This window comes from Typha latifolia, chromosome 11 (assembly GCF_019914945.1).
Source record: "Typha latifolia isolate L0001 chromosome 11, TyphaL0001v2, whole genome shotgun sequence".
NCBI classification, from domain to species: domain Eukaryota; kingdom Viridiplantae; phylum Streptophyta; class Magnoliopsida; order Poales; family Typhaceae; genus Typha; species Typha latifolia.
Window position 1 is genome coordinate 1707957 of NC_133096.1, and position 72089 is coordinate 1780045.

Sequence of the window (72089 nt, forward strand, 5' to 3'; positions counted from 1 at the left end):
TATAGTTTTGGAGTGGTGGCACTTGAAGTGCTTATGGGAGCTCATCCAGGAGATTTGATTATATCCTTATCATCTACTGCCGTCGAACTCACACTATTGGAGGATATCTTAGATCCACGTGTAACCCTCCCAACAATTGAAGTTGCAAGTAAAATTTTAACCGTAGTCAAGATAACCCTTCAATGTTTAGAAGCTAATCCACTACTTCGACCAACAATGCAACATGTATCTCAACAGCTATCTGCTTTCCAGAGGCCTCCTATCTCTAATTGATATTAACTAATATGATCATATCGTATTGTATCCTAATGCACTGCATGTAAAATATACTTGTACATCAATTTAGGAGAACAAATTATTTCTCCCTATTGCTATGCTTATATATCTTAAGTTTATTCTTTTAAGCAGTATAAAAACAAAAGAAAGATCTTGTCGATTAAGCAAGGTGTAGAAACTTGATTTGGGAATCATAATCAGCTATCAATTCTATATTCTTTTGTATCTAATTGACTACCTAATCTTTTTCATTTTTTACTTTTCTGAGCTGTGGCTGGACTGAAACAATCTTTTTTTTTTTTTATTTTAGCAATTTCCACCAAGGACCAAAATATGTGAGGATGACCTGATTGACTCCTTTTAAAGGCCAAAATTCACTTTCTTTATTTTTGGGTGGGGGAAAGAAAGACTTGTTTTGCATTCATTTTTGGAACTAGCTGAAGTAAATTAGGAGCAAACTCTGGACAAGTCCACCAAATAGGAGTTACCTCTTTCCGTGCTTTAAGTTTAATATAAGAAACAAAAGCAAAACAATAATAGAAGTGATGATAAAATACATGTCATTATCTTAGAATTGAAGTACATGTTCCTCTGATATGAATTCATGGTCTTTGAGATAACATTGCCATCCTGTATGGACTAAAATAGACCTAAAATTGAGGGAATGAATTAAAGTTCAGATGATGGACCCAAAGCCCAGAATATACATCTTTCTCTTGAAGCTTGTATCCATTTTTCTCCCCTCCTCTCCCTTTCCCCCTTCCTCTAGGGTTGCTTTGTGTTGTTCCCCTTTTCTCTTCCAGCTCTCTCTCTCCATCTCAAGTCCTTGTTGCTGGAGCTACCACTAGAGCTGTTCCATTTCTCGATCTTGTAGATGGGGTGGTAGTAGCCAGTCGAGGCAGCATCCCACTTCCTGAGGAGAAATTTTGTATAGTAGAGTTGGTAGCAAGTTTTAAGAAATTCCATGATGACAGAAGAAATCTAGCATTATAATTATCTGGGAGCAAAGCTTTATCTAGGCCATGGCTTTCCATGCTTGCATCAATTTCCTTGAGAGAGGGTGGGTCACTCAAGCCCAGCCGAGCTTATTGTGGGGCATTAATTTATTGTCGCAAACATCAAAATCAGAGGGCAAGTTTGAAGAGGTGAACAAGTCTTTGAAGCGGTTTACAAATATGTTTCGAATAATGTTTGGATTATGAGTCTAGATACTAGAGTCTTGCTTCAGAACAAAAATATGATTCCTCCTCTCGTGAGTAGTAGCTTTTGCATGAAAAAACTTACTATTTCAGTCACCTGCTTCCAGTAGATCTCCTTAATTTTTAAGGTAAAGGTCCTCCATGATACTTCTAATCACCTTCTCCATGATCTAGGTGAGGATTTGTACGAATCTTGAGTAGCTCAATCTCGACATTCTTGATTTGCACATTTAAGTTGGCCATGTTGCATTTCACTCAGGAGGAGATGCACCAGGCAAGAGAGGAGATGTTTTTAGATAATGAGTTTTGAGGGATGTAAAACTTAGTCCAACTGACCCTACAAATGGAGGAGAAAGAGTTAGTTCGAAACCACCAATTTTCAAGGCGAAACCTTGAGGTCTAAAGTTGGTTGCTAGGTTGGTATCCTTAAGTAGAGGGTTGTGGTATGAGTAGATTGTCCGGAGGTGGAGAAGTACGGTAAAGTGAAGATCCACTACTAATCGTACCTTTTGTGATGCTTTATTTTACGACTGAGTTCAAATCCATAGCAATACATATTTTTTATTTTGACACAATTATATATATATATATATATATATATATTTGTCACGGTTAACAAAAGTGATATAAAAGATAAATTTCTTTGCATTACTTTTTGTTAAGTTGACACATAAAACCTCTTAATTAAGACGATTATATAATGTGTCACAACTACTTTAATTTTCAGGACAGGATATAAAAACTGACATAAATAATAATTTTTAGTGACAATATAAAATAAGTGTCACAATAATTATAACTTAGAGTGTCTATTTTACAAGATTGTCACTAATAATTATGTAGAAATATAAGTTTTTGTGTAAACATTCTTAAAGTAGACACAAATATAAAACTAAATAAAAATAATTCAATTAAGATGGACATATATATAATTAACTCTACGAAAAGACTTAGTGATGACTAATAAGAGATACAAAACTTGAATTATTAGTCCAACGTGAATTCCAATACCTATTTGATTACAAATAATATCTTCACGCATCACTATTATATACATAAACTAGGGGAAATAACAATAGATAATAAAATAAAGAAAAGGTATAATTTTTTTAATTTGAATTATAGATTTGCTACTTATCTTTATCTATTATCCATTCACGATGATGTAGATTTGTTCAGCATACATCATAAAAAGATCACGATGTTGATGGCGTTGAGATCTCAAAGGGATTAAACAAGTTGAATACTAGAGGGCCATGCAACTTATATAAATCAACAGGTCTTTTAATAATTTTATATAAATCAATACGGACCACATAGCTTAAAAATTTTAGAATGAATAAATGTGGGAAATTTCTAGCTCGCATGATCAAATCTCACCCAGTCTTGATTTTCCTAAATCTCTAATTATTTTTCTTATCTATATCGCAAGTAGTTAATTACGTTATCTTTACTTACACCTAGTGTCTTCTTTGTTGGTACTTTTCGCAAATTTTATTTTATATTTTCTCATCTTTTTTACGTATCTCTGTTCACATACATAAAAGAAGCTAGATTTAATTATTTTAAATTAGTGTATGTCGTCATTTTTTTTACTATCGAACCGTTTTAGCCTATTTTAAGATTGAATGATTATGTAAACCGTGCAATTACTGCAACGCTCTGATTTTTAACTAAGAATTATAAATAAACAACTAAATCCCCTCTAGCTAGCATATTCTACACCACCTCAAAGAGGTGCCAAAAGATCTTCTTTCCTAACCCGAACTTGCTTAATCTTTAATCGATAATAAAACACATATTTAGGTTTTTGCAAAAGAAAACATATAATATACCTAATATGTCCTTTTAACTCCACAATAATGACAACTAGGAATATAAATTCTATTATTAAATCCATTCTTATGTGTCTTAGCATTCACATTACACTTTTCATTATATTTCTTAACAATTGCCTTATAATCAATATGAGAAGTATTAATGTAATGACAATATGATTGAACAATATGACCACATGATGCTACTTATTTTCTTCTTTGAGACGCTATTTATTTTTCAACATGTCCATATGATGCTCCATCATCTTGGCTTTTTATTTTTTTCGTCACTTTGAGTTGTTATGCAAGTTTCAGATTAATCTTTTTACTTTTGTAGAATTCTTTGTACATTCATTATAAGCTTTTTGTAATTCTGAATCATCTTCAGAATCTGTCACATCTAGATCTTATTCATCTGCACTCAAAGATTTATTAGAAAGTTTAGTAGATAACAAAGAAGTAGTGAAAGCAACATAATTATTTTCTTTTTTGGGTTAGAGTCGTCATCAATAGAATCATTAGTATTATCCCAAATGGCCTACAAAGCCTTGCACTTTTTCTTTAGGCGATTTGGACATTCATGACCAAAGTGGTCATGCTCTTGCCATTCATAACATCTAACCACTCCTCTTTAACTTTTGCTCCTAGGTTTTGAGGCTTTAGAACTAGGGCTAACTAAAGGTTCACAAGACTTTTTGATCTTCTCTATGACTTTGCTCTCAAGCTTGTTGTCCATGGCACTTTTTCGATTTCCTAAAAAATTCCTCAAATTTTTCACAAGAAGGTCCATGATATCAGGGTGTAACTCACAATTCCCATAAGACTCCTTAAAAACATACATCCTATCTTTTAAATATGAATATTTAGATCTATCTAACGCACAAGGTTTATCAATACCTTCTCACAAATAATCTATCTCTTAAATGATCTCTCTCTAAGCTAAGAGAGCCTACCCTGATACTAATTGAAAAAACTAAAACTTACGTGAATCCTTAGATATGCTATGATATCAATTGAAAAACGTAAGAAACGCTATAGGAGATAGAGATCTATCACACGCTATAAATAATAATATGTGAAAAATAAAACGTGAAAAAGACAATCGCAAACACAACTTTTTATGTGAAAGAACTCCAAACTGGGTGAAAAACTATGGATCCAAACTCAAATCGAAACCAATCACTAAAACTTATAGTAGTTAACAAAAAACTTACAGATCACTCGCCGATTCCTATGACTCAATCTGTACCAACCTTGCTCACTAGACCACGCGTTGCATTACTTCCCGTGATAGGTTTTCAAACATCAATGACCCTCGATGTTAATCTTTCCGTCTCAATGACCCTCAAGATGTAGTTCTTCCAAATTTGATATAAATGCGTTGAGATGAGAACAATTCAGTACATTCCGTCTAAAGTTGAGAATTAATCTCTAGTAGCCTCTAAAAGATGATCTCAAAATATTGATCCACAACTTATCTAAAAAGATGATCTCCAAATTAATACTTGATGGTTCTCTCTCCTAGAGTTAGATTAAACCTCTTTACATATTTCTTAGAGATAAAATAAATACATCTTAGAAATAAGATAAATACTTTTTAGAGATAAAGCCAAATCTAAGTCAAATTAGATCTCACATAACTCTAAAAATTGCAAATTACGTGGGTGCATTCAAATGCAACCCGAATGCATTTGAACACGGTGACTTGAAGTGTGAACGCACTGCTAATGACCACATATGGACCTCTGTATGTGTGAACACCTATAAGGTGCGTTTGAACGGCCAAAACAAGCTCTCTGTATATGCAAACGCGGTGTTAGCGGCTATATGGTGTGTTCAAATGGCTCCAAAGTGCGTTCAAATGTCTCTTCAAATGGCAGACTAGACAGTTGGAATGCGAGTGGTTGTTCCTTTGTTTTTTGATAAAATTTCATACTTATTCAACCATTATGACATCATTTAAGCACTTCAGTAATGGTTCTAAAATCATGTCGAATACTTTGACTTCAAAATTAATCTTTTACTTTAATAGTCTTCATCAAATATCTCTTATCTTGTACATATGCTCATACATAAAATCTAAACACAATACATAAATATAAATTATGTTTTGAAATATAATTTGCCAATAACATAATTATAAATAAAATCTAACATATATAAAACACAAAACGGCTGCTTATATGATTTTATAAATAAAAATATAAGTATAAACAAAATCTAATCAATAATTATATATAAAATAGTCACAATCTAATTATGTAAAAGTATGTAAGCTTAGTATTATATTTTTTACAAAATAGTATATATATATATATATAAGAACATGAACATAAGATATATGAATTTGATTATTATTAATTAAGGTATATGTATCAACCTAATATAAGCTATATATGTATAATTATTATAATTAGTTAATTATTATGCTTATCATACTTTGCTAATAAATATGTTAGTGAGTACATATTTTTTAAAATAATTAACTGTGTAATTAAATCTAATAAATAATTAAAAAGGAGAGAAAATCTCTGTATTACAGTGCTGGGCTTGCAGTAAACAAAGAGAGGGGAACGAAGAGAGAAGAAAAGGAAGATAAGAAGAAAGAGAAGGGAAGGGAGGGGAAACCAAGTCGACGAGAGGCCTGGCTGCTGTTGGCTAGCTTGCGATCGGCCTTCCGCCGGCTGTTCAGTTCCGACGATAGAGATAGAGAGAGAGAAAGAGGGAGGGAGAGAGAGAGAGGAAGAAGAAGAGAAGAAAATAGAGGAGGGGGAAAGGCCTCATTGGCAGCTTCTCTGTAGTAGTAGTAGTGGTGGCCTCATTGGAAACCACACAGATGCATATCGGAATAATAAGTCAAATCAAAGTATTGAAATATCAAACCTACCAATGAACCAAAGACGGACAACCACCTCCAAAGCACTCCAAGCCCTTTTTTATGTTATAAATTGATAAAGAATGTATTAAGAAGGAAAATATTTGCCAGCAATCTCATCTATCTACCTCATTCAAAGATCCATGCTCCCCTGTAGCATCATAATCTTCATCATCAATTTTTCAACTAGATAATCCAGAAAATGTATAAAAATATTCCAAGCCCAATTCTGCAATAAAAAAATATCAATCCAAATTCTAAGACATTTATATCGCCATAAGTTTGAATTTTCAAAATTACAAATAGTTCACATATCAAAAGATTTAACAGTTCAGGTCACGTATCATTTTCCAAGTGTTTTGATACTTAGAAGTAGTTCACAGTTCATACTCATTTCTTCTTTTCCTTGATATCCTATATATTCAAAGACAAGTTTGTTTGGTTTTTTTTCCAACTTGCAGGATTCTTAAATTGCATGCTTTTTATAGTTCTAAGTCATCTTCAACATTCAACCTATTTAAATCATGTTCAACTATACTCAAAAAATCATTAGAAAGTTTAGCGGATAAAATAAAAGCGGTAGCTGCAACATAATTTTCTTGTTTAGGTTCAAAACCCTCAATATTAACCTGATAACCCTTGAGGTTGATGATGCCGTCTCAGTGACCCTCGAGACGAAGTCTTTCAAAATCTAATATAGATGAGATATATAGGAAACCTATTTAGCACATTCGGTCACAAAGCCTTCCAAAGTCGTAATATGATTTCTAAAAGTCTCTCAAAGAATGATCAAAGAGATGTCATAATATTAGATTAAAACCTCTTATATACACCTGTCATAGAGTCCAAATAAGTTTTTATAGTCCAAAACTCTTAAATGATAGTACATTAATTTATAGCTCCCTGAACAAATAACAGATAAAACAATCAATATTAAAAGAAATAACTTTAAAAAAAAAACCTTTAGCATAACCATTTTCTAAGTAGAAATAAGATACAAATACCAAGACAAATATTTAACTTTAATAAGTTTTGAAAATTTACACTAACCTAATCTAGGAGATGAATGTTTACTGAAAATACTCAATAATATACAAATAACTTTAAATAGAAAGCAAGGCAAACATGACAAAGATGGCAAGAATTTTATGTGGAAAACCTCATAAAACCTATGTATCATTTTTTCTATGATCAAATCAACCACTAACAAATATTGCAAATACAAAAATTACTTATAGACCACCTATTGAACCCTAGCCTATAACTATATTTGAAGTTCTCTTGCTCTCTAGATAAGTTGCTTCAAATGGTTGATAAACTAATCTCAATGACCCTCAACATTGGATGTCCTGTATCAGTAACCCTCAAGACAACAATTCACTCCAAGAAATAACACAATAAAAATAATTTGAAATCTCTAATGAATCCTATCTTTCTAAAATCTTCGGATCGCCAAGAATGCTTTTTTAACAATTGGGTTATTTGCAACAAAAAACCACTTGGTTTTCATTTTGATGAGTGAGGGTTGTTTCCCGTTTCCATTGCATATGAGGTTTTTTCCTTTCTTTCTTCTAAGTTTGCCCTTTTGCCATTTATTACTCATTAAATGCTGTTGGGATAATATAAGAGAGAAAGGATTCATACCTATTTTTTCTTCTCTTATGCTGTTACTGTTTCTTCTTCTTCTTCGTCTTCTTCTTTTTTGTTATTATTTATTTCTCTTCTTTTGCTACTGTTATTTTTTTTCTATCTTTTAATCTTTTTCTTTTTTATACAAGTCTTTCTAATCGCTCTTTAATTAATAAAGTAAGAGACTAATTAGAAATAGTTTAAATAAATAAAAACTTCTTAATCAATATTTCAAAATAGAACTTAATCTATATTACAACTAAATTATAATATATATTTAAAAAATTGTGAATTACTGTCAGATTTGTTTTTTGTTCTGTTGTAGATATATTTCGAATTTCAAAAAACTTCGAATACAAAAAGCCTCAAGTAACGGTGGAGGAGCTAGTGGCGATGTTAGAGGAGAGGAAGAGGGCTATATAAAGATGTATTTTTATCGTAATAATTTTTCTTTCTTAGTTGTTCATAACTTACACGTGCTTACGAGGGGTATTTTCATCATATTGTTGTCACATGACTGTCACATAACAACTTATTGACTGAAATATATAACAGAACCCTAATGGAAGAGGTTTAAGTGAGTTATTTCTAATAGTTCAGGGGGTCAGTGTATTCAGGGGTCGGTATGAAAATGGGTGATAGTTCAGGGGGTGAAAATGAAATTATTCTTAAATATAATAACAACTTTCGTTGTTTTTTTTATAGACTACATAATTTACATACTTCACCATTTTAATTAATAAAGTAATAGAAGAAGAAAAAAATAAGAAGAAGAAGCAATAACAACAAAAAGTTAGTAGTAGAAGAAAATATATTAACAACTTTCACAAATATAATAATAACTTTTATTGTTTTTAACAATTTTTATTATTTTTTCAATACATTGTAGAATTTACACACTTCACCGTTATAATTTTCATAAAAACAAACAATAATCTATAGAATCATACTTTTAGTTATTTAACTAAATATAATTATCTCACCACTATCTGTAATTAATCTTTTATTTTATTAATTAAAGAGTGATTAGATAGAATTATATAGAAAAAAGAGAGAACAATTAAGAGATAGAAGAAGAAAAAGAACAAGCATAAGCAATAACAAAAAGAAAGATGAAGAAGAAGAAAGAGAAGAAGAAAAAAAAAGGAAAAAAAATATATTAACAACTTTCGCAGATATAATAATAATTTTTATTATTTTTTTATACATTTTTTATACATTACAAAATTTACATATTTTACCATTATAATTTGCGTAAAAATAAACAATAATCATACAAAGTTATATTTTTTTAGTTATTTAATTAATCATGATTATCTCATCACTATCTCCCATAAATTTCTCCGTTATAGCGTCCCATAAATACTTAATGAGGCACTAAATGACAGGATAGAAATCGAAAATAGACCTGTCTAACCAAATTTAAAAACCAGGTGGGCTTTTCATGCAAAAACCCAACTCAATTCAACTCTTATAAAATTTGTGATACATAGAAATTCAAATATTTTATAGTCATGCTCTTACAAAGTATTTTTAAATACGTTCAAATAGATTTTCTGTACACAAATTGCCGATACCAGAATATAACAAGTTATATAGATTACAATTATTAGTCTAATATTAGAGTAAAATAGCTGAAAAGAATTTCGAATAATATATATAAAATAATTAGTACGAAAGATAATAATACTAATCTAAGAATTATCCAATCAAAGATCGCATTTAAAACAATTATAGTTGTTATAAGGACTTGTACTAACTACAAAGATATAATACTATTAATGAATTCAGTTTAATTTGGGAAAACAGTAACGTGGAAGAAGAAGAAGAAGAAGAAGAAGAAGAAGAAGAAGAAGAAGAAGAAGAAGAAGAAAAAGAGGAAAGTGCTCCTCGATCCGATAGAAAATGGTTAAAAGATAGGAGGTGCAGGGTTTGCACCTATCAGAAGAAAAATTTAGAGGGATGACTTTAACATGTAGACTATTGGATCTTAGTGTTGGTGTCCACCTCTCATTCTGTTGGTTTTCCAAAGGTTAAAAGAAAAATTTAGAGAGACGACTCTGACTCTTCTCTATACATCAAGTCATGTGGAAATTGGTCCTTCTCTTAAGTGTCTGGTGGAGCGCAGAGAAGTTTTCTTGGCAAAACAAGAGAATTCCAAGGCATGCTTTAAAGGGTACCTTGGAAGTTCACACTCCAATATCAAAACGTCGTATTGAAGAATCAATACGTTATTGATAGTTTTTCCCTTTGAAATGACCCTAAGTGAGTGGTAAGTCTATATAAACCCCAGAACTCTTTGAGTTTTTACAACAACAAAATTAACTGTCTTTGGCCTTTCAGTTAGATTTAGCTATGAATCCCTTGTTGTCTATCCTAACGTTCCTCTCGTCGGTTTTACTGCTACTCCCAATTCTCCCTAGTGTTGCAAAATTGGCATCACTTGATTCGCAAGGGAGAGCCCTCCTCCAATGGAGAACAAGCCTTAAGAGTCATGAAGCCATAGCCTCATGGAATCTTAAGACTAGTCCATGCAATTGGACTGGCATCACATGCAGTAGTGCCACGCATTCAGGGTTGAGCATGATCACCACGATATCTCTACCAGGGATGGGTCTTGTAGGGATGCTGGATGTCCTCGATTTCTCGACGTTGGCAACCTTAACAAATCTCAACCTCACCGTCAACCAATTGGATGGATCCATTCCAACTTCCGTTGCTGCTCTTTCTAAGCTCACCTCTCTTGATCTCTCTATGAATCAGATAAGTGGCTCCATACCTCCTTCTCTCAATAACTTGACGAATCTTAGAATCTTAGACTTGTCTCAAAATAATCTTTCAGGTCCCATCCCAAAAGAATTAGGAGACCTACAGAGTCTATTAAGCTTGCATTTGTCTTTGAACATCTTGAGTGGCTCTATTCCGTATGAAATAGGACATCTCTCTAACTTGAATGAATTATTTCTCCCTAATAACAGCCTAATAGGTCCAATACCTTCAAGTCTCGGGAACTTGACGAATCTCGCTCTTTTAAACCTTTGGAGTAATCAACTCTCTGGTTCTATTCCTCATGAAATAGGAAAGTTAACAGTTATGGTTGTTTTAGATGTCAGCAACAATAGCCTTACAGGTCTAATACCTTCAAGTTTGGGGAACTTGACCAAGCTCACTACCTTAAACCTTTGGGGTAATAAGCTCTCTAATTTCATTCCACATGAAATAGGTAATTTAGTGAACTTGAAGGACTTGGAACTCCAAGATAACCAACTGACAGGTCTCATCCCAAAAAATTTAGGGAACTTGACCATGCTTGAAACCATGTACCTATATAGTAACAAGCTCAATGGTGTGATCCCTCATCAAATAGGAAATCTCGCAAATATGGTTGATTTAGAATTTCCCAATAATAGCCTAACAGGTCCAATACCTTCAAGTTTGGGGAACTTGACCAAGCTCAATTATTTATACCTTTGGGGTAATCAGCTCTCTGGTTCCATTCCTAATGAAATAGGGAATCTAGTGAACTTGAAGGACTTAGAGTTCTCTCTTAACCAATTAACCGGTTCTATTCCGAGAAGTTTAGGAAACTTGACCATGCTTGAGGCCATGTACCTCGATGATAACAATTTCACTAGTATCATCCCTCATGAAATAGGGAAGCCGGCAAATCTGGTTTATTTAAATGTCTTCAACAGTAGCATTACAGGCCCAATTCCCTCAAGTCTTGGGAACTTGGGAAAGCTCAATATTTTAAACCTTTGTTGTAATCAGCTATCTGGGTCCATTGCTCCATCATTTGGTAATTTGAGCAACATCCAATACCTTGGACTAGCCAATAATCATTTAAGTACTAGTTCTTTACCTCAAGAACTAGCAAATATCACAAGCTTACAAAGAATGCGACTTGATGGAAATCAACTTAAGGGAGATATCTCTAACTTTGGAGTGTATCCCAATTTGATATTTGCGGATTTGAGCTTCAACAAGTTCTCCGGTATGCTCTCGCACCATTGGGGAGAATGCTACAATTTGACGAGCTTAACAATCTCCAACAATGAGCTCAACGGACACATACCTTCGAGCATTGGACAACTATCTAAAATCCAGGTGCTTGATCTTTCATCCAATAACCTGGAAGGGGAGATTCCAATAGAATTAGGCAAGTTGTCTCAATTGTACTACTTGGATCTGAGTAATAACTTACTCTTTGGTGAGATACCTCAAGAGCTTGGAAACCTACTCAAAATACAGAATTTAGATCTATCAGCTAACAACCTTAGTGGATCGATTCAAGGCAATTTTGGGGGTTGTCATGAACTTCTATTTTTAAAGTTGAGCAACAACCGTTTAAATGGAAGCATCCCCATTCAAATTGGAGGTCTAGTAAACCTACAAGAATTACTAGATCTTAGTCATAATTCATTTTCTGGAAGCATACCATCCCAACTAAGTGAACTAGTTATGCTACAAGTTTTGAATCTCTCACACAATGCATTGAGTGGATCTATCCCCACATCCTTTCAAGATATGGCTAGCTTAACAAATATAGACTTATCCTATAATGAACTGGAGGGGCCTCTTCCTGCTAGCCAAGTTTTCAAGAAAGCGCCGATGGAGTGGTTTACCCATAATAAAGATCTATGCTGTGAGGCGTCAGGCTTGGCTCTATGTAGTTCAAGCCCTTCAAGTAGAAGTTCTAGAAGTAAACAAAGTCAGGTTATTACGTTGGTTGTTCTACCTATTCTTGGATCCTTGGTTCTCTTCGCGGGGTTTGCCGTATTCTTATGGAAAAGGAAGAAAAGCTCTAAACACAATACAAGTGAGATTGATAAAAGTGGGTTCTTGTTAGGAAATGTTGATGGAAAAGATTTATATAAGGATATCATTGAAATAACAGAGAATTTTGATGAAAAGTTTTGCATTGGCAAAGGTGCATATGGAAGTGTTTACAAAATTACCTTACCCAGAGGAGTAAGAATAGGAGAATTTCAACTACCAAAAGAAAAAATAATTGCTGTGAAGAAAATTCATCAAACGGAAGAAGAAAGATTGATAGACAACCAGCTTTTTTATTATGAGATACAAACACTATCTGAAATACGACATCGGAATATCATGAAGCTTTATGGCTACTGTTCAACTGATCAACATAGGCTTATTGTTTGTGAGTACTTGGAGAGAGGAAATTTAGCGGTCATTCTTACACATGATGCATATGCCATTGAGTTAGATTGGATCAAAAGGTTGAATGTTATTGGAGATGTTGCTCATGCTTTATCTTACCTGCATCACGATTGTTCTCCTCCCATAGTTCATCGAGATATCACAAGCAACAATGTTTTACTTGATTCAAAATTTAGAGCTTGTGTGTCAGACTTTGGAATAGCTAGAATTTTGAAGCCTGACTCATCCAATTGGACAATGGTGGTAGGAACAAGGGGCTACATCGCACTGTAAAATGCCTTTATTTATTCGAATTCAGAAAGTTTGTGTTGATACTTCGTAAAGTGTATTTTCATACATGTGTCATATACTTGCTTTCGATAGTACGAAGATACACCTAATATGTTATTTATTTGACCCCTATCTTAGCTAAAAAATATTAAGATATAATTGCATGCCATAATAACAGTTGGGCATAACTATTTATCTATCATATTTCGTAACTTTTTAGTATTTTCTTATGAGTTTTAATATAATTAAGCTTAGTTAGCTGAAACTTCTTCTTCGATATTTTGCGAGCTTGCCTATATAATGACAAAGGGACCGAGAAATGCGACGTATATAGTTTTGGAGTGGTGGCACTTGAAGTGCTCATGGGAGCTCATCCAGAGATTTGATTACATCCTTATCATCTAGTACTATCGAACTCACACTACTGAATGATATCTTGGATCCACGTCTATCACTCCCTACAATTGAAGTTGCAAGTCAAATTTTAACAAAGAGTCAAGATAACCCTTCAATGTTTAGAAGCTAATCCGCTATGTCGACCAACAATGCAACATGTATCTCAACAAACTATCTCGCTCTCGGATGCCTCCTATCCTCAATTGATATTAATTACTATGATCTTGTCATATTGTATCCTAATGTACCGCATGGAAAACATACTTGTACATCAATTTAGGAGTACGAATTATTTCTCTCTATAGCTGTGCTTATATATTTTAAGTTTATTCTTCTAACCAGTATAAAAAATAAAAGAAAGATCTTGTTGATAATGCAAAGTGTGGAAACTCGATTTGGGAATCATAATCGGTTATCAATTCAATAAGCTTTTGCATCTAATGACTATCTAATCATAATTGGTTTCTCTTGGAGGATGACCCGATTGACTCTTTTTAGACCAAAATACACTTAATTTATTTTTTGGTGGGAGTGAGAAAGACTTGTTTTGCGTTTATTATTGAACTAGCTGAAGTAAATGAGGAGCAAACTCATTTTCCTTGACTTCTCTTGCTAGGTGGAAAGTGAACACCAAATACGAGTTCCCTCTTTGCGTGCTTTAAATTTAGTATAAGAAATAAAAGCAAAACAATAATACAAGTGATGCTTAAATACATGTCATAATCTTAGAACTGAAGTACATGTTATCATATGAATTCATGGTCTTGAGAAATATGGAGCTTCACTATCATTTAAGCATCGCCCTTGTATGGACTAAAATAGACATAAAATTGAGGTAATGAATTAAAGTTCAAACGATGGTCATAAAGTTCAGTGTTAGATTTTTAGTATTAGCAAATATATACAAAATAATCTAAGTATTTTTATCTATATAAATGAGCATATGCATAAGTGTTGTTAAGATTTGGTTTGAAATTTTTTAAATTTTAAAACAAATAAGTCATGCCACTTGAAGGGCATTCGAATGCACCCTAACAGTCATTAAAAAGATACAAAGGTTTATTTTTTATTGTTCGAACACACCCTGGTAGGTGTTCGAAGCAGTTCAAGATGAGATGAGCATATTTAGTTGTCTCGAATGCACCTTGGCGGCCGTTCAAGTCATTTGAAGATATAAAGACACATATTAGGTCATTCGATTGGGGGCAATCTTTCACTCGAATGGGATCATGAATCTTTGAAAATTTTGGAAATCTGTGAGACCTTATTTGGACTTATCTTAAAAAGGTATAAAAGTTTTAGTATGTCCTAACCCTAGTGTATTGGTTATTACATTGAGAAGACATTATTGAATAGAAATTAATTTTCAATGACAAAGGCTTTAACCACCTTCATCACACAAAACTATTAATCTTAAGGGTTAAGAAAGTCCAATTTTCGAAGGTTACTGAGATTGAAAATCATTTACGGAAAGCAATAAATCGTGGAGTCGAGCAATCAACACTATTTCAAATAGAGTCATGAGGATCAATGGGGAGTCTATAAATCGCCTTGTAAACTGCTACGCTTTTATTAATATTGTTTCGATCCGAGTTTAAGATTTTTCCACGTAAAAGCTTAGTGTTCATCTTTATTTGTTTCTTTGATTATTATTCTGTATTTTTATTTACTTAAGCAAAGTGTTGGAAAATCGGGACTAGGGTTTAGTTTATATTTTCATCCAGAATAGCCTCGTACATCTTTCTCTTGGAGCTTGTCAAGGGTACTCAAGGATAACAGCCTTCATCGCTTATCCTAGCTTGTAGGATCTGTAACAAGCCTAAAAAGCTTCCCTAGTTTATAGTAACAAACTAAACAAGTTTCCCTAGCTCATAGGACAACATATAACAAACTTTGTTACTAAAATTGTGTACGTGTAATCTCTTTATATATGGAATATGGTGAATGCCTAAACACCAATTGGTGTGAGATTTCCAAAACATTGTTATGGTATCATAGGATTAGCATCTCCCGATCCACATGGCCTCCAAAACCTGTTTCGTCCTCTCCTTCAATACAATGGTGCACATGATCACCATTAAACTCTCTTCCTTTAAGCTTTGGCATTCTTAGCTTACACCATTACTACAATGCCATGAACTTCTTTGCTATGTTGATGGCACCATTCCTATGCCTCGCTGCAACCATTTTCTCTCGGTGAGTTCTTTGTCCCAAATCTCAAATATGCTGAATAGAAACACCAAGATTATCGTATATTCAGTCTCATTCTATCCTCTCTCACGGAAGAAGCACCGGGCCGAGGTTGCTGGGCTTACATCCTCCCATGATATCTGGGTCACCTTAGAAAACTCCTTCAGTCACAAGTCTAAGACTCGTGAAATATGTCTTAAGGATGATCTATAGAAGCGTGGAACTCGTACTCTAAGGGAGGTTAGAAGCGGCGTCGCCGGGGATTGAGAGAACGGGAGCGAAGAAGACGAAGGAGGCAAGGCAAAACTCAATCTCAATAATCAATAATCAATGATGACTTTGGTTGCCTTCCACATCCTTTTATAGGCTAACCAACAACTCAAATTAACCCTAAAAACACAATTTTCGCTGACCACGTTCGAACTCGCCTGACCGCGTTCGAACGCACCGGCTCGCTCTTCTGGATTTGCGAACACGATGTAGGCGTTCGAACGTGCGATTGAACGCGCCCGTCGGTATTTGCGAACGCGATGCGTGGCATTCACAAGGCGTTCGAACGCACCGCGTTCGAACGCACAAAGGCACTCTCTTCACCCACGTTCACAAACCGCGTTCGAACTCACTCCACCCGCGTTCCAACGCGACTTACGTAAAACTTATTTTAATGGAAATTACATACTAAAACATAAAACAAAAACACTCCTAAAGTGAATCCATGCTCGAGACGACGTCGGAAGTCCGAATCGTATCGATACAAATTGGATGGTGGCAAAAACTATTTGAACACTAAATAGTATTCATTGTGTAGTTGTATATAAGTAGCGGTTTTGTTCTTCCAAATATCATTATCCATCACTAGTAATAGTATAGACAACCATAAGTTAATAACTTAGAATTTTTGTTCTGAAAAATCTACCGAATCTACCTCTCATCTCTTGGCCTAGTGTTCTTACTCGCAGATCTTCGTGACGAAAATTTATATGTCCCAGATTTTCTCTCAAAGAATAATCTGGTGGATGATCTGAAAAAAATAAAAACATAGTTTTCAAGTGAGAGACAAACTTCATCTGGTCTAATCTCGGATATGTTTAAAGTTTGTGATAATTCGGTTTCTTTCTTTCCTAACCAGTCTCCTATTAACTAACTTTTCCTCATTTATTTCTTCGTGGACCTCTTAGATTACTAGTTATCTAATTGAGGTCCTATGTCTAAATATGATGTTGACTTGTTGGAGTTGCACTGCTTAGAAGTCTTGGCCAACCGTAGAAAATATTGTGAAACAAATCAGATCTAGATTTGATTGTAGAACAAACGACTTGCTCAAACTCTTGTTTGTACGCATATCGAATCTTCTACTAGTCATAGAAAATGACAAACAATTTATAGTGTTTCTCTCGAGCTTCACGAAAAAAGAGATGAGTACATATAAATTTAATTATGAAATCGGATTGGACGTGTAGATATTTTTCAGCAAAGCAACAGTTATGCCTTGTGCTTATAAATACAGTGTGTGTACTGAGCATGCAAAATTTATCACCACACCCCCTCTTCCATAGAATTTTAATGGCTCTCAAAAAGATCCTCCTTACTTTTGTGATCCTTCTCTTTGCTGTCATCGGAGACATCGTCCCTCCCGTCGTGGCTCGCGTCCACCCGTTGATAGTCCGGGACACCGACACCCTATAGGGTCACACCCATATCCTGCTAGGGGGACCCTACACTCCTTCTCCTGGTCGTCGTCGTCCTCCTCCTCCTTCTCGACAACCACCGAAGAGAAGAAGAAAATCTCTACGATAGGTCAGTCGTATAAACACATAGATGCACACTCATTTTATTATATTAACTCATTAATTACTCTAAAATTTAATCGGGTAGAGAAATGATGACTTTTAACACAAACACTCACACTTAGAGCTTGGTAAAACTTTATATATTCATGCAAAGATAGGCACAACATGATTTGAACCTATGATTTTTGGCACCGATACTATGTTAATTTACTAACTACTCTAAAACTTTAAGTTATAGAAAGACGGTGACTTTTATATTCTAACATATTTTATAATTTCTTCTCTAAACACTCCCGAATAGCAAAGTTGATATCCTTGGGAGTTAAAATTTGATTCATTTAACATAAATATATAGTTTAGAGGCATGCATACAGGAAAGTAAAGAACTTTTGAAATATTTACACCAGAAAGGCCAAATATGATAGTAGGAGCCAATTTAATGATTTTAATTAGATGGGCCTAAGGTTTTCAGATGGCCTAACATTTTAAAGTTAAACAGCAGCTCAGTTTTTCATCTTTAAAATGTTCTAACTTTTCTAATCATATCCTCTATGATTTTAATTTTCAGGTAGCACTCCTTAGTGCTAAAGATCAAAAGTCTATTATGCATCTATTGGTCTCCCACCATCGTTCTCTTAGTTGCTAGCTTTACAAAGAATAAATGAGCACATTATGTCAATACTGTGAGCAAATATATTTACCTCCTAATTATAATAATATTTTATAATTAAATTGCTCAGTGTACTTTAGTGTTATTCCTTATGTGCTCGTATGCATATGTATGTGTCCAGCTGAATGTCTATTTTAGATACTAAAATTGGCTTTTATAATTTACTCTTATATTTTTGGTAGGCTTTTGAATTGGGATCAAATATTTTGATTTACCAACATAAAGTATGAAAGAACTTAAACAATTAGGCATCATTTTTCAAACAATTAGCAATTTATAAATGGTCAGCTCAACATTTGTAGGGCCTTGGCAAAAATTCTAAATAGTGCCATTCCTAAAATGAGTTATACTAAATTCTAAACATTCTAATAACCACTAAAATTGGTTTTTTTTATTACTAAAGCATAACCAAGTGATCTATTTATATGAAAATGTATCTATAGAGAATATTGATAGATGTCAGGCCCTTTTAATTTTTCTAATTAATGAAAGTTAGGGTGGCAATCGGGTTGAAGCGATTTAGATAGTGTCAGATTTTGATCGGGTCAACTTTATCTTAACATGAATATAGTTCGACTATTAAACGGATTGTATTTAGTAAATACGAATACGATCCGTTTAGTAAACGGGTAACATGACCTATATAACCCGTTTAATAAATGAGTCCTATTAACACAAAACGATAATCTGTTTAACACAACACGATAACACGATACAAATAACACAGTAATTTTTACCCTATAATAATCAATATTTATCGATTTATTCTATATAAGTGGTCTATTACACAGATAAGATGGTATCTTTTTAACTCAAAACTTATACAACACAACAAAAAAAAAAAAAAACAATTTTAAGTATTCAACCATAAATCAAATAACACAGATTCATATACCAATTCAACCACCAACAATCAATATTAAATAAATAAATTTAGCTACTAATTTTAGTTCTAAGTTCCAATTGTTAAATCTAATAATGGCATGACAATTACAACATAGTTTCAAGTTCATAATTCAATCACCAACATCTAATCCATTATAAACTATAAATAATTTGAAATAAGCAAACCAGCCTTCTGTTTTATTATCCAACAATTATGACCCTACCAAAAAGAATAAAAGTGAATGTAAATAACTAAGACAGAAAATATAAAAAGAATTAGTGAACATGATCTACAACGAGTTGGTGAACATTAGAATATTCAACTGCTTCACTTATTTTAGATAAATATCAAGTTGCAAAGAAGGTCACATATAAAAGTTTTCATACAAGAAACTAACATATGGAATTCTTGTTGGATTACATTTGAACGCTACAAGTAGAAGCTCATATCTACTGACTAGAGATAGACTAACTTATATAAACATCTCTTTGTTATAAATTATGAAGACAGATGTAACCCGAGATGTCATCAATTAAAGTTATATATGGGTGACGTTTTTGCATGTTGGATCACTTGCTACTTATTTTTAACATATTCCAGTCAAATTAACAAATAGCTTTTCGTCTCCTTAATAGCAGGAAGTTCTCTAAGTTGCAATTATCATTGCATACAAATAGGAATTCTACCTTATCTGTTTATACTCTACTTCCTCACAGGGAACTTCAAACAGTACTATTAATATTCTTGAACAACCGCACTACCACCTAACTAGACATTCACTAAGCATTCTAGCTTTATTGACAGCTAACAAAAGAAATTTGAGAACTAAGCAAGCTCCTATATGAAAAAGAAGTATCTCGCTGCGTTAAGTTGCTCACTAGTGCCTAGTAATCACACTATAAGAATATAAAGCTTATACTACTCGAACTAGGACTTGCCTTAGACTAATTCTAAAAGTTTATATGACTCGAACTAGAACTTGCCTTAGAGGCTTACATGACTTAATTGAACTTGCTTTAGTGGCTTACATGACTTAATTAGACTTGCCTTAAGGGATTACATAAAAGATAAAGATTACTTAGCTAAATCAGCCTTCCTTATCCTTCTCGGATTGATTCTTCTTTATACCACAGATAGAGTCCGAGTTTGGAGAAACCTTGAATACAAAAGTTGTAGATCAGGATGTTTTCGATCTTCTCCAAGTGGTTTTGTAATATTTAGTTTCTCCGGAATATCCTTTGAATAGATTTCCAAAACTGCGCATAGTTGAATTAGTTAACTAACAAATTCTAATCTAATAAGGCTCTAATTAAAGCAAATAAGCAGATAAGATAACTAGACTCCATCTATTGAGCTAAATCTCCCCTTGATGTGATTCGATCTGACTCAATTAGCATTACACCAAAGCTATAACACCCCTATTATACTCTATATTCATAATCCGCATATACTTATAGTGTGCCTATGCTTGTGCTAGCACGCATCGTTTTCGTATGTTCAATATCAATATTATATTATAGGAGAATTAGAAAATTCCTATTTATATGAAGATTATGTGAGACATTACAATGAGCAATATAATTAGTTGATCAATTTTGATGAATATCGATAATATTTAATACAATATTCTCATGTTATTCTTGTGCTAACAAATAAAGTCTTTGATCCTCCTATATATCTTAGAATTCACATTACACTTCTTATTATATTTCTTAACATTTGTCTTATAATCAATATGAAAAGTATTAATGTAATGACAAGATAATTGAACAAAAAAGGAGAAGAATATACATATATAAAACACAGAACATCTACTTATATGATTTTATAAACAAAAATATAAGTATAAACACAAAATCTAATCAATAACTATTTGGTGATTCTTACCTTTGTTTAACTCATCATTAATTATATATAAAATAGTCACAATCTAATTATGTAAAAGTATGTAAGCTTAGTGTTATATTTTTTACAAAATAGTATATATATATATATATATATATATATATATATATAAGAACATGAACATAAGATATATGAATTTGATTATTATTAATTAAGATATATGTATCAACCTAATATAAGCTATATATGTATAATTATTATAATTAGTTAATTATCATGCTTATCATACTTTGCTAATAAATATGTTAGTGAGTACATATTTTTTAAAATAATTAACCGTGTAATTAAATAATTAAAAAGGAGAGAAAATCTCTATATTATAGTGCTGGGCTTGCAAGCAAATGTAGAGAGGGGAACGAAGGGAGAAGAAAAGGAAGGAGAAGAAGAAGAAGATAAGAAGAAAGAGAAGGGAAGGGAGGGGAAACCGAGTCAACGAGGAGGGGCCCGGCGCCGCCGGCTAGCTTGAGATCGGCCTCTCGCCGCTGTTCGCCCGACGAGAGAGAGAGAGAGAGAAAGAGGGAGGGAGGGAGAGAGAGAGAGGAAGAAGAAGAGAAGAAAATAGAGGAGGGGGAAAGGCCTCATTAGCAGCTTCTCTGTAGTAGTAGTGGTGGCAATAGTTCTGAGGACAGGAGCAAGAATCCGAGGAGAGAAATTTGAGAGAAAGAAGAGAACAGAAGAGAGGAGAAGAAGAAGAAGAAGAAGAAGAAGAAGAAGACCTCCCCTGCACCCTCTTCCTCGTCATTGGAAAAGGAGAATGTTTCTTTCCATTCCTCATGAGAAATGGTGGGCAGCTACCCGACGGCCGAGATGTGCGTTCGTACTAAGTAATTTAGTACAAACTATAGAATGGATTGTCGGTCATGAACATCGTAAGGTGCTGCTCTTCGCGAATCCCAGCATAGAAGAAGAAGAAAAGAGAAATAGAGACGAAGAATAGTCGAAGTGGGAGGCACGAGTGCGTTGCGCCTCGCCGCGCGATGTTGCATGGTACATCGTCCGCACCACGCTCAGCCGACCATGCCACGTCATGCCATGCATTACCCTTTCTTCCTATCTTCTTTTTTTATTATTAATTTTAATTTTATTTCATTTCATATATTATTATTATTATTATTATTTCATTACTATCATTATTTATTTATTTATTTATTTATTATTTAATATTTAGGGCTGGGTTATTACAATTGCTCACTGTTCTAACGCGATATTGTCTATCTATCACTGTTCATCTAGAATTGCTCATTGTCACTGCTCATCTGTACTTTTCGTCCATCACTGTTTATGTAGAATTGTTCATCCCGTTAGTCCGCTCGAATTCCAATGGCCAATATTGATTTTTCTCAATTTAGACTTTAGAGACACATTGTCAATTACAGAAAACTTACAATCTACCCCTTGACAATTTTGTGACAAAATAAGCGTCGCCATAAAAAATCTAATATAGAAAACATTCCAAGCCCAATTCTGCAATAAAAAATATCAATCCAAATTCTATGAAATTTATATCGCCATAAGTTTGAATTTTTAAAATTACAAATCGTTCACATATCAAAAAATTTAACAGTTCAGGTCACATATTATTTTCCAAGTGTTTTGATACTTAGAAGTACTTCACAATAATCTAGGAGATGAATGTTTACTGAAAATACTCAATAATATACAAATAACTTTAAATAGAAAGCAAGGCAAACATGACAAAGATGGCAAGAATTTTATGTGGAAAACCTCATAAAACCTATGTATCATTTTTTCTATGATCAAATCAACCACTAACAAATATTGCAAATACAAAAATTACTTACAGAGCACCTATTGAACCCTAGCCTACAACTATATTTGAAGTTCTCTTGCTCTCTAGATAAGTTGCTTCAAATGGTCGATAAACTAATCTCAATGACCCTCAACATCGGATGTCCCGTATTAGTAACCCTCGAGACAACAACTCACTCCAAGAAATAACGCAATAAAAATGATTCGAAATCTCTAATGAATCCTATCTTTCTAAAATCTTCGGATCGCCAAGAATGCTTATTTAACAATTGGGTTATTTGCAACAAAAAACCACTTAGTTTTCGTTTTGATGAGTGAGGGTTGTTTCATGTTTCTACTGCATATGAGGTTTTTTCCTTTCTTTCTTCCAAGTTTGCCCTTCTGCCATTTAGTACTCATTAAATGCTACTGGGATAATGTAAGAGAGAAATGATTCATACCTATTTTTTCTTCTTCTTATGTGTTACTGCTTCTTCTTCTTCTTCGTCTTCTTCTTTTTTTTTGTTATTATTTATTTCTCTTCTTTTGCTACTGTTTTATTTTTTTCTATCTCTTAATCTTATTTTTTAATACAAGTCTCTCTAATCGCTCTTTAATTAATAAAGTAAGAGACTAATTAAAAATAGTTTAAATAAATAAAAACTTCTTAATCAATATCTCAAAATAGAACTTAATCTATATTACAACTAAATTATAATATATATTAAAAAATTGTGAATTACCGTCGAATTATTCTTTGTTCTCGCTATAGATATATTTCGAATTTCAAGAAACTTCGAATACAAAAAGCCTCAAGTAACGGTGGAGGAGCTGGTGGCGATGTTAGAGGAGAGGAAGAGGGCTATATAAAGATGTATTTTTATCGTCATAATTTTTTTCTTTCTTAGTTGTTCATAACTTACACATGCTTACGAGAGATATTTTCATCATATTGCTATCACATGACTGTCTCGAAATATAATAGAACCCTAATAGAAGGGGCTAAGTGAGTTATTTCTAAAAGTTCAAAGGGTTAGTGTGTTCAGGGGGTCGGTGTAGAAATGGGTGATAGTTCAGGGGTGAAAAAGAAATTATTTTTAAATATAATAACAACTTTCGTTGTTCTTTTTATAGACTACATAATTTACATACTTCATCATTTTAATTAATAAAGAAAGAGAAGAAGAAAAAAAGAAGAAGAAGAAGCAATAACAACAAAAAGTTAGTAGTAGAAGAAAATATATTAACAACTTCCACAAATATAATGATAACTTTTATTGTTTTTAACAATTTTTATTATTTTTTTAATACATTGTAGAATTTACACGGTTACAATTTTCATAGAAACAAACAATAATCTATAGAATCATACTTTTAGTTATTGAACTAATTATAATTATCTCACCACTATCTGTAATTAATCTCTTACTTTATTAATTAAAGAGTGATTAGATAGAATTATATAGAAAAAAAAAGAACAATTAAGAGATAGAAGAAGAAAAAGAACAAACATAAGCAATAACGAAAAGAAAGATGAAAAAGAAGAAGGAGAAGAGGAAGAAGAAAAAAAAAAGGAAAAAGAAAACATATTAACAACTTCCGTAGATATAATAATAATTTTTATTATTTTTTCTGTACACTTTTTATACATTATAAAATTTACATATTTTACCATTATAATTTGCGTAAAACAAACAATAATCATACAAAGTTATATTTTTTAGTTACTTAATTAATTATGATTATCTCATCACTATCTCCGATCAATCTCTAATTTATTAATTAAACAGTAATTATAGAGATTTGTATAGAAAGAAAGACTAAGAGATAAAAGAAGGAAAAGAATGATAGATAGCATTGCAGAATTTATTATATGAAGTAGAAGATGGAAAAAGATGAAGAAGAGTACATGGCTATTTTTCTCTCTTATAGTGTCCCATAAATACTTAATGAGGCACTAAATAACATAATAGAAACCAAAAATAGACCTGACTAACCAAATTTAAAAACCAGGTGGGCTTTTCATGCAAAAACCCAACTCAATTCAACTCTTATAAAATTTGTGATACATAGAAATTCAAATATTTTATGGTCAAGCTCTTACAAAGTATTTTTAAATACGTTCAAATAGATTTTCTGTACACAAATTGCCGATACGAGAATATAACAAGTTATATAGATCACAATTATTAGTCTAATATTAGAGTAAAATAGCTGAAAAGAATTTCGAATAATATATATAAAATAATTAGTACTAAAGATAATAATACTAATCTAAGAATTATCCAATCAAAGATCGCATTTATAACAATTATAGTTGTTATAAGGACTTGTACTAACTACAAAGATATAATACTATTAATGAATTCAGTTTAATTTGGGAAAACAGTAACGTGGAAGAAGAAGAAGAAGAAGAAGAAGAAGAAGAAGAAGAAGAAGAAGAAGAAGAAGAAGAAGAAGAAGAAGAAGAAGAAGAAGAAAGAGGAAAGTGCTCCTCGATCCGATAGAAAATGGTTAAAAGATAGGAGGTGCAGGGTTTGCACCTATCAGAAGAAAAATTTAGAGGGATGACTTTAACATGTAGACTATTGGATCTTAGTGTTGGTGTCCACCTCTCATTCTGTTGGTTTTCCAAAGGTTTAAAGAAAAATTTAGAGAGACGACTCTGACTCTTCTCTATACATCAAGTCATGTGGAAATTGGTCCTTCTCTTAAGTGTCTGTGGAGCACAGAGAAGTTCTCTTGACAAAACAAGAGAATTCCAAGGCATGCTTTAAAGGGTACCTTGGAAGTTCACACTCCAATATCAAAACGACGTATTGAAGACGTTATTGATAGTTTTTCCCTTTGAAATGACCCTAAGTGAGTGGTAAGTCTATATAAACCCCAGAACTCTTTGAGTTTTTACAACAACAAAATTAACTGTCTTTGGCCTTTCAGTTAGATTTAGCTATGAATCCCTTGTTGTCTATCCTAACGTTCCTCTCGTCGGTTTTACTGCTACTCCCAATTCTCCCAAGTGTTGCAAAATTGGCATCACTTGATTCGCAAGGGAGAGCCCTCCTCCAATGGAGAACAAGCCTTAAGAGTCATGAAGCCATAGCCTCATGGAATCTTAAGACTAGTCCATGCAATTGGACTGGCATCACATGCAGAGTGCCACGCATTTAGGGTTGAGCATGATCACCACGATATCTCTACCAGGGATGGGTCTTGTAGGGATGTTGGATGTCCTCGATTTCTCGACGTTGGCAACCTTAACAAGTCTCAACCTCACCGTCAACCAATTGATGGATCCATTCCAACTTCCGTTGTCGCTCTTTCTAAGCTCACCTCTCTTGATCTCTCTATGAATCGATAAGTGGCTCCATACCTCCTTCTCTCAATAACTTGACGAATCTTAGAATCTTAGACTTGTCTCAAAATAATCTTTCAGGTCCCATCCCAAAAGAATTAGGAGACCTACAGAGTCTATTAAGCTTGCATTTGTCTTTGAACATCTTGAGTGGCTCTATTCCGTATGAAATAGGACATCTCTCTAACTTGAATGAATTATTTCTCCCTAATAACAGCCTAATAGGTCCAATACCTTCAAGTCTGGGGGAACTTGACGAATCTCGCTCTTTTAAACCTTTGGAGTAATCAACTCTCTGGTTCTATTCCTCATGAAATAGGAAAGTTAACAGCTATGGTTGTTTTAGATGTCAAGAACAATAGCCTTACAGTCTAATACCTTCAAGTTTGGGGAACTTGACCAAGCTCACTACCTTAAACCTTTGGGGTAATAAGCTCTCTAATTTCATTCCACATGAAATAGGTAATTTAGTGAACTTGAAGGACTTGGAACTCCAAGATAACCAACCGATGTGTCTCATCCCAAAAATTTAGGGAACTTGACCATGCTTGAAACCATGTACCTATATAGTAACAAGCTCAATGGTGTGATCCCTCATCAAATAGGAAATCTCGCAAATATGGTTGATTTAGAATTTCCCAATAATAGCCTAACAGGTCCAATACCTTCAAGTTTGGGGAACTTGACCAAGCTCAATTATTTATACCTTTGGGGTAATCAGCTCTCTCGGTTCCATTCCTAATGAAATAGGGAATCTAGTGAACTTGAAGGACTTAGAGTTCTCTCTAACCAATTAACCGGTTCTATTCCGAGAAGTTTAGGAAACTTGACCATGCTTGAGGCCATGTACCTCGATGATAACAATTTCACTAGTATCATCCCTCATGAAATAGGGAAGCCGGCAAATCTGGTTTATTTAAATGTCTTCAACAAGAGCATTATTACAGCCCAATTCCCTCAAGTCTTGGGAACTTGGGAAAGCTCAATATTTTAAACCTTTGTTGTAATCAGCTATCTGGGTCCATTGCTCCATCATTTGGTAATTTGAGCAACATCCAATACCTTGGACTAGCCAATAATCATTTAAGTACTAGTTCTTTACCTCAAGAACTAGCAAATATCACAAGCTTACAAAGAATGCGACTTGATGGAAATCAACTTAAGGGAGATATCTCTAACTTTGGAGTGTATCCCAATTTGATATTTGCGGATTTGAGCTTCAACAAGTTCTCCGGTATGCTCTCGCACCATTGGGGAGAATGCTACAATTTGACGAGCTTAACAATCTCCAACAATGAGCTCAACGGACACATACCTTCGAGCATTGGACAACTATCTAAAATCCAGGTGCTTGATCTTTCATCCAATAACCTGAAGGGGAGATTCCAATAGAATTAGGCAAGTTGTCTCAATTGTACTACTTGGATCTGAGTAATAACTTACTCTTTGGTGAGATACCTCAAGAGCTTGGAAACCTACTCAAAATACAGAATTTAGATCTATCAGCTAACAACCTTAGTGGATCGATTCAAGGCAATTTTGGGGGTTGTCATGAACTTCTATTTTTAAAGTTGAGCAACAACCGTTTAAATGGAAGCATCCCCATTCAAATTGGAGGTCTAGTAAACCTACAAGAATTACTAGATCTTAGTCATAATTCATTTTCTAGAAGCATACCATCCCAACTAAGTGAACTAGTTATGCTACAAGTTTTGAATCTCTCACACAATGCATTGAGTGGATCTATCCCCACATCCTTTCAAGATATGGCTAGCTTAACAAATATAGACTTATCCTATAATGAACTGGAGGGGCCTCTTCCCGCTAGCCAAGTTTTCAAGAAAGCGCCGATGGAGTGGTTTACCCATAATAAAGATCTATGCTCAGAGGCGTCAGCTTGGCTCTATGTAGTTCAAGCCCTTCAAGTAGAAGTTCTAGAAGTAAACAAAGTCAGGTTATTACGTTGGTTGTTCTACCTATTCTTGGATCCTTGGTTCTCTTCGCGGGGTTTGCCGTATTCTTATGGAAAAGGAAGAAAAGCTCTAAACACAATACAAGTGAGATTGATAAAAGTGGGTTCTTGTTAGGAAACGTTGATGGAAAAGATTTATATAAGGATATCATTGAAATAACAGAGAATTTTGATGAAAAGTTTTGCATTGGCAAAGGTGCATATGGAAGTGTTTACAAAATTACCTTACCCAGAGGAGTAAGAATAGGAGAATTTCAACTACCAAAAGAAAAATAATTGCCGTGAAGAAAATTCATCAAACGGAAGAAGAAAGATTGATAGACAACCAGCTTTTTTATTATGAGATACAAACACTATCTGAAATACGACATCGGAATATCATGAAGCTTTATGGCTACCGCTTCAACCGATCAACATAGGCTTATTGTTTGTGAGTACTTGGAGAGAGGAAATTTAGCAGTCATTCTTACACATGATGCATATGCCATTGAGTTAGATTGGATCAAAAGGTTGAATGTTATTGGAGATGTTGCTCATGCTTTATCTTACCTCGCATCACGATTGTTCTCCTCCCATAGTTCATCGAGATATCACAAGCAACAATGTTTTACTTGATTCAAAATTTAGAGCTTGTGTGTCGACTTTGGAATAGCTAGAATTTTGAAGCCCGACTCATCCAATTGGACAATGGTGGTAGGAACAAGGGGCTACATCGCACTGTAAATGCCTTTATTTATTCGAATTCAGAAAGTTTGTGTTGATACTTCGTAAAGTGTATTTTCATACATGTGTCATATACTTGCTTTCGATAGTACGAAGATACACCTAATATGTTATTTATTTGACCCCTATCTTAGCTAAAAATATTAAGATATAATTGCATGCCATAATAACAGTTGGGCATAACTATTTATCTATCATATTTCGTAACTTTTTAGTATTTTCTTATGAGTTTTAATATAATTAAGCTTAGTTAGCTGAAACTTCTTCTTCTGATATTTTGCAGAGCTTGCCTATATAATGACAGTGACCGAGAAATGCGACGTATATAGTTTTGGAGTGGTGGCACTTGAAGTGCTCATGGGAGCTCATCCAGGAGATTTGATTACATCCTTATCATCTAGTACTATCGAACTCACACTACTGAATGATATCTTGGATCCACGTCTATCACTCCCTACAATTGAAGTTGCAAGTCAAATTTTAACAAAAGTAGTCAAGATAACCCTTCAATGTTTAGAAGCTAATCCGCTATGTCGACCAACAATGCAACATGTATCTCAACAAATATCTCGCTTCTCGGGATGCCTCCTATCCTCAATTGATATTAATTACTATGATCTTGTCATATTGTATCCTAATGTACCGCATGGAAAACATACTTGTACATCAATTTAGGAGTACGAATTATTTCTCTCTATAGCTGTGCTTATATATTTTAAGTTTATTCTTCTAACCAGTATAAAAATAAAAGAAAGATCTTGTTGATAATGCAAAGTGTGGAAACTCGATTTGGGAATCATAATCGGTTATCAATTCAATAAGCTTTTGCATCTAATGACTATCTAATCATAATTGGTTTCTCTTGGAGGATGACCCGATTGACTCTTTTTAGACCAAAATACACTTAATTTATTTTTTGGTGGGAGTGAGAAAGACTTGTTTTGCGTTTATTATTGAACTAGCTGAAGTAAATGAGGAGCAAACTCATTTTCCTTGACTTCTCTTGCTAGGTGGAAAGTGAACACCAAATACGAGTTCCCTCTTTGCGTGCTTTAAATTTAGTATAAGAAATAAAAGCAAAACAATAATACAAGTGATGCTTAAATACATGTCATAATCTTAGAACTGAAGTACATGTTATCATATGAATTCATGGTCTTGAGAAATATGGAGCTTCACTATCATTTAAGCATCGCCCTTGTATGGACTAAAATAGACATAAAATTGAGGTAATGAATTAAAGTTCAAACGATGGTCATAAAGTTCAGTGTTAGATTTTTAGTATTAGCAAATATATACAAAATAATCTAAGTATTTTTATCTATATAAATGAGCATATGCATAAGTGTTGTTAAGATTTGGTTTGAAATTTTTTAAATTTTAAAACAAATAAGTCATGCCACTTGAAGGGCATTCGAATGCACCCTAACAGTCATTAAAAGATACAAAGGTTTATTTTTTATTGTTCGAACACACCCGGGTAGGTGTTCGGCGCTCAAGATGAGATGAGCATATTTAGTTGTCCGAATGCACCTTGGCGGCCGTTCAAGTCATTTGAAGATATAAAGACACATATTAGGTCATTCGATTGGGGGCAATCTTTCACTCGAATGGGATCATGAATCTTTGAAAATTTTGGAAATCAGAGACCTTATTTGGACTTATCTTAAAAAGGTATAAAAGTTTTAGTATGTCCTAACCCTAGTGTATTGGTTATTACATTGAGAAGACATTATTGAATAGAAATTAATTTTCAATGACAAAGGCTTTAACCACCTTCATCACACAAAACTATTAATCTTAAGGGTTAAGAAAGTCCAATTTTCGAAGGTTACCGAGATTGAAAATCATTTACTTTAAAGCAATAAATCGTGGAGTCGAGCAATCAACACTATTTCAAATAGAGTCATGAGGATCAATGGGGAGTCTATAAATCGCCTTGTAAACTGCTACAGCTTATTAATATTGTTTCGATCCGAGTTTAAGATTTTTCCACGTAAAAGCTTAGTGTTCATCTTTATTTGTTTCTTTGATTATTATTCTGTATTTTTATTTACTTAAGCAAAGTGTTGGAAAATCGGGACTAGGGTTTAGTTTATATTTTCATCCGTAATAGCCTCGTACATCTTTCTCTTGGAGCTTGTCAAGGGTACTCAAGGATAACAGCCTTCATCAGTTATCCTAGCTTGTAGGATCTGTAACAAGCCTAAAAGCTTCCCTAGTTTATAGTAACAAACTAAACAAGTTTCCCTAGCTCATAGGACAACATATAACAAACTTTGTTACTAAAATTGTGTACGTGTAATCTCTTTATATATGGAATATGGTGAATGCCTAAACACCAATTGGTGTGAGATTTCCAAAACATTGTTATGGTATCATAGGATTAGCATCTCCCGATCCACATGGCCTCCAAAACCTGTTTCGCCCTCTCCTTCAATACAATGGTGCACATGATCACCATTAAACTCTCTTCCTTTAAGCTTTGGCATTCTTAGCTTACACCATTACTACAATGCCATGAACTTCTTTGCTATGTTGATGGCACCATTCCTATGCCTCGCGCAACCATTTTCTCTCGGTGAGTTCTTTGTCCCAAATCTCAAATATGCTGAATAGAAACACCAAGATTATCGTATATTCAGTCCTCATTCTATCCTCTCTCACGGAAGAAGCACTGGCCGAGGTTGCCGGGCTTACATCCTCCCATGATATCTGGGTCACCTTAGAAAACTTCTTTCGCCCACAAGTCTAAGACTCGTGAAATATGTCTTAAGGATGATCTATAGAAGCGTGGAACTCGTACTCTAAGGGAGGTTAGGCGGCGTCGGGGGATTGAGAGAACGGGAGCGAAGAAGACGAAGGAGGCAAGGCAAAACTCAATCTCAATAATCAATAATCAATGATGACTTTGGTTGCCTTCCACATCCTTTTATAGGCTAACCAACAACTCAAATTAACCCTAAAAACACAATTTTCGCCGACCACGTTCGAACTCGCCCGACCGCGCTCGAACGCACCGGGCTCGCTTTTCGGGATTTGCGAACACGATGTAGGCGTTCGAACGTGCGATTGAACGCGCCTGTCGGTATTTGCGAACGCGATGCAGGCATTCACAGTGCGTTCGAACGCACCGTGTTCGAACGCACAGTGCACTCTCTTCACCCACGTTCACAAACCGCGTTCGAACTCACTCCACCCGCGTTCCAACGCGACTTACGTAAAACTTATTTTAATGGAAATTACATACTAAAACATAAAACAAAAACACTCCTAAAGTGAATCCATGCTCGAGACGACGTCGGTGAAGTCCGAATCGTATCGTATACAAATTGGATGGTGGCAAAAACTATTTGAACACTAAATAGTATTCATTGTGTAGTTGTATATAAGTAGCGGTTTTGTTCTTCCAAATATCATTATCCATCACTAGTAATAGTATAGACAACCATAAGTTAATAACTTAGAATTTTTGTTCTGAAAAATCTACCGAATCTACCTCTCATCTCTTGGCCTAGTGTTCTTACTCGCAGATCTTCGTGACGAAAATTTATATGTCCCATTTTCTCTCAGCAATAATCTGGTGGATGATCTGAAAAAATAAAAACATAGTTTTCAAGTGAGAGACAAACTTCATCTGGTCTAATCTCGGATATGTTTAAAGTTTGTGATAATTCGGTTTCTTTCTTTCCTAACCAGCCTCCTATTAACTAACTTTTCCTCATTTATTTCTTCGTGGACCTCTTAGATTACTAGTTATCTAATTGAGGTCCTATGTCTAAATATGATGTTGACTTGTTGGAGTTGCACCGCTTAGAAGTCTTGGCCAACCGTAGAAAATATTGTGAAACAAATCAGATCTAGATTTGATTGTAGAACAAACGACTTGCTCAAACTCTTGTTTGTACGCATATCGAATCTTCTACTAGTCATAGAAAATGACAAACAATTTATAGTGTTTCTCTCGAGCTTCACGAAAAAAGAGATGAGTACATATAAATTTAATTATGAAATCGGATTGGACGTGTAGATATTTTTCAGCAAAGCAACAGTTATGCCTTGTGCTTATAAATACAGTGTGTGTACTGAGCATGCAAAATTTATCACCACACCCCCTCTTCCATAGAATTTTAATGGCTCTCAAAAAGATCCTCCTTACTTTTGTGATCCTTCTTTTGCTGTCATCGGAGACATCGTCCCTCCCGTCGTGGCTCGCGTCCACCCGTTGATAGTCCGGGACACCGACACCCTATAGGGTCACACCCATATCCTCGCTAGGGGGACCCTACACTCCTTCTCCTGGTCGTCGCCGTCCTCCTCCTTCCTTCTCGACAACCACCGAAGAGAAGAAGAAAATCTCTACGATAGGTCAGTCCGTATAAACACATAGATGCACACTCATTTTATTATATTAACTCATTAATTACTCTAAAATTTAATCGGGTAGAGAAATGATGACTTTTAACACAAACACTCACACTTAGAGCTTGGTAAAACTTTATATATTCATGCAAAGATAGGCACAACATGATTTGAACCTATGATTTTTGGCACCGATACTATGTTAATTTACTAACTACTCTAAAACTTTAAGTTATAGAAAGACGGTGACTTTTATATTCTAACATATTTTATAATTTCTTTCTCTAAACACTCCCGAATAGCAAAGTTGATATCCTTGGGAGTTAAAATTTGATTCATTTAACATAAATATATAGTTTAGAGGCATGCATACAGGAAAGTAAAGAACTTTTGAAATATTTACACCAGAAAGGCCAAATATGATAGTAGGAGCCAATTTAATGATTTTAATTAGATGGGCCTAAGGTTTTCAGATGGCCTAACATTTTAAAGTTAAACAGCAGCTCAGTTTTTCATCTTTAAAATGTTCTAACTTTTCTAATCATATCCTCTATGATTTTAATTTTCAGGTAGCACTCCTTAGTGCTAAAGATCAAAAGTCTATTATGCATCTATTGGTCTCCCACCATCGTTCTCTTAGTTGCTAGCTTTACAAAGAATAAATGAGCACATTATGTCAATACTGTGAGCAAATATATTTACCTCCTAATTATAATAATATTTTATAATTAAATTGCTCAGTGTACTTTAGTGTTATTCCTTATGTGCTCGTATGCATATGTATGTGTCCAGCTGAATGTCTATTTTAGATACTAAAATTGGCTTTTATAATTTACTCTTATATTTTTGGTAGGCTTTTGAATTGGGATCAAATATTTTGATTTACCAACATAAAGTATGAAAGAACTTAAACAATTAGGCATCATTTTTCAAACAATTAGCAATTTATAAATGGTCAGCTCAACATTTGTAGGGCCTTGGCAAAAATTCTAAATAGTGCCATTCCTAAAATGAGTTATACTAAATTCTAAACATTCTAATAACCACTAAAATTGGTTTTTTTTATTACTAAAGCATAACCAAGTGATCTATTTATATGAAAATGTATCTATAGAGAATATTGATAGATGTCAGGCCCTTTTAATTTTTCTAATTAATGAAAGTTAGGGTGGCAATCGGGTTGAAGCGATTTAGATAGTGTCAGATTTTGATCGGGTCAACTTTATCTTAACATGAATATAGTTCGACTATTAAACGGATTGTATTTAGTAAATACGAATACGATCCGTTTAGTAAACGGGTAACATGACCTATATAACCCGTTTAATAAATGAGTCCTATTAACACAAAACGATAATCTGTTTAACACAACACGATAACACGATACAAATAACACAGTAATTTTTACCCTATAATAATCAATATTTATCGATTTATTCTATATAAGTGGTCTATTACACAGATAAGATGGTATCTTTTTAACTCAAAACTTATACAACACAACAAAAAAAAAAAAAAAACAATTTTAAGTATTCAACCATAAATCAAATAACACAGATTCATATACCAATTCAACCACCAACAATCAATATTAAATAAATAAATTTAGCTACTAATTTTAGTTCTAAGTTCCAATTGTTAAATCTAATAATGGCATGACAATTACAACATAGTTTCAAGTTCATAATTCAATCACCAACATCTAATCCATTATAAACTATAAATAATTTGAAATAAGCAAACCAGCCTTCTGTTTTATTATCCAACAATTATGACCCTACCAAAAAGAATAAAAGTGAATGTAAATAACTAAGACAGAAAATATAAAAAGAATTAGTGAACATGATCTACAACGAGTTGGTGAACATTAGAATATTCAACTGCTTCACTTATTTTAGATAAATATCAAGTTGCAGTGAAGGTCACATATAAAAGTTTTCATACAAGAAACTAACATATGGAATTCTTGTTGGATTACATTTGAACGCTACAAGTAGAAGCTCATATCTACTGACTAGAGATAGACTAACTTATATAAACATCTCTTTGTTATAAATTATGAAGACAGATGTAACCTGAGATGTCATCAATTAAAGTTATATATGGGTGACGTTTTTGCATGTTGGATCACTTGCTACTTATTTTTAACATATTCCAGTCAAATTAACAAATAGCTTTTCGTCTCCTTAATAGCAGGAAGTTCTCTAAGTTGCAATTATCATTGCATACAAATAGGAATTCTACCTTATCTCGTTTATACTCTACTTCCTCACAGGAACTTCAAACAAGACTATTAATATTCTTGAACAACCGCACTACCACCTAACTAGACATTCACTAAGCATTCTAGCTTTATTGACAGCTAACAAAAGAAATTTGAGAACTAAGCAAGCTCCTATATGAAAAAGAAGTATCTCGCTGCGTTAAGTTGCTCACTAGTGCCTAGTAATCACACTATAAGAATATAAAGCTTATACTACTCGAACTAGACTTGCCTTAGACTAATTCTAAAAGTTTATATGACTCGAACTAGAACTTGCCTTAGAGGCTTACATGACTTAATTGAACTTGCTTTAGTGGCTTACATGACTTAATTAGACTTGCCTTAAGGGATTACATAAAAGATAAAGATTACTTAGCTAAATCAGCCTTCCTTATCCTTCTCGGATTGATTCTTCTTTATACCACGATAGAGTCCGAGTTTGGAGAAACCTTGAATACAAAAGTTGTAGATCAGATGTTTTCGATCTTCTCCAAGTGGTTTTGTAATATTTAGTTTCTCCGGAATATCCTTTGAATAGATTTCCAAAATCGCGCATAGTTGAATTGAATTAGTTAACTAACAAATTCTAATCTAATAAGGCTCTAATTAAAGCAAATAAGCAGATAAGATAACTAGACTCCATCTATTGAGCTAAATCTCCCCTTGATGTGATTCGATCTGACTCAATTAGCATTACACCAAAGCTATAACACCCCTATTATACTCTATATTCATAATCTGCATATACTTATAGTGTGCCTATGCTTGTGCTAGCACAGATCGTTTTCGTGTATGTTCAATATCAATATTATATTATAGGAGAATTAGAAAATTCCTATTTATATGAAGATTATGTGAGACATTACAATGAGCAATATAATTAGTTGATCAATTTTGATGAATATCGATAATATTTAATACAATATTCTCATGTTATTCTTGTGCTAACAAATAAAGTCTTTGATCCTCCTATATATCTTAGAATTCACATTACACTTCTTATTATATTTCTTAACATTTGTCTTATAATCAATATGAAAAGTATTAATGTAATGACAAGATAATTGAACAAAAAAGGAGAAGAATATACATATATAAAACACAGAACATCTACTTATATGATTTTATAAACAAAAATATAAGTATAAACAAAATCTAATCAATAACTATTTGGTGATTCTTACCTTTGTTTAACTCATCATTAATTATATATAAAATAGTCACAATCTAATTATGTAAAAGTATGTAAGCTTAGTGTTATATTTTTTACAAAATAGTATATATATATATATATATATATATATATATATATAAGAACATGAACATAAGATATATGAATTTGATTATTATTAATTAAGATATATGTATCAACCTAATATAAGCTATATATGTATAATTATTATAATTAGTTAATTATCATGCTTATCATACTTTGCTAATAAATATGTTAGTGAGTACATATTTTTTAAAATAATTAACTGTGTAATTAAATAATTAAAAAGGAGAGAAAATCTCTATATTATAGTGCTGGGCTTGCGCTAATGAGAGAGGGGGGGAACGAAGGGAGAAGAAAAGGAAGGAGAAGAAGAAGAAGATAAGAAGAAAGAGAAGGGAAGGGAGGGGAAACCGAGTCAACGAGGAGGGGCCCGGGCCGCCGCCGGCTAGCTTGCGAGCGGCCCTCGCCGGCTGTTCAGCCCCGACGAGAGAGAGAGAGAGAGAGAAGAGAGGGAGGGAGGGAGAGAGAGAGAGGAAGAAGAAGAGAAGAAAATAGAGGAGGGGGAAAGGCCTCATTAGCAGCCTTCTCCGTAGTAGTAGTGGTGGCAATAGTTCTCGAGGACAGAGCAAGAATCCGAGGAGAGAAATTTGAGAGAAAGAAGAGAACAGAAGAGAGGAGAAGAAGAAGAAGAAGAAGAAGAAGAAGAAGACCTCCCCTGCACCCTCTTCCTCGTCATTGGAAAAGGAGAATGTTTCTTTCCATTCCTCATGAGAAATGGTGGGCAGCTACCCGACGGCCGAGATGTGCGTTCGTACTAAGTAATTTAGTACAAACTATAGAATGGATTGTCGGTCATGAACATCGTAAGGTGCTGCTCTTCGCGAATCCCAGCATAGAAGAAGAAGAAAAGAGAAATAGAGACGAAGAATAGTCGAAGTGGGAGGCACGAGTGCGTTGCGCCCTCAGCGCGCGATGTTGCATGGTACATCGTCTGCCACAGTTCAGCCGACCATGCCACGTCATGCCATGCATTACCCTTTCTTCCTATCTTCTTTTTTTATTATTAATTTTAATTTTATTTCATTTCATATATTATTATTATTATTATTATTTCATTACTATCATTATTTATTTATTTATTTATTTATTATTTAATATTTAGGGCTGGGTTATTACAATTGCTCACTGTTCTAACGCGATATTGTCTATCTATCACTGTTCATCTAGAATTGCTCATTGTCACTGCTCATCTGTACTTTTCGTCCATCACCGTTTATGTAGAATTGTTCATCCCGTTAGTCCGCTCGAATTCCAATGGCCAATATTGATTTTTCTCAATTTAGACTTTAGAGACACATTGTCAATTACGTAAAACTTACAATCTACCCCTTGACAATTTTGTGACAAAATAAGCGTCGCCATAAAAATCTAATATAGAAAACATTCCAAGCCCAATTCTGCAATAAAAATATCAATCCAAATTCTATGAAATTTATATCGCCATAAGTTTGAATTTTTAAAATTACAAATCGTTCACATATCAAAAAATTTAACAGTTCAGGTCACATATTATTTTCCAAGTGTTTTGATACTTAGAAGTACTTCACAATAATCTAGAGATGAATGTTTACTGAAAATACTCAATAATATACAAATAACTTTAAATAGAAAGCAAGGCAAACATGACAAAGATGGCAAGAATTTTATGTGGAAAACCTCATAAAACCTATGTATCATTTTTTCTATGATCAAATCAACCACTAACAAATATTGCAAATACAAAAATTACTTACAGAGCACCTATTGAACCCTAGCCTACAACTATATTTGAAGTTCTCTTGCTCTCTAGATAAGTTGCTTCAAATGGTCGATAAACTAATCTCAATGACCCTCAACATCGGATGTCCCGTATTAGTAACCCTCGAGACAACAACTCACTCCAAGAAATAACGCAATAAAAATGATTCGAAATCTCTAATGAATCCTATCTTTCTAAAATCTTCGGATCGCCAAGAATGCTTATTTAACAATTGGGTTATTTGCAACAAAAAACCACTTAGTTTTCGTTTTGATGAGTGAGGGTTGTTTCATGTTTCTACTGCATATGAGGTTTTTTCCTTTCTTTCTTCCAAGTTTGCCCTTCGCCATTTAGTACTCATTAAATGCTACTGGGATAATGTAAGAGAGAAATGATTCATACCTATTTTTTCTTCTTCTTATGCTGTTACTGCTTCTTCTTCTTCTTCGTCTTCTTCTTTTTTGTTATTATTTATTTCTCTTCTTTTGCTACTGTTTTATTTTTTTCTATCTCTTAATCTTATTTTTTAATACAAGTCTCTAATCGCTCTTTAATTAATAAAGTAAGAGACTAATTAAAAATAGTTTAAATAAATAAAAACTTCTTAATCAATATCTCAAAATAGAACTTAATCTATATTACAACTAAATTATAATATATATTAAAAAAATTGTGAATTACCGTCGAATTATTCTTTGTTCTCGCTATAGATATATTTCGAATTTCAAGAAACTTCGAATACAAAAAGCCTCAAGTAACGGTGGAGGAGCTGGTGGCGATGTTAGAGGAGAGGAAGAGGGCTATATAAAGATGTATTTTTATCGTCATAATTTTTTCTTTCTTAGTTGTTCATAACTTACACATGCTTACGAGAGATATTTTCATCATATTGCTATCACATGACTGTCTCGAAATATATAATAGAACCCTAATAGAAGGGGCTAAGTGAGTTATTTCTAAAAGTTCAAAGGGTTAGTGTGTTCAGGGGGGCTCGGTGTAGAAATGGGTGATAGTTCAGGGGGTGAAAAAGAAATTATTTTTAAATATAATAACAACTTTCGTTGTTCTTTTTATAGACTACATAATTTACATACTTCATCATTTTAATTAATAAAGAAAGAGAAGAAGAAAAAAAGAAGAAGAAGAAGCAATAACAACAAAAAGTTAGTAGTAGAAGAAAATATATTAACAACTTCCACAAATATAATGATAACTTTTATTGTTTTTAACAATTTTTATTATTTTTTTAATACATTGTAGAATTTACACGGTTACAATTTTCATAGAAACAAACAATAATCTATAGAATCATACTTTTAGTTATTGAACTAATTATAATTATCTCACCACTATCTGTAATTAATCTCTTACTTTATTAATTAAAGAGTGATTAGATAGAATTATATAGAAAAAAAAAGAACAATTAAGAGATAGAAGAAGAAAAAGAACAAACATAAGCAATAACGAAAAGAAAGATGAAAAAGAAGAAGGAGAAGAGGAAGAAGAAAAAAAAAAAAAAAAAAAGAAAACATATTAACAACTTCCGTAGATATAATAATAATTTTTATTATTTTTTCTGTACACTTTTTATACATTATAAAATTTACATATTTTACCATTATAATTTGCGTAAAACAAACAATAATCATACAAAGTTATATTTTTTAGTTACTTAATTAATTATGATTATCTCATCACTATCTCCGATCAATCTCTAATTTATTAATTAAACAGTAATTATAGAGATTTGTATAGAAAGAAAGACTAAGAGATAAAAGAAGGAAAAGAATGATAGATAGCATTGCAGAATTTATTATATGAAGTAGAAGATGGAAAAAGATGAAGAAGAGTACATGGCTATTTTTCTCTCTTATAGTGTCCCATAAATACTTAATGAGGCACTAAATAACATAATAGAAACCAAAAATAGACCTGACTAACCAAATTTAAAAACCAGGTGGGCTTTTCATGCAAAAACCCAACTCAATTCAACTCTTATAAAATTTGTGATACATAGAAATTCAAATATTTTATGGTCAAGCTCTTACAAAGTATTTTTAAATACGTTCAAATAGATTTTCTGTACACAAATTGCCGATACGAGAATATAACAAGTTATATAGATCACAATTATTAGTCTAATATTAGAGTAAAATAGCTGAAAAGAATTTCGAATAATATATATAAAATAATTAGTACTAAAGATAATAATACTAATCTAAGAATTATCCAATCAAAGATCGCATTTATAACAATTATAGTTGTTATAAGGACTTGTACTAACTACAAAGATATAATACTATTAATGAATTCAGTTTAATTTGGGAAAACAAGAAGAAGAAGAAGAAGAAGAAGAAGAAGAAGAAGAAGAAGAAGAAGAAGAAGAAGAAGAAGAAGAAGAAGAAAGAGGAAAGTGCTCCTCGATCCGATAGAAAATGGTTAAAAGATAGGAGGTGCAGGGTTTGCACCTATCAGAAGAAAAATTTAGAGGGATGACTTTAACATGTAGACTATTGGATCTTAGTGTTGGTGTCCACCTCTCATTCTGTTGGTTTCCAAAGGTTTAAAGAAAAATTTAGAGAGACGACTCTGACTCTTCTCTATACATCAAGTCATGTGGAAATTGGTCCTTCTCTTAAGTGTCTGTGGAGCACAGAGAAGTTCTCTTGACAAAACAAGAGAATTCCAAGGCATGCTTTAAAGGGTACCTTGAAGTTCACACTCCAATATCAAAACGACGTATTGAAGACGTTATTGATAGTTTTTCCCTTGAAATGACCCTAAGTGAGTGGTAAGTCTATATAAACCCCAGAACTCTTTGAGTTTTTACAACAACAAAATTAACTGTCTTTGGCCTTTCAGTTAGATTTAGCTATGAATCCCTTGTTGTCTATCCTAACGTTCCTCTCGTCGGTTTTACTGCTACTCCCACCTCCCAAGTGTTGCAAAATTGGCATCACTTGATTCGCAAGGGAGAGCCCTCCTCCAATGGAGAACAAGCCTTAAGAGTCATGAAGCCATAGCCTCATGGAATCTTAAGACTAGTCCATGCAATTGACCGGCATCACATGCAGTGCCACGCATTTAGGGTTGAGCATGATCACCACGATATCTCTACCAGGGATGGGTCTTGTAGGGATGTTGGATGTCCTCGATTTCTCGACGTTGGCAACCTTAACAAGTCTCAACCTCACCGTCAACCAATTGATGGATCCATTCCAACTTCCGTTGCTGCTCTTTCTAAGCTCACCTCTCTTGATCTCTCTATGAATCAGATAAGTGGCTCCATACCTCCTTCTCTCAATAACTTGACGAATCTTAGAATCTTAGACTTGTCTCAAAATAATCTTTCAGGTCCCATCCCAAAAGAATTAGGAGACCTACAGAGTCTATTAAGCTTGCATTTGTCTTTGAACATCTTGAGTGGCTCTATTCCGTATGAAATAGGACATCTCTCTAACTTGAATGAATTATTTCTCCCTAATAACAGCCTAATAGGTCCAATACCTTCAAGTCTGGGGAACTTGACGAATCTCGCTCTTTTAAACCTTTGGAGTAATCAACTCTCTGGTTCTATTCCTCATGAAATAGGAAAGTTAACAGCTATGGTTGTTTTAGATGTCAAAGAACAATAGCCTTACAGTCTAATACCTTCAAGTTTGGGGAACTTGACCAAGCTCACTACCTTAAACCTTTGGGGTAATAAGCTCTCTAATTTCATTCCACATGAAATAGGTAATTTAGTGAACTTGAAGGACTTGGAACTCCAAGATAACCAACCGATGTGTCTCATCCCAAAAATTTAGGGAACTTGACCATGCTTGAAACCATGTACCTATATAGTAACAAGCTCAATGGTGTGATCCCTCATCAAATAGGAAATCTCGCAAATATGGTTGATTTAGAATTTCCCAATAATAGCCTAACAGGTCCAATACCTTCAAGTTTGGGGAACTTGACCAAGCTCAATTATTTATACCTTTGGGGTAATCAGCTCTCTGGTTCCATTCCTAATGAAATAGGGAATCTAGTGAACTTGAAGGACTTAGAGTTCTCTCTAACCAATTAACCGGTTCTATTCCGAGAAGTTTAGGAAACTTGACCATGCTTGAGGCCATGTACCTCGATGATAACAATTTCACTAGTATCATCCCTCATGAAATAGGGAAGCCGGCAAATCTGGTTTATTTAAATGTCTTCAACAAGAGCATTACAGCCCAATTCCCTCAAGTCTTGGGAACTTGGGAAAGCTCAATATTTTAAACCTTTGTTGTAATCAGCTATCTGGGTCCATTGCTCCATCATTTGGTAATTTGAGCAACATCCAATACCTTGGACTAGCCAATAATCATTTAAGTACTAGTTCTTTACCTCAAGAACTAGCAAATATCACAAGCTTACAAAGAATGCGACTTGATGGAAATCAACTTAAGGGAGATATCTCTAACTTTGGAGTGTATCCCAATTTGATATTTGCGGATTTGAGCTTCAACAAGTTCTCCGGTATGCTCTCGCACCATTGGGGAGAATGCTACAATTTGACGAGCTTAACAATCTCCAACAATGAGCTCAACGGACACATACCTTCGAGCATTGGACAACTATCTAAAATCCAGGTGCTTGATCTTTCATCCAATAACCTGAAGGGGAGATTCCAATAGAATTAGGCAAGTTGTCTCAATTGTACTACTTGGATCTGAGTAATAACTTACTCTTTGGTGAGATACCTCAAGAGCTTGGAAACCTACTCAAAATACAGAATTTAGATCTATCAGCTAACAACCTTAGTGGATCGATTCAAGGCAATTTTGGGGGTTGTCATGAACTTCTATTTTTAAAGTTGAGCAACAACCGTTTAAATGGAAGCATCCCCATTCAAATTGGAGGTCTAGTAAACCTACAAGAATTACTAGATCTTAGTCATAATTCATTTTCTAGAAGCATACCATCCCAACTAAGTGAACTAGTTATGCTACAAGTTTTGAATCTCTCACACAATGCATTGAGTGGATCTATCCCCACATCCTTTCAAGATATGGCTAGCTTAACAAATATAGACTTATCCTATAATGAACTGGAGGGGCCTCTTCCCGCTAGCCAAGTTTTCAAGAAAGCGCCGATGGAGTGGTTTACCCATAATAAAGATCTATGCTCGTGAGGCGTCAGTTTGGCTCTATGTAGTTCAAGCCCTTCAAGTAGAAGTTCTAGAAGTAAACAAAGTCAGGTTATTACGTTGGTTGTTCTACCTATTCTTGGATCCTTGGTTCTCTTCGCGGGGTTTGCCGTATTCTTATGGAAAAGGAAGAAAAGCTCTAAACACAATACAAGTGAGATTGATAAAAGTGGGTTCTTGTTAGGAAACGTTGATGGAAAAGATTTATATAAGGATATCATTGAAATAACAGAGAATTTTGATGAAAAGTTTTGCATTGGCAAAGGTGCATATGGAAGTGTTTACAAAATTACCTTACCCAGAGGAGTAAGAATAGGAGAATTTCAACTACCAAAAGAAAAATAATTGCCGTGAAGAAAATTCATCAAACGGAAGAAGAAAGATTGATAGACAACCAGCTTTTTTATTATGAGATACAAACACTATCTGAAATACGACATCGGAATATCATGAAGCTTTATGGCTACCGCTCAACCGATCAACATAGGCTTATTGTTTGTGAGTACTTGGAGAGAGGAAATTTAGCGGTCATTCTTACACATGATGCATATGCCATTGAGTTAGATTGGATCAAAAGGTTGAATGTTATTGGAGATGTTGCTCATGCTTTATCTTACCGCATCACGATTGTTCTCCTCCCATAGTTCATCGAGATATCACAAGCAACAATGTTTTACTTGATTCAAAATTTAGAGCTTGTGTGTCGACTTTGGAATAGCTAGAATTTTGAAGCCCGACTCATCCAATTGGACAATGGTGGTAGGAACAAGGGGCTACATCGCACTGTAAAATGCCTTTATTTATTCGAATTCAGAAAGTTTGTGTTGATACTTCGTAAAGTGTATTTTCATACATGTGTCATATACTTGCTTTCGATAGTACGAAGATACACCTAATATGTTATTTATTTGACCCCTATCTTAGCTAAAAAATATTAAGATATAATTGCATGCCATAATAACAGTTGGGCATAACTATTTATCTATCATATTTCGTAACTTTTTAGTATTTTCTTATGAGTTTTAATATAATTAAGCTTAGTTAGCTGAAACTTCTTCTTCTGATATTTTGCAGAGCTTGCCTATATAATGACAGTGACCGAGAAATGCGACGTATATAGTTTTGGAGTGGTGGCACTTGAAGTGCTCATGGGAGCTCATCCAGGAGATTTGATTACATCCTTATCATCTAGTACTATCGAACTCACACTACTGAATGATATCTTGGATCCACGTCTATCACTCCCTACAATTGAAGTTGCAAGTCAAATTTTAACAAAGAGTCAAGATAACCCTTCAATGTTTAGAAGCTAATCCGCTATGTCGACCAACAATGCAACATGTATCTCAACAAATATCTCGCTTCTCGGGATGCCTCCTATCCTCAATTGATATTAATTACTATGATCTTGTCATATTGTATCCTAATGTACCGCATGGAAAACATACTTGTACATCAATTTAGGAGTACGAATTATTTCTCTCTATAGCTGTGCTTATATATTTTAAGTTTATTCTTCTAACCAGTATAAAAATAAAAGAAAGATCTTGTTGATAATGCAAAGTGTGGAAACTCGATTTGGGAATCATAATCGGTTATCAATTCAATAAGCTTTTGCATCTAATGACTATCTAATCATAATTGGTTTCTCTTGGAGGATGACCCGATTGACTCTTTTTAGACCAAAATACACTTAATTTATTTTTTGGTGGGAGTGAGAAAGACTTGTTTTGCGTTTATTATTGAACTAGCTGAAGTAAATGAGGAGCAAACTCATTTTCCTTGACTTCTCTTGCTAGGTGGAAAGTGAACACCAAATACGAGTTCCCTCTTTGCGTGCTTTAAATTTAGTATAAGAAATAAAAGCAAAACAATAATACAAGTGATGCTTAAATACATGTCATAATCTTAGAACTGAAGTACATGTTATCATATGAATTCATGGTCTTGAGAAATATGGAGCTTCACTATCATTTAAGCATCGCCCTTGTATGGACTAAAATAGACATAAAATTGAGGTAATGAATTAAAGTTCAAACGATGGTCATAAAGTTCAGTGTTAGATTTTTAGTATTAGCAAATATATACAAAATAATCTAAGTATTTTTATCTATATAAATGAGCATATGCATAAGTGTTGTTAAGATTTGGTTTGAAATTTTTTAAATTTTAAAACAAATAAGTCATGCCACTTGAAGGGCATTCGAATGCACCCTAACAAATATTAAAAGATACAAAGGTTTATTTTTTATTGTTCGAACACACCCCCGGTAGGTGTTCGGCGTCAAGATGAGATGAGCATATTTAGTTGTCTCGAATGCACCTTGGCGGCCGTTCAAGTCATTTGAAGATATAAAGACACATATTAGGTCATTCGATTGGGGGCAATCTTTCACTCGAATGGGATCATGAATCTTTGAAAATTTTGGAAATCTGTGAGACCTTATTTGGACTTATCTTAAAAAGGTATAAAAGTTTTAGTATGTCCTAACCCTAGTGTATTGGTTATTACATTGAGAAGACATTATTGAATAGAAATTAATTTTCAATGACAAAGGCTTTAACCACCTTCATCACACAAAACTATTAATCTTAAGGGTTAAGAAAGTCCAATTTTCGAAGGTTACTGAGATTGAAAATCATTTACTAAAGCAATAAATCGTGGAGTCGAGCAATCAACACTATTTCAAATAGAGTCATGAGGATCAATGGGGAGTCTATAAATCAGTCTTGTAAACTGCTACAGTTTATTAATATTGTTTCGATCCGAGTTTAAGATTTTTCCACGTAAAAGCTTAGTGTTCATCTTTATTTGTTTCTTTGATTATTATTCTGTATTTTTATTTACTTAAGCAAAGTGTTGGAAAATCGGGACTAGGGTTTAGTTTATATTTTCATCCAGAATAGCCTGTACATCTTTCTCTTGGAGCTTGTCAAGGGTACTCAAGGATAACAGCCTTCATCAGTTATCCTAGCTTGTAGGATCTGTAACAAGCCTAAAAAGCTTCCCTAGTTTATAGTAACAAACTAAACAAGTTTCCCTAGCTCATAGGACAACATATAACAAACTTTGTTACTAAAATTGTGTACGTGTAATCTCTTTATATATGGAATATGGTGAATGCCTAAACACCAATTGGTGTGAGATTTCCAAAACATTGTTATGGTATCATAGGATTAGCATCTCCCGATCCACATGGCCTCCAAAACCTGTTTCGTCCTCTCCTTCAATACAATGGTGCACATGATCACCATTAAACTCTCTTCCTTTAAGCTTTGGCATTCTTAGCTTACACCATTACTACAATGCCATGAACTTCTTTGCTATGTTGATGGCACCATTCCTATGCCTCGCCGCAACCATTTTCTCTCGGTGAGTTCTTTGTCCCAAATCTCAAATATGCTGAATAGAAACACCAAGATTATCGTATATTCAGTCTCATTCTATCCTCTCTCACGGAAGAAGCACCGGGCCGAGGTTGCTGGGCTTACATCCTCCCATGATATCTGGGTCACCTTAGAAAACTCCCTTCACCACAAGTCTAAGACTCGTGAAATATGTCTTAAGGATGATCTATAGAAGCGTGGAACTCGTACTCTAAGGGAGGTTAGAAGGCGCGTCGCCGGGGATTGAGAGAACGGGAGCGAAGAAGACGAAGGAGGCAAGGCAAAACTCAATCTCAATAATCAATAATCAATGATGACTTTGGTTGCCTTCCACATCCTTTTATAGGCTAACCAACAACTCAAATTAACCCTAAAAACACAATTTTCGCCGACCACGTTCGAACTCGCCCGACCGCGTTCGAACGCACCGGGTCGCTCTTCGGGATTTGCGAACACGATGTAGGCGTTCGAACGTGCGATTGAACGCGCCCGTCGGTTATTTGCGAACGCGATGCAGCATTCACAAGGCGTTCGAACGCACCGCGTTCGAACGCACAAAGGCACTCTCTTCACCCACGTTCACAAACCGCGTTCGAACTCACTCCACCCGCGTTCCAACGCGACTTACGTAAAACTTATTTTAATGGAAATTACATACTAAAACATAAAACAAAAACACTCCTAAAGTGAATCCATGCTCGAGACGACGTCGGTGAAGTCCGAATCGTATCGTATACAAATTGGATGGTGGCAAAAACTATTTGAACACTAAATAGTATTCATTGTGTAGTTGTATATAAGTAGCGGTTTTGTTCTTCCAAATATCATTATCCATCACTAGTAATAGTATAGACAACCATAAGTTAATAACTTAGAATTTTTGTTCTGAAAAATCTACCGAATCTACCTCTCATCTCTTGGCCTAGTGTTCTTACTCGCAGATCTTCGTGACGAAAATTTATATGTCCCATTTTCTCTCAAAGAATAATCTGGTGGATGATCTGAAAAAATAAAAACATAGTTTTCAAGTGAGAGACAAACTTCATCTGGTCTAATCTCGGATATGTTTAAAGTTTGTGATAATTCGGTTTCTTTCTTTCCTAACCAGCCTCCTATTAACTAACTTTTCCTCATTTATTTTCTTCGTGGACCTCTTAGATTACTAGTTATCTAATTGAGGTCCTATGTCTAAATATGATGTTGACTTGTTGGAGTTGCACCGCTTAGAAGTCTTGGCCAACCGTAGAAAATATTGTGAAACAAATCAGATCTAGATTTGATTGTAGAACAAACGACTTGCTCAAACTCTTGTTTGTACGCATATCGAATCTTCTACTAGTCATAGAAAATGACAAACAATTTATAGTGTTTCTCTCGAGCTTCACGAAAAAAGAGATGAGTACATATAAATTTAATTATGAAATCGGATTGGACGTGTAGATATTTTTCAGCAAAGCAACAGTTATGCCTTGTGCTTATAAATACAGGTGTGTACTGAAAGCATGCAAAATTTATCACCACACCCCTCTTCCATAGAATTTTAATGGCTCTCAAAAAGATCCTCCTTACTTTTGTGATCCTTCTCTTTGCTGTCATCGGAGACATCGTCCCTCCCGTCGTGGCTCGCGTCCACCCGTTGATAGTCCGGGACACCGACACCCTATAGGGTCACACCCATATCCTGCTAGGGGGACCCTACACTCCTTCTCCCGGTCGTCGTCGTCCTCCTCCTTCTCGACAACCACCGAAGAGAAGAAGAAAATCTCTACGATAGGTCAGTCGTATAAACACATAGATGCACACTCATTTTATTATATTAACTCATTAATTACTCTAAAATTTAATCGGGTAGAGAAATGATGACTTTTAACACAAACACTCACACTTAGAGCTTGGTAAAACTTTATATATTCATGCAAAGATAGGCACAACATGATTTGAACCTATGATTTTTGGCACCGATACTATGTTAATTTACTAACTACTCTAAAACTTTAAGTTATAGAAAGACGGTGACTTTTATATTCTAACATATTTTATAATTTCTTTCTAAACACTCCCCGAATAGCAAAGTTGATATCCTTGGGAGTTAAAATTTGATTCATTTAACATAAATATATAGTTTAGGAGGCATGCATACAGGAAAGTAAAGAACTTTTGAAATATTTACACCAGAAAGGCCAAATATGATAGTAGGAGCCAATTTAATGATTTTAATTAGATGGGCCTAAGGTTTTCAGATGGCCTAACATTTTAAAGTTAAACAGCAGCTCAGTTTTTCATCTTTAAAATGTTCTAACTTTTCTAATCATATCCTCTATGATTTTAATTTTCAGGTAGCACTCCTTAGTGCTAAAGATCAAAAGTCTATTATGCATCTATTGGTCTCCCACCATCGTTCTCTTAGTTGCTAGCTTTACAAAGAATAAATGAGCACATTATGTCAATACTGTGAGCAAATATATTTACCTCCTAATTATAATAATATTTTATAATTAAATTGCTCAGTGTACTTTAGTGTTATTCCTTATGTGCTCGTATGCATATGTATGTGTCCAGCTGAATGTCTATTTTAGATACTAAAATTGGCTTTTATAATTTACTCTTATATTTTTGGTAGGCTTTTGAATTGGGATCAAATATTTTGATTTACCAACATAAAGTATGAAAGAACTTAAACAATTAGGCATCATTTTTCAAACAATTAGCAATTTATAAATGGTCAGCTCAACATTTGTAGGGCCTTGGCAAAAATTCTAAATAGTGCCATTCCTAAAATGAGTTATACTAAATTCTAAACATTCTAATAACCACTAAAATTGGTTTTTTTTATTACTAAAGCATAACCAAGTGATCTATTTATATGAAAATGTATCTATAGAGAATATTGATAGATGTCAGGCCTTTTTAATTTTTCTAATTAATGAAAGTTAGTGGCAATCGGGTTGAAGCGATTTAGATAGTGTCGATTTTGATCGGGTCAACTTTATCTTAACATGAATATAGTTCGACTATTAAACGGATTGTATTTAGTAAATACGAATACGATCCGTTTAGTAAACGGGTAACATGACCTATATAACCCGTTTAATAAATGAGTCCTATTAACACAAAACGATAATCTGTTTAACACAACACGATAACACGATACAAATAACACAGTAATTTTTACCCTATAATAATCAATATTTATCGATTTATTCTATATAAGTGGTCTATTACACAGATAAGATGGTATCTTTTAACTCAAAACTTATACAACACAACAAAAAAAAAAACAATTTTAAGTATTCAACCATAAATCAAATAACACAGATTCATATACCAATTCAACCACCAACAATCAATATTAAATAAATAAATTTAGCTACTAATTTTAGTTCTAAGTTCCAATTGTTAAATCTAATAATGGCATGACAATTACAACATAGTTTCAAGTTCATAATTCAATCACCAACATCTAATCCATTATAAACTATAAATAATTTGAAATAAGCAAACCAGCCTTCTGTTTTATTATCCAACAATTATGACCCTACCAAAAAGAATAAAAGTGAATGTAAATAACTAAGACAGAAAATATAAAAAGAATTAGTGAACATGATCTACAACGAGTTGGTGAACATTAGAATATTCAACTGCTTCACTTATTTTAGATAAATATCAAGTTGCAGTGAAGGTCACATATAAAAGTTTTCATACAAGAAACTAACATATGGAATTCTTGTTGGATTACATTTGAACGCTACAAGTAGAAGCTCATATCTACTGACTAGAGATAGACTAACTTATATAAACATCTCTTTGTTATAAATTATGAAGACAGATGTAACCTGAGATGTCATCAATTAAAGTTATATATGGGTGACGTTTTTGCATGTTGGATCACTTGCTACTTATTTTTAACATATTCCAGTCAAATTAACAAATAGCTTTTCGTCTCCTTAATAGCAGGAAGTTCTCTAAGTTGCAATTATCATTGCATACAAATAGGAATTCTACCTTATCTCGTTTATACTCTACTTCCTCACAGGAACTTCAAACAGTACTATTAATATTCTTGAACAACCGCACTACCACCTAACTAGACATTCACTAAGCATTCTAGCTTTATTGACAGCTAACAAAAGAAATTTGAGAACTAAGCAAGCTCCTATATGAAAAAGAAGTATCTCGCTGCGTTAAGTTGCTCACTAGTGCCTAGTAATCACACTATAAGAATATAAAGCTTATACTACTCGAACTAGGACTTGCCTTAGACTAATTCTAAAAGTTTATATGACTCGAACTAGAACTTGCCTTAGAGGCTTACATGACTTAATTGAACTTGCTTTAGTGGCTTACATGACTTAATTAGACTTGCCTTAAGGGATTACATAAAAGATAAAGATTACTTAGCTAAATCAGCCTTCCTTATCCTTCTCGGATTGATTCTTCTTTATACCACGTATAGAGTCCGAGTTTGGAGAAACCTTGAATACAAAAGTTGTAGATCAGATGTTTTCGATCTTCTCCAAGTGGTTTTGTAATATTTAGTTTCTCCGGAATATCCTTTGAATAGATTTCCAAAATCACAGCATAGTTGAATTAGTTAACTAACAAATTCTAATCTAATAAGGCTCTAATTAAAGCAAATAAGCAGATAAGATAACTAGACTCCATCTATTGAGCTAAATCTCCCCTTGATGTGATTCGATCTGACTCAATTAGCATTACACCAAAGCTATAACACCCCTATTATACTCTATATTCATAATCTGCATATACTTATAGTGTGCCTATGCTTGTGCTAGCACAGATCGTTTTCGTATGTTCAATATCAATATTATATTATAGGAGAATTAGAAAATTCCTATTTATATGAAGATTATGTGAGACATTACAATGAGCAATATAATTAGTTGATCAATTTTGATGAATATCGATAATATTTAATACAATATTCTCATGTTATTCTTGTGCTAACAAATAAAGTCTTTGATCCTCCTATATATCTTAGAATTCACATTACACTTCTTATTATATTTCTTAACATTTGTCTTATAATCAATATGAAAAGTATTAATGTAATGACAAGATAATTGAACAAAAAAGGAGAAGAATATACATATATAAAACACAGAACATCTACTTATATGATTTTATAAACAAAAATATAAGTATAAACAAAATCTAATCAATAACTATTTGGTGATTCTTACCTTTGTTTAACTCATCATTAATTATATATAAAATAGTCACAATCTAATTATGTAAAAGTATGTAAGCTTAGTGTTATATTTTTTACAAAATAGTATATATATATATATATATATATATATATATATATATATAAGAACATGAACATAAGATATATGAATTTGATTATTATTAATTAAGATATATGTATCAACCTAATATAAGCTATATATGTATAATTATTATAATTAGTTAATTATCATGCTTATCATACTTTGCTAATAAATATGTTAGTGAGTACATATTTTTTAAAATAATTAACTGTGTAATTAAATAATTAAAAAGGAGAGAAAATCTCTATATTATAGTGCTGGGCTTGCAGTTAACAGAGAGAGGGGAACGAAGGGAGAAGAAAAGGAAGGAGAAGAAGAAGAAGATAAGAAGAAAGAGAAGGGAAGGGAGGGGAAACCGAGTCAACGAGGAGGGGCCTGGCTGCTGCTGGCTAGCTTGCGATCGGCCTCTCGCCGGCTGTTCAGTTCCGACGAGAGAGAGAGAGAGAGAGAAAGAGGGAGGGAGGGAGAGAGAGAGAGGAAGAAGAAGAGAAGAAAATAGAGGAGGGGGAAAGGCCTCATTAGCAGCTTCTCTGTAGTAGTAGTGGTGGCAATAGTTCTGAGGACAGGAGCAAGAATCCGAGGAGAGAAATTTGAGAGAAAGAAGAGAACAGAAGAGAGGAGAAGAAGAAGAAGAAGAAGAAGAAGAAGAAGAAGACCTCCCCTGCACCCTCTTCCTCGTCATTGGAAAAGGAGAATGTTTCTTTCCATTCCTCATGAGAAATGGTGGGCAGCTACCCGACGGCCGAGATGTGCGTTCGTACTAAGTAATTTAGTACAAACTATAGAATGGATTGTCGGTCATGAACATCGTAAGGTGCTGCTCTTCGCGAATCCCAGCATAGAAGAAGAAGAAAAGAGAAATAGAGACGAAGAATAGTCGAAGTGGGAGGCACGAGTGCGTTGCGCCCTCAGCGCGCGATGTTGCATGGTACATCGTCTGCCACAGTTCAGCCGACCATGCCACGTCATGCCATGCATTACCCTTTCTTCCTATCTTCTTTTTTTATTATTAATTTTAATTTTATTTCATTTCATATATTATTATTATTATTATTATTTCATTACTATCATTATTTATTTATTTATTTATTTATTATTTAATATTTAGGGCTGGGTTATTACAATTGCTCACTGTTCTAACGCGATATTGTCTATCTATCACTGTTCATCTAGAATTGCTCATTGTCACTGCTCATCTGTACTTTTCGTCCATCACTGTTTATGTAGAATTGTTCATCCCGTTAGTCCGCTCGAATTCCAATGGCCAATATTGATTTTTCTCAATTTAGACTTTAGAGACACATTGTCAATTACAGAAAACTTACAATCTACCCCTTGACAATTTTGTGACAAAATAAGCGTCGCCATAAAAATCTAATATAGAAAACATTCCAAGCCCAATTCTGCAATAAAAATATCAATCCAAATTCTATGAAATTTATATCGCCATAAGTTTGAATTTTTAAAATTACAAATCGTTCACATATCAAAAAATTTAACAGTTCAGGTCACATATTATTTTCCAAGTGTTTTGATACTTAGAAGTACTTCACAATAATCTAGGAGATGAATGTTTACTGAAAATACTCAATAATATACAAATAACTTTAAATAGAAAGCAAGGCAAACATGACAAAGATGGCAAGAATTTTATGTGGAAAACCTCATAAAACCTATGTATCATTTTTTCTATGATCAAATCAACCACTAACAAATATTGCAAATACAAAAATTACTTACAGAGCACCTATTGAACCCTAGCCTACAACTATATTTGAAGTTCTCTTGCTCTCTAGATAAGTTGCTTCAAATGGTCGATAAACTAATCTCAATGACCCTCAACATCGGATGTCCTGTATTAGTAACCCTCGAGACAACAACTCACTCCAAGAAATAACGCAATAAAAATGATTCGAAATCTCTAATGAATCCTATCTTTCTAAAATCTTCGGATCGCCAAGAATGCTTATTTAACAATTGGGTTATTTGCAACAAAAAACCACTTAGTTTTCGTTTTGATGAGTGAGGGTTGTTTCATGTTTCTACTGCATATGAGGTTTTTTCCTTTCTTTCTTCCAAGTTTGCCCTTCTGCCATTTAGTACTCATTAAATGCTACTGGGATAATGTAAGAGAGAAATGATTCATACCTATTTTTTCTTCTTCTTATGCTGTTACTGCTTCTTCTTCTTCTTCGTCTTCTTCTTTTTTGTTATTATTTATTTCTCTTCTTTTGCTACTGTTTTATTTTTTTCTATCTCTTAATCTTATTTTTTAATACAAGTCTCTCTAATCGCTCTTTAATTAATAAAGTAAGAGACTAATTAAAAATAGTTTAAATAAATAAAAACTTCTTAATCAATATCTCAAAATAGAACTTAATCTATATTACAACTAAATTATAATATATATTAAAAAAATTGTGAATTACCGTCGAATTATTCTTTGTTCTGCTATAGATATATTTCGAATTTCAAGAAACTTCGAATACAAAAAGCCTCAAGTAACGGTGGAGGAGCTGGTGGCGATGTTAGAGGAGAGGAAGAGGGCTATATAAAGATGTATTTTTATCGTCATAATTTTTTCTTTCTTAGTTGTTCATAACTTACACATGCTTACGAGAGATATTTTCATCATATTGCTATCACATGACTGTCTGAAATATATAATAGAACCCTAATAGAAGGGGCTAAGTGAGTTATTTCTAAAAGTTCAAAGGGTTAGTGTGTTCAGGGGGTCGGTGTAGAAATGGGTGATAGTTCAGGGGGTGAAAAAGAAATTATTTTTAAATATAATAACAACTTTCGTTGTTCTTTTTATAGACTACATAATTTACATACTTCATCATTTTAATTAATAAAGAAAGAGAAGAAGAAAAAAAGAAGAAGAAGAAGCAATAACAACAAAAAGTTAGTAGTAGAAGAAAATATATTAACAACTTCCACAAATATAATGATAACTTTTATTGTTTTTAACAATTTTTATTATTTTTTTAATACATTGTAGAATTTACACGGTTACAATTTTCATAGAAACAAACAATAATCTATAGAATCATACTTTTAGTTATTGAACTAATTATAATTATCTCACCACTATCTGTAATTAATCTCTTACTTTATTAATTAAAGAGTGATTAGATAGAATTATATAGAAAAAAAAAGAACAATTAAGAGATAGAAGAAGAAAAAGAACAAACATAAGCAATAACGAAAAGAAAGATGAAAAAGAAGAAGGAGAAGAGGAAGAAGAAAAAAAAAAAAAGAAAAAGAAAACATATTAACAACTTCCGTAGATATAATAATAATTTTTATTATTTTTTCTGTACACTTTTTATACATTATAAAATTTACATATTTTACCATTATAATTTGCGTAAAACAAACAATAATCATACAAAGTTATATTTTTTTAGTTACTTAATTAATTATGATTATCTCATCACTATCTCCGATCAATCTCTAATTTATTAATTAAACAGTAATTATAGAGATTTGTATAGAAAGAAAGACTAAGAGATAAAAGAAGGAAAAGAATGATAGATAGCATTGCAGAATTTATTATATGAAGTAGAAGATGGAAAAAGATGAAGAAGAGTACATGGCTATTTTTCTCTTTATAGTGTCCCATAAATACTTAATGAGGCACTAAATAACATAATAGAAACCAAAAATAGACCTGACTAACCAAATTTAAAAACCAGGTGGGCTTTTCATGCAAAAACCCAACTCAATTCAACTCTTATAAAATTTGTGATACATAGAAATTCAAATATTTTATGGTCAAGCTCTTACAAAGTATTTTTAAATACGTTCAAATAGATTTTCTGTACACAAATTGCCGATACGAGAATATAACAAGTTATATAGATCACAATTATTAGTCTAATATTAGAGTAAAATAGCTGAAAAGAATTTCGAATAATATATATAAAATAATTAGTACTAAAGATAATAATACTAATCTAAGAATTATCCAATCAAAGATCGCATTTATAACAATTATAGTTGTTATAAGGACTTGTACTAACTACAAAGATATAATACTATTAATGAATTCAGTTTAATTTGGGAAAACAGTAACGTGGAAGAAGAAGAAGAAGAAGAAGAAGAAGAAGAAGAAGAAGAAGAAGAAGAAAGAGGAAAGTGCTCCTCGATCCGATAGAAAATGGTTAAAAGATAGGAGGTGCAGGGTTTGCACCTATCAGAAGAAAAATTTAGAGGGATGACTTTAACATGTAGACTATTGGATCTTAGTGTTGGTGTCCACCTCTCATTCTGTTGGTTTTCCAAAGGTTTAAAGAAAAATTTAGAGAGACGACTCTGACTCTTCTCTATACATCAAGTCATGTGGAAATTGGTCCTTCTCTTAAGTGTCTGTGGAGCACAGAGAAGTTCTCTTGACAAAACAAGAGAATTCCAAGGCATGCTTTAAAGGGTACCTTGGAAGTTCACACTCCAATATCAAAACGACGTATTGAAGACGTTATTGATAGTTTTTCCCTTTGAAATGACCCTAAGTGAGTGGTAAGTCTATATAAACCCCAGAACTCTTTGAGTTTTTACAACAACAAAATTAACTGTCTTTGGCCTTTCAGTTAGATTTAGCTATGAATCCCTTGTTGTCTATCCTAACGTTCCTCTCGTCGGTTTTACCGCTACTCCCACCCTCCCAAGTGTTGCAAAATTGGCATCACTTGATTCGCAAGGGAGAGCCCTCCTCCAATGGAGAACAAGCCTTAAGAGTCATGAAGCCATAGCCTCATGGAATCTTAAGACTAGTCCATGCAATTGGACTGGCATCACATGCAGTAGTGCCACGCATTTAGGGTTGAGCATGATCACCACGATATCTCTACCAGGGATGGGTCTTGTAGGGATGTTGGATGTCCTCGATTTCTCGACGTTGGCAACCTTAACAAGTCTCAACCTCACCGTCAACCAATTGATGGATCCATTCCAACTTCCGTTGCTGCTCTTTCTAAGCTCACCTCTCTTGATCTCTCTATGAATCAGATAAGTGGCTCCATACCTCCTTCTCTCAATAACTTGACGAATCTTAGAATCTTAGACTTGTCTCAAAATAATCTTTCAGGTCCCATCCCAAAAGAATTAGGAGACCTACAGAGTCTATTAAGCTTGCATTTGTCTTTGAACATCTTGAGTGGCTCTATTCCGTATGAAATAGGACATCTCTCTAACTTGAATGAATTATTTCTCTCCCTAATAACAGCCTAATAGGTCCAATACCTTCAAGTCTGGGAACTTGACGAATCTCGCTCTTTTAAACCTTTGGAGTAATCAACTCTCTGGTTCTATTCCTCATGAAATAGGAAAGTTAACAGCTTATGGTTGTTTTAGATGTCAGCAACAATAGCCTTACAGTCTAATACCTTCAAGTTTGGGGAACTTGACCAAGCTCACTACCTTAAACCTTTGGGGTAATAAGCTCTCTAATTTCATTCCACATGAAATAGGTAATTTAGTGAACTTGAAGGACTTGGAACTCCAAGATAACCAACCGATGTGTCTCATCCCAAAAAATTTAGGGAACTTGACCATGCTTGAAACCATGTACCTATATAGTAACAAGCTCAATGGTGTGATCCTCATCAAATAGGAAATCTCGCAAATATGGTTGATTTAGAATTTCCCAATAATAGCCTAACAGGTCCAATACCTTCAAGTTTGGGGAACTTGACCAAGCTCAATTATTTATACCTTTGGGGTAATCAGCTCTCTGGTTCCATTCCTAATGAAATAGGGAATCTAGTGAACTTGAAGGACTTAGAGTTCTCTCTTAACCAATTAACCGGTTCTATTCCGAGAAGTTTAGGAAACTTGACCATGCTTGAGGCCATGTACCTCGATGATAACAATTTCACTAGTATCATCCCTCATGAAATAGGGAAGCCGGCAAATCTGGTTTATTTAAATGTCTTCAACAAAGAGCATTACAGCCCAATTCCCAAGTCTTGGGAACTTGGGAAAGCTCAATATTTTAAACCTTTGTTGTAATCAGCTATCTGGGTCCATTGCTCCATCATTTGGTAATTTGAGCAACATCCAATACCTTGGACTAGCCAATAATCATTTAAGTACTAGTTCTTTACCTCAAGAACTAGCAAATATCACAAGCTTACAAAGAATGCGACTTGATGGAAATCAACTTAAGGGAGATATCTCTAACTTTGGAGTGTATCCCAATTTGATATTTGCGGATTTGAGCTTCAACAAGTTCTCCGGTATGCTCTCGCACCATTGGGGAGAATGCTACAATTTGACGAGCTTAACAATCTCCAACAATGAGCTCAACGGACACATACCTTCGAGCATTGGACAACTATCTAAAATCCAGGTGCTTGATCTTTCATCCAATAACCTGAAGGGGAGATTCCAATAGAATTAGGCAAGTTGTCTCAATTGTACTACTTGGATCTGAGTAATAACTTACTCTTTGGTGAGATACCTCAAGAGCTTGGAAACCTACTCAAAATACAGAATTTAGATCTATCAGCCTAACAACCTTAGTGGATCGATTCAAGGCAATTTTGGGGGTTGTCATGAACTTCTATTTTTAAAGTTGAGCAACAACCGTTTAAATGGAAGCATCCCCATTCAAATTGGAGGTCTAGTAAACCTACAAGAATTACTAGATCTTAGTCATAATTCATTTTCTAGAAGCATACCATCCCAACTAAGTGAACTAGTTATGCTACAAGTTTTGAATCTCTCACACAATGCATTGAGTGGATCTATCCCCACATCCTTTCAAGATATGGCTAGCTTAACAAATATAGACTTATCCTATAATGAACTGGAGGGGCCTCTTCCTGCTAGCCAAGTTTTCAAGAAAGCGCCGATGGAGTGGTTTACCCATAATAAAGATCTATGCTGTGAGGCGTCAGGCTTGGCTCTATGTAGTTCAAGCCCTTCAAGTAGAAGTTCTAGAAGTAAACAAAGTCAGGTTATTACGTTGGTTGTTCTACCTATTCTTGGATCCTTGGTTCTCTTCGCGGGGTTTGCCGTATTCTTATGGAAAAGGAAGAAAAGCTCTAAACACAATACAAGTGAGATTGATAAAAGTGGGTTCTTGTTAGGAAACGTTGATGGAAAAGATTTATATAAGGATATCATTGAAATAACAGAGAATTTTGATGAAAAGTTTTGCATTGGCAAAGGTGCATATGGAAGTGTTTACAAAATTACCTTACCCAGAGGAGTAAGAATAGGAGAATTTCAACTACCAAAAGAAAAAAATAATTGCTGTGAAGAAAATTCATCAAACGGAAGAAGAAAGATTGATAGACAACCAGCTTTTTTATTATGAGATACAAACACTATCTGAAAATACGACATCGGAATATCATGAAGCTTTATGGCTACTGTTCAACTGATCAACATAGGCTTATTGTTTGTGAGTACTTGGAGAGAGGAAATTTAGCGGTCATTCTTACACATGATGCATATGCCATTGAGTTAGATTGGATCAAAAGGTTGAATGTTATTGGAGATGTTGCTCATGCTTTATCTTACTCGCATCACGATTGTTCTCCTCCCATAGTTCATCGAGATATCACAAGCAACAATGTTTTACTTGATTCAAAATTTAGAGCTTGTGTGTCGACTTTGGAATAGCTAGAATTTTGAAGCCCGACTCATCCAATTGGACAATGGTGGTAGGAACAAGGGGCTACATCGCACTAGGTAAATGCCTTTATTTATTCGAATTCAGAAAGTTTGTGTTGATACTTCGTAAAGTGTATTTTCATACATGTGTCATATACTTGCTTTCGATAGTACGAAGATACACCTAATATGTTATTTATTTGACCCCTATCTTAGCTAAAAATATTAAGATATAATTGCATGCCATAATAACAGTTTGGGCATAACTATTTATCTATCATATTTCGTAACTTTTTAGTATTTTCTTATGAGTTTTAATATAATTAAGCTTAGTTAGCTGAAACTTCTTCTTCTGATATTTTGCAGAGCTTGCCTATATAATGACAGTGACCGAGAAATGCGACGTATATAGTTTTGGAGTGGTGGCACTTGAAGTGCTCATGGGAGCTCATCCAGGAGATTTGATTACATCCTTATCATCTAGTACTATCGAACTCACACTACTGAATGATATCTTGGATCCACGTCTATCACTCCCTACAATTGAAGTTGCAAGTCAAATTTTAACAAAGAGTCAAGATAACCCTTCAATGTTTAGAAGCTAATCCGCTATGTCGACCAACAATGCAACATGTATCTCAACAAACTATCTCGCTCTCTCGGATGCCTCCTATCCTCAATTGATATTAATTACTATGATCTTGTCATATTGTATCCTAATGTACCGCATGGAAAACATACTTGTACATCAATTTAGGAGTACGAATTATTTCTCTCTATAGCTGTGCTTATATATTTTAAGTTTATTCTTCTAACCAGTATAAAAATAAAAGAAAGATCTTGTTGATAATGCAAAGTGTGGAAACTCGATTTGGGAATCATAATCGGTTATCAATTCAATAAGCTTTTGCATCTAATGACTATCTAATCATAATTGGTTTCTCTTGGAGGATGACCCGATTGACTCTTTTTAGACCAAAATACACTTAATTTATTTTTTGGTGGGAGTGAGAAAGACTTGTTTTGCGTTTATTATTGAACTAGCTGAAGTAAATGAGGAGCAAACTCATTTTCCTTGACTTCTCTTGCTAGGTGGAAAGTGAACACCAAATACGAGTTCCCTCTTTGCGTGCTTTAAATTTAGTATAAGAAATAAAAGCAAAACAATAATACAAGTGATGCTTAAATACATGTCATAATCTTAGAACTGAAGTACATGTTATCATATGAATTCATGGTCTTGAGAAATATGGAGCTTCACTATCATTTAAGCATCGCCCTTGTATGGACTAAAATAGACATAAAATTGAGGTAATGAATTAAAGTTCAAACGATGGTCATAAAGTTCAGTGTTAGATTTTTAGTATTAGCAAATATATACAAAATAATCTAAGTATTTTTATCTATATAAATGAGCATATGCATAAGTGTTGTTAAGATTTGGTTTGAAATTTTTTAAATTTTAAAACAAATAAGTCATGCCACTTGAAGGGCATTCGAATGCACCCTAACAGTCATTAAAAGATACAAAGGTTTATTTTTTATTGTTCGAACACACCCCGGTAGGTGTTCGGCGCAGTTCAAGATGAGATGAGCATATTTAGTTGTCTCGAATGCACCTTGGCGGCCGTTCAAGTCATTTGAAGATATAAAGACACATATTAGGTCATTCGATTGGGGGCAATCTTTCACTCGAATGGGATCATGAATCTTTGAAAATTTTGGAAATCTGTGAGACCTTATTTGGACTTATCTTAAAAAGGTATAAAAGTTTTAGTATGTCCTAACCCTAGTGTATTGGTTATTACATTGAGAAGACATTATTGAATAGAAATTAATTTTCAATGACAAAGGCTTTAACCACCTTCATCACACAAAACTATTAATCTTAAGGGTTAAGAAAGTCCAATTTTCGAAGGTTACCGAGATTGAAAATCATTTACTAAAGCAATAAATCGTGGAGTCGAGCAATCAACACTATTTCAAATAGAGTCATGAGGATCAATGGGGAGTCTATAAATCGCCTTGTAAACTGCTACGCTTTATTAATATTGTTTCGATCCGAGTTTAAGATTTTTCCACGTAAAAGCTTAGTGTTCATCTTTATTTGTTTCTTTGATTATTATTCTGTATTTTTATTTACTTAAGCAAAGTGTTGGAAAATCGGGACTAGGGTTTAGTTTATATTTTCATCCAGAATAGCCTCGTACATCTTTCTCTTGGAGCTTGTCAAGGGTACTCAAGGATAACAGCCTTCATCAGCTATCCTAGCTTGTAGGATCTGTAACAAGCCTAAAAGCTTCCCTAGTTTATAGTAACAAACTAAACAAGTTTCCCTAGCTCATAGGACAACATATAACAAACTTTGTTACTAAAATTGTGTACGTGTAATCTCTTTATATATGGAATATGGTGAATGCCTAAACACCAATTGGTGTGAGATTTCCAAAACATTGTTATGGTATCATAGGATTAGCATCTCCCGATCCACATGGCCTCCAAAACCTGTTTCGTCCTCTCCTTCAATACAATGGTGCACATGATCACCATTAAACTCTCTTCCTTTAAGCTTTGGCATTCTTAGCTTACACCATTACTACAATGCCATGAACTTCTTTGCTATGTTGATGGCACCATTCCTATGCCTCGCTGCAACCATTTTCTCTCGGTGAGTTCTTTGTCCCAAATCTCAAATATGCTGAATAGAAACACCAAGATTATCGTATATTCAGTCTCATTCTATCCTCTCTCACGGAAGAAGCACCGGCCGAGGTTGCCGGGCTTACATCCTCCCATGATATCTGGGTCACCTTAGAAAACTCCTTCAGTCACAAGTCTAAGACTCGTGAAATATGTCTTAAGGATGATCTATAGAAGCGTGGAACTCGTACTCTAAGGGAGGTTAGAAGCGGCGTCGCCGGGGATTGAGAGAACGGGAGCGAAGAAGACGAAGGAGGCAAGGCAAAACTCAATCTCAATAATCAATAATCAATGATGACTTTGGTTGCCTTCCACATCCTTTTATAGGCTAACCAACAACTCAAATTAACCCTAAAAACACAATTTTCGCTGACCACGTTCGAACTCGCCTGACCGCGTTCGAACGCACCGGGTTCGCTCTTCTGGATTTGCGAACACGATGTAGGCGTTCGAACGTGCGATTGAACGCGCCTGTCGGTATTTGCGAACGCGATGCAGGCATTCACAGTGCGTTCGAACGCACCGCGTTCGAACGCACAGTGCACTCTCTTCACCCACGTTCACAAACCGCGTTCGAACTCACTCCACCCGCGTTCCAACGCGACTTACAGAAAACTTATTTTAATGGAAATTACATACTAAAACATAAAACAAAAACACTCCTAAAGTGAATCCATGCTCGAGACGACGTCGGTGAAGTCTGAATCGTATCAGATACAAATTGGATGGTGGCAAAAACTATTTGAACACTAAATAGTATTCATTGTGTAGTTGTATATAAGTAGCGGTTTTGTTCTTCCAAATATCATTATCCATCACTAGTAATAGTATAGACAACCATAAGTTAATAACTTAGAATTTTTGTTCTGAAAAATCTACCGAATCTACCTCTCATCTCTTGGCCTAGTGTTCTTACTCGCAGATCTTCGTGACGAAAATTTATATGTCCCATTTTCTCTCAAAGAATAATCTGGTGGATGATCTGAAAAAATAAAAACATAGTTTTCAAGTGAGAGACAAACTTCATCTGGTCTAATCTCGGATATGTTTAAAGTTTGTGATAATTCGGTTTCTTTCTTTCCTAACCAGTCTCCTATTAACTAACTTTTCCTCATTTATTTCTTCGTGGACCTCTTAGATTACTAGTTATCTAATTGAGGTCCTATGTCTAAATATGATGTTGACTTGTTGGAGTTGCACTGCTTAGAAGTCTTGGCCAACCGTAGAAAATATTGTGAAACAAATCAGATCTAGATTTGATTGTAGAACAAACGACTTGCTCAAACTCTTGTTTGTACGCATATCGAATCTTCTACTAGTCATAGAAAATGACAAACAATTTATAGTGTTTCTCTCGAGCTTCACGAAAAAAGAGATGAGTACATATAAATTTAATTATGAAATCGGATTGGACGTGTAGATATTTTTCAGCAAAGCAACAGTTATGCCTTGTGCTTATAAATACAGGTGTGTACTCGAGCATGCAAAATTTATCACCACACCCCTCTTCCATAGAATTTTAATGGCTCTCAAAAAGATCCTCCTTACTTTTGTGATCCTTCTCTTTGCTGTCATCGGAGACATCGTCCCTCCCGTCGTGGCTCGCGTCCACCCGTTGATAGTCCGGGACACCGACACCCTATAGGGTCACACCCATATCCTGCTAGGGGGACCCTACACTCCTTCTCCTGGTCGTCGCCGCCCCCTCCTCCTTCTCGACAACCACTGAAGAGAAGAAGAAAATCTCTACGATAGGTCAGTCGTATAAACACATAGATGCACACTCATTTTATTATATTAACTCATTAATTACTCTAAAATTTAATCGGGTAGAGAAATGATGACTTTTAACACAAACACTCACACTTAGAGCTTGGTAAAACTTTATATATTCATGCAAAGATAGGCACAACATGATTTGAACCTATGATTTTTGGCACTGATACTATGTTAATTTACTAACTACTCTAAAACTTTAAGTTATAGAAAGACGGTGACTTTTATATTCTAACATATTTTATAATTTCTTCTCTAAACACTCCCCGAATAGCAAAGTTGATATCCTTGGGAGTTAAAATTTGATTCATTTAACATAAATATATAGTTTAGGAGGCATGCATACAGGAAAGTAAAGAACTTTTGAAATATTTACACCAGAAAGGCCAAATATGATAGTAGGAGCCAATTTAATGATTTTAATTAGATGGGCCTAAGGTTTTCAGATGGCCTAACATTTTAAAGTTAAACAGCAGCTCAGTTTTTCATCTTTAAAATGTTCTAACTTTTCTAATCATATCCTCTATGATTTTAATTTTCAGGTAGCACTCCTTAGTGCTAAAGATCAAAAGTCTATTATGCATCTATTGGTCTCCCACCATCGTTCTCTTAGTTGCTAGCTTTACAAAGAATAAATGAGCACATTATGTCAATACTGTGAGCAAATATATTTACCTCCTAATTATAATAATATTTTATAATTAAATTGCTCAGTGTACTTTAGTGTTATTCCTTATGTGCTCGTATGCATATGTATGTGTCCAGCTGAATGTCTATTTTAGATACTAAAATTGGCTTTTATAATTTACTCTTATATTTTTGGTAGGCTTTTGAATTGGGATCAAATATTTTGATTTACCAACATAAAGTATGAAAGAACTTAAACAATTAGGCATCATTTTTCAAACAATTAGCAATTTATAAATGGTCAGCTCAACATTTGTAGGGCCTTGGCAAAAATTCTAAATAGTGCCATTCCTAAAATGAGTTATACTAAATTCTAAACATTCTAATAACCACTAAAATTGGTTTTTTTTATTACTAAAGCATAACCAAGTGATCTATTTATATGAAAATGTATCTATAGAGAATATTGATAGATGTCAGGCCCTTTTAATTTTTCTAATTAATGAAAGTTAGGGGTGGCAATCGGGTTGAAGCGATTTAGATAGTGTCAGATTTTGATCGGGTCAACTTTATCTTAACATGAATATAGTTCGACTATTAAACGGATTGTATTTAGTAAATACGAATACGATCCGTTTAGTAAACGGGTAACATGACCTATATAACCCGTTTAATAAATGAGTCCTATTAACACAAAACGATAATCTGTTTAACACAACACGATAACACGATACAAATAACACAGTAATTTTTACCCTATAATAATCAATATTTATCGATTTATTCTATATAAGTGGTCTATTACACAGATAAGATGGTATCTTTTTAACTCAAAACTTATACAACACAACAAAAAAAAAAACAATTTTAAGTATTCAACCATAAATCAAATAACACAGATTCATATACCAATTCAACCACCAACAATCAATATTAAATAAATAAATTTAGCTACTAATTTTAGTTCTAAGTTCCAATTGTTAAATCTAATAATGGCATGACAATTACAACATAGTTTCAAGTTCATAATTCAATCACCAACATCTAATCCATTATAAACTATAAATAATTTGAAATAAGCAAACCAGCCTTCTGTTTTATTATCCAACAATTATGACCCTACCAAAAAGAATAAAAGTGAATGTAAATAACTAAGACAGAAAATATAAAAAGAATTAGTGAACATGATCTACAACGAGTTGGTGAACATTAGAATATTCAACTGCTTCACTTATTTTAGATAAATATCAAGTTGCAGTGAAGGTCACATATAAAAGTTTTCATACAAGAAACTAACATATGGAATTCTTGTTGGATTACATTTGAACGCTACAAGTAGAAGCTCATATCTACTGACTAGAGATAGACTAACTTATATAAACATCTCTTTGTTATAAATTATGAAGACAGATGTAACCTGAGATGTCATCAATTAAAGTTATATATGGGTGACGTTTTTGCATGTTGGATCACTTGCTACTTATTTTTAACATATTCCAGTCAAATTAACAAATAGCTTTTCGTCTCCTTAATAGCAGGAAGTTCTCTAAGTTGCAATTATCATTGCATACAAATAGGAATTCTACCTTATCTGTTTATACTCTACTTCCTCACAGGGAACTTCAAACAGTACTATTAATATTCTTGAACAACTGCACTACCACCTAACTAGACATTCACTAAGCATTCTAGCTTTATTGACAGCTAACAAAAGAAATTTGAGAACTAAGCAAGCTCCTATATGAAAAAGAAGTATCTCGCTGCGTTAAGTTGCTCACTAGTGCCTAGTAATCACACTATAAGAATATAAAGCTTATACTACTCGAACTAGGACTTGCCTTAGACTAATTCTAAAAGTTTATATGACTCGAACTAGAACTTGCCTTAGAGGCTTACATGACTTAATTGAACTTGCTTTAGTGGCTTACATGACTTAATTAGACTTGCCTTAAGGGATTACATAAAAGATAAAGATTACTTAGCTAAATCAGCCTTCCTTATCCTTCTCGGATTGATTCTTCTTTATACCACAGATAGAGTCCGAGTTTGGAGAAACCTTGAATACAAAAGTTGTAGATCAGGATGTTTTCGATCTTCTCCAAGTGGTTTTGTAATATTTAGTTTCTCCGGAATATCCTTTGAATAGATTTCCAAAACTGCGCATAGTTGAATTAGTTAACTAACAAATTCTAATCTAATAAGGCTCTAATTAAAGCAAATAAGCAGATAAGATAACTAGACTCCATCTATTGAGCTAAATCTCCCCCTTGATGTGATTCGATCTGACTCAATTAGCATTACACCAAAGCTATAACACCCCTATTATACTCTATATTCATAATCTGCATATACTTATAGTGTGCCTATGCTTGTGCTAGCACAGATCGTTTTCGTGTATGTTCAATATCAATATTATATTATAGGAGAATTAGAAAATTCCTATTTATATGAAGATTATGTGAGACATTACAATGAGCAATATAATTAGTTGATCAATTTTGATGAATATCGATAATATTTAATACAATATTCTCATGTTATTCTTGTGCTAACAAATAAAGTCTTTGATCCTCCTATATATCTTAGAATTCACATTACACTTCTTATTATATTTCTTAACATTTGTCTTATAATCAATATGAAAAGTATTAATGTAATGACAAGATAATTGAACAAAAAAGGAGAAGAATATACATATATAAAACACAGAACATCTACTTATATGATTTTATAAACAAAAATATAAGTATAAACAAAATCTAATCAATAACTATTTGGTGATTCTTACCTTTGTTTAACTCATCATTAATTATATATAAAATAGTCACAATCTAATTATGTAAAAGTATGTAAGCTTAGTGTTATATTTTTTACAAAATAGTATATATATATATATATATATATATATATATATATAAGAACATGAACATAAGATATATGAATTTGATTATTATTAATTAAGATATATGTATCAACCTAATATAAGCTATATATGTATAATTATTATAATTAGTTAATTATCATGCTTATCATACTTTGCTAATAAATATGTTAGTGAGTACATATTTTTTAAAATAATTAACTGTGTAATTAAATAATTAAAAAGGAGAGAAAATCTCTATATTATAGTGCTGGGCTTGCAGTTAACAGAGAGAGGGGAACGAAGGGAGAAGAAAAGGAAGGAGAAGAAGAAGAAGATAAGAAGAAAGAGAAGGGAAGGGAGGGGAAACCGAGTCAACGAGGAGGGGCCTGGCTGCTGCTGGCTAGCTTGCGATCGGCCTCTCGCCGGCTGTTCAGTTCCGACGAGAGAGAGAGAGAGAGAGAAAGAGGGAGGGAGGGAGAGAGAGAGAGGAAGAAGAAGAGAAGAAAATAGAGGAGGGGGAAAGGCCTCATTAGCAGCTTCTCTGTAGTAGTAGTGGTGGCAATAGTTCTGAGGACAGGAGCAAGAATCCGAGGAGAGAAATTTGAGAGAAAGAAGAGAACAGAAGAGAGGAGAAGAAGAAGAAGAAGAAGAAGAAGAAGAAGACCTCCCCTGCACCCTCTTCCTCGTCATTGGAAAAGGAGAATGTTTCTTTCCATTCCTCATGAGAAATGGTGGGCAGCTACCCGACGGCCGAGATGTGCGTTCGTACTAAGTAATTTAGTACAAACTATAGAATGGATTGTCGGTCATGAACATCGTAAGGTGCTGCTCTTCGCGAATCCCAGCATAGAAGAAGAAGAAAAGAGAAATAGAGACGAAGAATAGTCGAAGTGGGAGGCACGAGTGCGTTGCGCCCTCAGCGCGCGATGTTGCATGGTACATCGTCTGCCACAGTTCAGCCGACCATGCCACGTCATGCCATGCATTACCCTTTCTTCCTATCTTCTTTTTTTATTATTAATTTTAATTTTATTTCATTTCATATATTATTATTATTATTATTATTTCATTACTATCATTATTTATTTATTTATTTATTTATTATTTAATATTTAGGGCTGGGTTATTACAATTGCTCACTGTTCTAACGCGATATTGTCTATCTATCACTGTTCATCTAGAATTGCTCATTGTCACTGCTCATCTGTACTTTTCGTCCATCACTGTTTATGTAGAATTGTTCATCCCGTTAGTCCGCTCGAATTCCAATGGCCAATATTGATTTTTCTCAATTTAGACTTTAGAGACACATTGTCAATTACAGAAAACTTACAATCTACCCCTTGACAATTTTGTGACAAAATAAGCGTCGCCATAAAAAATCTAATATAGAAAACATTCCAAGCCCAATTCTGCAATAAAAAATATCAATCCAAATTCTATGAAATTTATATCGCCATAAGTTTGAATTTTTAAAATTACAAATCGTTCACATATCAAAAAATTTAACAGTTCAGGTCACATATTATTTTCCAAGTGTTTTGATACTTAGAAGTACTTCACAATAATCTAGGAGATGAATGTTTACTGAAAATACTCAATAATATACAAATAACTTTAAATAGAAAGCAAGGCAAACATGACAAAGATGGCAAGAATTTTATGTGGAAAACCTCATAAAACCTATGTATCATTTTTTCTATGATCAAATCAACCACTAACAAATATTGCAAATACAAAAATTACTTACAGAGCACCTATTGAACCCTAGCCTACAACTATATTTGAAGTTCTCTTGCTCTCTAGATAAGTTGCTTCAAATGGTCGATAAACTAATCTCAATGACCCTCAACATCGGATGTCCTGTATTAGTAACCCTCGAGACAACAACTCACTCCAAGAAATAACGCAATAAAAATGATTCGAAATCTCTAATGAATCCTATCTTTCTAAAATCTTCGGATCGCCAAGAATGCTTATTTAACAATTGGGTTATTTGCAACAAAAAACCACTTAGTTTTCGTTTTGATGAGTGAGGGTTGTTTCATGTTTCTACTGCATATGAGGTTTTTTCCTTTCTTTCTTCCAAGTTTGCCCTTCTGCCATTTAGTACTCATTAAATGCTACTGGGATAATGTAAGAGAGAAATGATTCATACCTATTTTTTCTTCTTCTTATGCTGTTACTGCTTCTTCTTCTTCTTCGTCTTCTTCTTTTTTGTTATTATTTATTTCTCTTCTTTTGCTACTGTTTTATTTTTTTCTATCTCTTAATCTTATTTTTTAATACAAGTCTCTCTAATCGCTCTTTAATTAATAAAGTAAGAGACTAATTAAAAATAGTTTAAATAAATAAAAACTTCTTAATCAATATCTCAAAAATAGAACTTAATCTATATTACAACTAAATTATAATATATATTAAAAAAATTGTGAATTACTGTCAGAATTATTCTTTGTTCTGCTATAGATATATTTCGAATTTCAAGAAACTTCGAATACAAAAAGCCTCAAGTAACGGTGGAGGAGCTGGTGGCGATGTTAGAGGAGAGGAAGAGGGCTATATAAAGATGTATTTTTATCGTCATAATTTTTCTTTCTTAGTTGTTCATAACTTACACATGCTTACGAGAGATATTTTCATCATATTGCTATCACATGACTATCTGAAATATATAATAGAACCCTAATAGAAGGGGCTAAGTGAGTTATTTCTAAAAGTTCAAAGGGTTAGTGTGTTCGGGGGTCGGTGTAGAAATGGGTGATAGTTCGGGGGTGAAAAAGAAATTATTTTTAAATATAATAACAACTTTCGTTGTTCTTTTTATAGACTACATAATTTACATACTTCATCATTTTAATTAATAAAGAAAGAGAAGAAGAAAAAAAAAGAAGAAGAAGAAGCAATAACAACAAAAAGTTAGTAGTAGAAGAAAATATATTAACAACTTCCACAAATATAATGATAACTTTTATTGTTTTTAACAATTTTTATTATTTTTTTAATACATTGTAGAATTTACACGGTTACAATTTTCATAGAAACAAACAATAATCTATAGAATCATACTTTTAGTTATTGAACTAATTATAATTATCTCACCACTATCTGTAATTAATCTCTTACTTTATTAATTAAAGAGTGATTAGATAGAATTATATAGAAAAAAAAAGAACAATTAAGAGATAGAAGAAGAAAAAGAACAAACATAAGCAATAACGAAAAGAAAGATGAAAAAGAAGAAGGAGAAGAGGAAGAAGAAAAAAAAAAGGAAAAAGAAAACATATTAACAACTTCCGTAGATATAATAATAATTTTTATTATTTTTTCTGTACACTTTTTATACATTATAAAATTTACATATTTTACCATTATAATTTGCGTAAAACAAACAATAATCATACAAAGTTATATTTTTTTAGTTACTTAATTAATTATGATTATCTCATCACTATCTCCGATCAATCTCTAATTTATTAATTAAACAGTAATTATAGAGATTTGTATAGAAAGAAAGACTAAGAGATAAAAGAAGGAAAAGAATGATAGATAGCATTGCAGAATTTATTATATGAAGTAGAAGATGGAAAAAGATGAAGAAGAGTACATGGCTATTTTTCTCTCTTATAGTGTCCCATAAATACTTAATGAGGCACTAAATAACATAATAGAAACCAAAAATAGACCTGACTAACCAAATTTAAAAACCAGGTGGGCTTTTCATGCAAAAACCCAACTCAATTCAACTCTTATAAAATTTGTGATACATAGAAATTCAAATATTTTATGGTCAAGCTCTTACAAAGTATTTTTAAATACGTTCAAATAGATTTTCTGTACACAAATTGCCGATACGAGAATATAACAAGTTATATAGATCACAATTATTAGTCTAATATTAGAGTAAAATAGCTGAAAAGAATTTCGAATAATATATATAAAATAATTAGTACTAAAGATAATAATACTAATCTAAGAATTATCCAATCAAAGATCGCATTTATAACAATTATAGTTGTTATAAGGACTTGTACTAACTACAAAGATATAATACTATTAATGAATTCAGTTTAATTTGGGAAAACAGTAACGTGGAAGAAGAAGAAGAAGAAGAAGAAGAA

The 72089-nt window shown here is 33.6% G+C and overlaps 1 protein-coding gene, 5 long non-coding RNA genes and 1 pseudogene across 6 annotated transcripts; 6 read left to right on the forward strand and 1 right to left on the reverse strand.

Annotated features, from left to right (window-relative positions):
* Window positions 1–819: 819 nt before the first annotated feature.
* LOC140798073 (uncharacterized) lies at window positions 820–1853 on the reverse strand. Its single transcript, XR_012110774.1, has 2 exons — window positions 1561–1853; window positions 820–1189 (listed from the first exon to the last, which is right to left on the reverse strand). It is a non-coding gene; the product is annotated as an uncharacterized lncRNA (long non-coding RNA).
* Window positions 1854–9934: 8081 nt separating this feature from the next.
* On the forward strand, window positions 9935–13253 carry LOC140797697 (uncharacterized). The gene is made up of 2 exons (XM_073151332.1): window positions 9935–10068; window positions 10220–13253. Exons 1-2 carry the CDS (start codon window positions 10052–10054, stop codon window positions 13251–13253), a joined length of 3051 nt encoding a protein of 1016 aa, XP_073007433.1. The 5' UTR covers window positions 9935–10051.
* Window positions 13254–17597: 4344 nt separating this feature from the next.
* LOC140798006 (uncharacterized) lies at window positions 17598–18466 on the forward strand. Its single transcript, XR_012110762.1, has 2 exons — window positions 17598–17633; window positions 18195–18466. It is a non-coding gene; the product is annotated as an uncharacterized lncRNA (long non-coding RNA).
* A 14752-nt stretch (window positions 18467–33218) lies between these two features.
* On the forward strand, window positions 33219–34089 carry LOC140798004 (uncharacterized). Its single transcript, XR_012110760.1, has 2 exons — window positions 33219–33254; window positions 33818–34089. It is a non-coding gene; the product is annotated as an uncharacterized lncRNA (long non-coding RNA).
* A 14701-nt stretch (window positions 34090–48790) lies between these two features.
* Window positions 48791–49693, forward strand: LOC140798005 (uncharacterized). Its single transcript, XR_012110761.1, has 2 exons — window positions 48791–48859; window positions 49422–49693. It is a non-coding gene; the product is annotated as an uncharacterized lncRNA (long non-coding RNA).
* Window positions 49694–57351: 7658 nt separating this feature from the next.
* Window positions 57352–60686, forward strand: LOC140797698 (uncharacterized; annotated as a pseudogene).
* A 3732-nt stretch (window positions 60687–64418) lies between these two features.
* Window positions 64419–65292, forward strand: LOC140797985 (uncharacterized). The gene is made up of 2 exons (XR_012110754.1): window positions 64419–64457; window positions 65021–65292. It is a non-coding gene; the product is annotated as an uncharacterized lncRNA (long non-coding RNA).
* The last annotated feature ends 6797 nt before the right edge of the window (window positions 65293–72089 follow it).